This window comes from Microtus pennsylvanicus, chromosome X (genome assembly GCF_037038515.1).
Source record: "Microtus pennsylvanicus isolate mMicPen1 chromosome X, mMicPen1.hap1, whole genome shotgun sequence".
In the NCBI taxonomy this organism is placed as follows: domain Eukaryota; kingdom Metazoa; phylum Chordata; class Mammalia; order Rodentia; family Cricetidae; genus Microtus; species Microtus pennsylvanicus.
Window position 1 is genome coordinate 37324101 of NC_134601.1, and position 70289 is coordinate 37394389.

General features: G+C 48.3%; 4 protein-coding genes and 2 pseudogenes across 4 annotated transcripts; 3 read left to right on the forward strand and 3 right to left on the reverse strand.

Annotated features, from left to right (window-relative positions):
• Positions 1–2004: 2004 nt before the first annotated feature.
• Positions 2005–10041, forward strand: LOC142841332 (X-linked lymphocyte-regulated protein 5C-like). The gene is made up of 8 exons (XM_075958164.1): positions 2005–2102; positions 2617–2686; positions 3567–3601; positions 4712–4829; positions 5579–5678; positions 6982–7080; positions 9500–9604; positions 9698–10041. Exons 1-8 carry the CDS (start codon positions 2012–2014, stop codon positions 9770–9772), a joined length of 693 nt encoding a protein of 230 aa, XP_075814279.1. The 5' UTR covers positions 2005–2011; the 3' UTR covers positions 9773–10041.
• Positions 10042–12044: 2003 nt separating this feature from the next.
• LOC142841875 (small nucleolar RNA SNORA70) lies at positions 12045–12221 on the reverse strand (annotated as a pseudogene).
• A 3926-nt stretch (positions 12222–16147) lies between these two features.
• LOC142841521 (X-linked lymphocyte-regulated protein 3C-like) lies at positions 16148–23812 on the reverse strand. The gene is made up of 8 exons (XM_075958450.1): positions 23722–23812; positions 22480–22549; positions 21881–21915; positions 20288–20405; positions 19157–19256; positions 17687–17785; positions 16294–16389; positions 16148–16204 (listed from the first exon to the last, which is right to left on the reverse strand). The coding sequence occupies exons 1-8, from the start codon at positions 23810–23812 to the stop codon at positions 16148–16150; spliced, it is 666 nt and encodes a 221-aa protein (XP_075814565.1).
• Positions 23813–34216: 10404 nt separating this feature from the next.
• Positions 34217–34393, forward strand: LOC142841873 (small nucleolar RNA SNORA70; annotated as a pseudogene).
• A 2097-nt stretch (positions 34394–36490) lies between these two features.
• Positions 36491–52097, reverse strand: LOC142841314 (X-linked lymphocyte-regulated protein 5C-like). Its single transcript, XM_075958144.1, has 9 exons — positions 51995–52097; positions 51881–51890; positions 51416–51485; positions 50501–50535; positions 49273–49390; positions 40722–40818; positions 39318–39416; positions 36796–36900; positions 36491–36702 (listed from the first exon to the last, which is right to left on the reverse strand). Exons 1-9 carry the CDS (start codon positions 52088–52090, stop codon positions 36628–36630), a joined length of 705 nt encoding a protein of 234 aa, XP_075814259.1. The 5' UTR covers positions 52091–52097; the 3' UTR covers positions 36491–36627.
• An 8340-nt stretch (positions 52098–60437) lies between these two features.
• Positions 60438–62489, forward strand: LOC142841511 (putative PWWP domain-containing DNA repair factor 4). The gene has a single exon (XM_075958435.1). It carries the CDS (start codon positions 60438–60440, stop codon positions 62487–62489), a length of 2052 nt encoding a protein of 683 aa, XP_075814550.1.
• The last annotated feature ends 7800 nt before the right edge of the window (positions 62490–70289 follow it).

The window sequence follows — 70289 nt, forward strand, 5'->3', positions numbered from 1 at the left end:
ACCGCAGGGCCCTGAAGGAGTGGGCAGGACAGCATGTGTTCTGGTGAAGGAAGTCCTGTCCCTTCGAGCCCCCGTTACTGCAGTTCCCGGACCAGCCGTGTGCACCTTCAAGTCCAGGTCAACACACAAGCTTCCTTACTTGCATGGGTCTAGTCCTTTAGCTCCTTGCAGCAGGCTCATCCATGCATGCCTGAATGCTTCTCCACCTGATCACACATCATCCCATTCGGGGATGTGGGGCCCACTCAGGTGGGACAAGCTTCCCAAGGGAAGAGAACTCTCAGGGAAATGTGGCTGAAGTGTGGTCACGTTATCTGGGTTGGTCCCTCTTCTGAAGATCTGGTGGTTCCAAAATCAGAGTCAGCCTGGATCCACAGTACTTGGTGCTGTATCACCTACCACACACGCCAGGCACTACCCCACCCCCACTCTGCCACACACACACACTCACACACACACACACACGCACACACACAGACAAACACACACACTCTCCTCGTGTCTGTGCACCAGCTGGGCCCACATGCGAGGCATTTCTCATGCATAGGAGTTGTTCCAGCCAGTAGGAAAGCATGCTTGTGGAGGCAGGCAATGTCTAGGTGTTACCTTCCTCTAAAGAGAACGAGGTTTCTGAGGGAAAGGTCTTGGAGTAGGCTGCTCTTGTTGGGTGACTGCTTATTCAAAGAGAAACTGTGTCAGAGTGTGTGGAGGTGATCAGGCTTGTGCCTGGAGGATCCAAACTTGGCCTGTGAGGTGACTTGTCGAGGGGCAAATAGAAGGGCCCCCGGGGGCTGCACTTCATCACAGAGGGGTGTGGATCGTCATGGGGCTCCCTACAAATGCCACGGTGAAAAGAGTAACTATCCCCACGAAATCAAAATGAAATCTGTCTGAAAATACCTTAGTTATTTAGCAGATGTTGGTTCAAACTTCTAGAGACTGACCCCAGGCGGGTTGTTTTTGACACGACTAAATAAAGCACAATTTGGGGGAAAAAATTTCTGGTAACGATGATCTCATTAACATGTGCCGGATGAATATGGAGGCCTGACTACATAGAAACTCTCTTGCAACGTACATGTGACCTCTACCACGAAGATGGTTTCTATAGCTTAGGGACCTGGGGTCTGGTGTGGCTCAGTCACGCGGATAGCGTTGAGGTCACCAGGCCATAACGTCCATGGGCCATCTCCCCTAAGGATGGGCTCTGTTGACGGAGAAACCAAACTAAAGGTGAAGGTCTAGGGAGGGAGAGTCAAACATAATAATCTGGGAGATCCGGGTGTGGCCTGGCTCTGCAGGCAGCACAGATCACCAGGCTTTTAACAGCATCCTCTCCAGGTCTTCTGGTTGGAAAACAGACGTAGGCATCCCTTCTGTTGAGGAGACATGCCTGGATGCTTACCGTTCCTAGTTCCCATAGTGGTTGTCTGTGAGTACAGGGGCCTCATGCCCATTTACAGGCTGTGTGTCACTCACTGTGCGTGGGTATATTGGCGAACCTCTGCATTTGCCTCCATTGGGTCCTTCAAGGATGTTGGAGTCCATGTGTTGCTTCTGAGACATGCAGACTCAGAGTGGGTAGGGATTTCAGCTGAGTGTTCAGCAGGACTCAAGCGTGAAGTGCAGGGACTTGGCTCCAGTGACCCCATTGGCCGTCAGTGGGCTGGTGTCTGGGTTAATGGCCACTTGGTTTGGGGGCCAGCCCAAGCAGTCCTATCCTGGGGGCAAGAAGTCAGCAGAAAGGGCCGAGACTGAGGGCTACAGGGCTGTGGAGAGCTCTGCATTCAGACAGAAAATTGGGACAGAATGTGATTGGATGTTGCGGGATATCGGTGTCATCCTCCTACCTCCTCTTGGCTGCAGCACAGAGAGTGCCAGGACTCATGGCCACAGCCTGTGCAGTCCGGGTCCCTGTTTCCATTGCGACCACGACATTCTTCTCGGTGTCTTTACTGTCTGTGTATACCAACATTTCAGGAGTCGTCCCCAGCCCCGCAGAGCCCCAGCCATGTCAAGCAAGGAGCAGAAACATACAGAGAGAAGTGCCAAGCGCCCTAGGGTTGATCAGAATCTCCCACCAGATGACTTGCAGAACCCAGGTCGAGTCACCCCCGGGAACAACTGATATGGGGCATATGGATGGGGGGATCCTAACCGAGGGGGGACATTCTGCTACTCCTTGACGGGTGGAGCACCGGGGTGGCCTAGTACTCACCGGGTCTTTCCACGGAGTTCCAGGTGTGGGTGTGGGGATTCGCATGCTGAGAAGTGATTCTCAAGCACACTCTGGGTTTCTATCCCCAGCCGATGTTCTTCCCCGTGGCTGGGGTGCAAGGAAGTTGGCCTTGGCCAACAGGCCTCTGAAGAACCCGTGGGCCACGGTGGTTTTCCTTGCAAGGCTTGTACAAACACAAGTACCTGCTGTCCCCAGACTCAGGCCTAGTTGAATTTCACCTGGGTGGGACTGGGGTGGGTCATGAGTTTCTGGAAGAGTACTCTAAAACTGCCCTCGGCGATGGACTCTGTGGACCCCAGACTGAAGCTGTTTCCCACGTGGGACTATGAGAACAGCACACTTCATTCACAAAGGTTTTTCCTTTCTTCTCGGTGCAGCAAACAATCCGGAGGCTGATACCAGTGAGATGGGCAGCTGTTCCTCAGGATCAAACGTGCAGGAGGCCAGGTGATGTCTTAAAGCAACTTTGGCCTGACCCAGGAGGTAGTTTCAGTGTGGTTTTGTGCAGAAACTTCTGCCCTTTTCTGGGAGACGGCTACAAACGGAGAGTTTAGTGTTTTGTGAAATAAGCCAGCACCAGAGACAACAGTCAGCTGTTTTCTCTCATTTGAGGATCCCAGATTATAAATAGGTTCATAAAATGATATCACCCGAACTCAGAAGGGAGACTGGGGAGAGGCAGGCAATGGCCAATAGAGGGGAAGGTTTGAGGAGTGGAGGCCAACTCTGGAGGTGGAGTGTGGTCACGTGGCATGAAGGTTGAAGAGACACTGCTGGGTAATAGAGGAAGAATAAGTAGCAGGAGTGGATTGAGGAAGGAGCAGAGTGAATAAGGCTGTAGTTCACGAAAGACGGCTGGGCACACCTTTATGAAACCCGTCAGTGCTGTACAGTGAATGGGCTCCGGTCAACATGTAGTATACAAACCCCTACGCTGTCACAACATAACACAAAGCCGCTGCTTGTGGAGAGGAGACTCTTTGTGGAGCCCAGTGCAGTTGGGCTGGGAAGGCCAGGGATGCAGTTTTCATGAGTCATCCAGCAGCCAGCCTGAGGTTGGTTTCCTGGGGATATGGCTGACTTTGAGTCACACACGCTCCAGTAAGTAACCCTTAACCGTGTGCCCATATGTATCTGCAGTGAGCTCTTTGGTTCACTGTGAAAACCTCAATAAAGGAATAAGACCAATGACCCGGGAGAGGCAAATCCGACTTTGTCTCACATGAGCGCTGGTCTCTCCGAAATCGCGTGCCTCGCCTGCCTTTCCTTCAGAGCGAAGTTAGGATGTTTGTCCTCAGTTAAGGATTCTTGTGTGCATTTTCCACAGGGAGCCTGTTCAGAAGAGGATACGGGATTTCAAAGGTGTGTTTGAGCAGGTCTTGCTAGTCCAGGAGCTTTCATTCCGACCCTACAACTCAAGCATGGTGAGAACGTGGTCGCCTGTCAACAGAACAACAGGACTCTGTTAACAGTTCTGTCGCTCAGGAGATGGATTTTTATCATCATTATTATTAAGTTTTGGAAGAGTAAATTGCCATTGTTGTCTAGGGGCTACCTTTAACTTAACTTTTCACTAGCTGCTCTGAACAGGGGGATGTTGCAGCTGTCACTGAGGCAGGGGAGGGGGGGTCCTGCTTCCTGCATTGCACTGGAGATGATGGGAAAGCAGGTTGTTCTCTGCTTTTCATCTTACTGCACGAACTATATGTGGCATTTCGGCAGCTGTTTTTCACCTTCTGAATTAAGTCACTTTTCTGGCTTTCCAAAGTTGCCCTCCTCCAGGAACCCCTGCCCAAGGAGGGCTTGGAGAGCAGCATTTAGGCCGTACACACCCGTGAGCCTGTCAGGGAATGGTGAAGGCAGCCAGGCCATGGCCCGACAAGAAGAGTGTCATGGCGTGCGAACAAACATCAGCATCACGCATGCCACACTAGCTTGTGGTCTGTCGTCCACGGTAACCAAGTCAGAGTACCACACGCCCCTCAAGCTGAGACAGCTTTTTTTATTACTTGTGTAGGTGACCCTAAAACAGCATTACAAGAGAGACATCGTCAATTCTTTGCCGGTGTATAGAGTCAGCTCATGCATGCAAGGATGTCCGACAGCATTCCTTCTTTGTGGTACAAATGAACTGCTTGGTTTTTGAGGTTTCCAGAAAACGGTTTGTCAGTGGTTGGTCACTCGTCAAAGCACAATGCCCCCATTTCTGTATTGCTAGCACAGAGGAGATAGAGGCGGGAGAATCCAGAACTGGAGGTCGTGCTCGCTTACCTCTCAGGATTGAGACAGGCCTGGGCTACGCAAGAGGCGGTCTAAAATTTAAGAAAAGAAAAATAGAACAAAGAACAAAATGAACACCAGATCTGTGCATACTCCTTCCTGTTACCGTGTAGGTGGTATGTCAGGGATGAAAGAGCGCCTCTTCCTGTGGATATTTGATTTAAAGTGATACCATTTCCTTTTGTCGACTAGGGGACATAACCCGGTCCTTCCTGGCAAAGAGGAAGCAGTTTGAAAAGGATATACATGCCTCTTTCAGAATCCTGAATGCAAACCTCCACAGTATTTTCAAAGCGCAGCAGAAGTCAAGGTAAAGTTGTGACCGACCCTCTGTAAAGGAAACCTGTACAGCTTTCTCTCTTCCTTCCAAAGTCACTCCCGCCTGCCATTGTGACACTGCTGAGTGGAGTCACTAATGGGACCTAGGTAGCACTGCATTTTCTCTGTGAGCTAGTCCTGTCCATAGCTGGAGGACCGCCCCCCTCGTTTATGCCCTCAGGTGTGTTAGCTGCAGCAGGACTGGTAAGAGAACAGTTCCTCACTTCTCAGATGACAATACAGATAATGTCCTGTGAGGAAGGCCAGGCCTCTGTGGTCCTCAAAACTGTACCTTTTAGGATGTGCCATCGGCACTCTCTTTGGTAAATCGTCGTCCCCGCGTGGGGAAATGGTTCTGTGCACTCTTTGTGTATGTGACTTCGAGAAGATGAAGGGTATGTTGCCTTCAGCACACGGAGTTGGGCTTTCAGGATCTCTAGGTTACTCCATAAGGGGAAGGGAAGATGAATCTAATTTTAAGCCGGAAATGCAATCTTGGGAAACGTATGCGTTTCTCGGCGTGCAAGAGGGAAGACGCACAAAGTGATGACACCGGTGGTAGCAAATTAAGACAAGTTCTTCTGGGACGAGAGTGGTATTTCCGCCTCTCAGGAGACAATTTAATTCATGTCCCCTTTCTCTTTTGCGCCTGGCTCTTGTCTCAAAATGTGAAGTGTGTGCGTCCTTGCCGTAGCCTCACACAGCCTGACAGTGCTCATTAATTGTGACTGTGTTTCACAGGCAAGAGCTTCACGCCATGCACTCCCAGATGTTTGAGTCGCTGCATCAGGGGTGGCTGGACGATGTGGAGAGTTCAAGGAAGCAAGAAGATCACCTCGCTGTGAGTGTCGCTCTTAGCTTGGAATAGAGCCACCTTGTCTGTTTCCGAAGTGGCAGGGCTTTGATGCTTCGATGCTGCATATCGCCATGGAAAGGGACCCGACAGGACAGGACGGGACATGAGCATCGGGAGACAGGGAGGGTGGTGCTTGTGCCCCCGAGTGACTGGCCGTCCTCTCCAGCTTGCTTCTCTTTCTGTGGAGGGGTGGTGTGGTCATGGCTTAGGAGCCAGCATAGGAGGGAGGCTGAGTAGGCACTGCTTGGAGAGCACAGGAGAAGGGATGGGCTTGGGTGCTCAGAGGGAAAGCTATACCATCCGTGCAGTGCAGATGCCAAAGGTGCAGGACAGGGTGAGGGTGCGGTCCCAGGTAGACTTCTGACACAGTGACGAGGGAGGCAGAGTGAGAGCAGTCCCTGTGGCTGTGGCAGAGCAGATGGAGGCTTAGCGTTCAGAGGTAGCTAAGTGTTCATGGACACAGAGTAGTGCTGTCTTTGAGGAGTCTTTCATCCTGATGGAGGACAGGCCGGTACTCCCAAAGATGCTGACTTCCAAAAGTAGGGAAGCAGAGCCTGGAATCTGAGGGAGATGGAGACAGATTCCAGTCTGGCGGTGAGGAGCATGTTCTCCGGACCCCACTCATTGCCATGCAGCCATAGTCCTGCTGCTTGCTCCTCATGAAAACTCAGAAAATAAGTCACCTCCCTGCTTCAGTTTCCTAGGAGGGTGAAAGCAGAGCCGTGAAGAATCCCCGTCTTTCTAGACTTTGTGTGTGGAGTGCTTGCAGTTTTTGACATGTTGCTGTGGAATGTTTGACCACAGGAGCTGCAGTATGTTTGCTATTCGTCTTCCCTGCCCTTCTTATTAGGTCGATAATACAGTTGATGGGATGATGTCACACTCCGGGGAATGACTGATTGATGAAGAACTTTTGGGGGGGTGGGAGAAGGGATTCCTTGGAAGCTAGTCCGTGCCCTCGGTGTCTTAAAAATACTTTATGAATAAACAAAGGAACTTTTGTGCTTAATTTTGGCGAGTGAGGTTGGAATCCACAGATGAGGTGGGGCTTATGTTAATTTCAAACTGAATAATGATTTTATAGTATTTTTGCATCAGCTAGATGGACTCTCTCCCTCTGTGACAGGTCAGGTCTTGTTATGTTGCTTTTGGCACTGAAGGGCATGTCTTCAAACGCGTTCTTGAAATGTCAGCACACAAAACATCACGGGAAGCGATTTCTGTGACTGGCAGCAGGGTTGGATGTTCAGTTGTACTGACATTTTGTCATTATTCTCCTACGTTTCAGCTTATAACTTGGAAGCAGATGAAGATTTTACAGAAAGCTATAGGGGATCACGAAACCACGATTGGAAACGCTAAAGATTTACGCGACACATTTTTGAAGGTCTGGTAGATTGCACTTGTCAACAGAACACACCCCTATGCCATGTCACGTGTCTATAAAAGGAGAAGACAGATTGGCCCTTTCTCAGCTTGTGGGAGAAGTAATTAGTTCTGCAGAGCATGATCACACTCTCTTAGGAAATTTTTCCCCACACCTAGGAGCGATGCTAAGGTTTGTTTGACCTGGGAAGCCGATGACAGTGTCGGGGGCAGCTTTCTAGCACAGGAGCTGGTGATGAGAGCTCTGCTTAGAGAGGATCACAGTGCATCGCAGTGATGAGTTATGGACCTCCGGTGACATTGCGATGGAGATTGGCACGTCTGGGGATCCTTCTGGTTTTCTCTGACTGTTTGGATTGGACAGATCAGTGAAATACACAGTGGGAAAGGGTAGCTTTTATTTTCTTTCATACATTTATAGTCTTCCGACATTAGCATTGTTCTCCAGTGTTGGTGGTCATGCGTTTCAGCATCTCCCCAAGAGATGAGGGAAATGAAAAAACTGGTAGAGAGTTAATCCTCTTTGAACGGCGAGCTGGCAGTTCTACCCTTGCTGAAGCTCCAGGTCCTAAGTGACCTCTGTATATCCAGGGATTGAAGCAGCCCTTCAATGGGAATTCTTTTTGATACTCTCATTAAAATGCTCTGTGAAAGATCTCTCCTCAGACCCGACTCAGATGCCCTATCTAAAGTGCTCCATGTGTCATAGTAAATTCGTTTTCAGGATGCTGGTGAGAAGCTAGGTCTGTCTTCGCTGAGCAAGTGTGAGTACCCCTGTTGGTACCCTAGTGAATATTCCTAGCACCCCCTGTACTCCAGGAATGTGCCTATAAGCCCAGATGGTGAGGGTAGAGACAAAAGGATCCCTGGGGCTTGTGGGACCACCAGAACAGTCAAACTGTAAAGCCTCGTGTTTCGTGAGAGACCCTGCCTCAAAACTTTATGTGGTGCGGGATTCTGGAAGGCGAAGCTATTCCCGAGTGCACACGTATGCTTGCAGACATGTACGCGTGAAGGAAATCACTTTGAATTTTTAATGACCTCTGGTCGCCATACTCAAACACACGTGCATGCACACTCTCCTCCACCCCCATGCACACAGAAATATAAGTTAGTATTCAAGACCTTGAGAGCCACCTACATACATCTAGGCCTTTAGGAACAGCTTAAGAAAGGGAACATGCAGCTCTAATGCAGCTGAGTACTGCCTGGGAGCCTGTTGGAAGAGCCACCCAGAAAGGCTCACTTCTAACTGTGGGTGCTCAGTGTGAGCAGCAGCAGTAGCTCAGAGGGAGCCTTGTGACTGGGTTTCTCTGGCTTCCCAGGTGGTCCCTTCTGCCCTGTGCTCTTTCTTCTGCCTCTCTCGCTTTCCCTCTGCTTCTCCACCCAGGCTTCCCTCCTTTCCTAGTCCTCAGTTCTGCCTCTGAGAGACTGTTGTCCTGAAACACGGCCTTTCCCTCTCCCAGATTTCCCGGTGGCCTTCTTGCTTTGTTCTCTCTGTTTCCTGTGTCCTCCGCACAACACCCTCTACCACACACACACACACACACACACACACACACACACACACACACACCACACACACCTTCTTGAAAGCTTCACTTGCTGCTTGCTTCTGTCTCTCCGTCTTCCCTCCCAGAGTACCAGCTTCTCCTGAAGTGACTCCCATTCCATGCCCATGCTTTGCTTCTGTTTTGTGCCCAGAAAGCACCATGTGCACTGTCTTCCCTAATGTTTTTACTGCTTGCAGTCGCCATCTGTGTCCTCTTCAGCCGCCAGCCCAGCAAGCTCCCCTTCCATACCTGTGTTCAGCTAGTGTGCAGGTCATCTGTTCCTAAGCTGCTCTGGACCCTGGGAATAGGGCAGGGACTGGACCAGCATTTTGCCCTTTTCTGGACAGAGGGCGACACACTTCTTTCTCCTCTGTGTCCACCCCTGCAGTGTCCTTTGAGAGAACAGAGGGATTTGAGTCCTGGCTTGAGCTTTCCTTAGACCGAAGGGTCGTGGGATTGCACACTGTGTGTTCTTCGGTGAAAATCACATTCTATTGGCATGGCAAATGGCTCCTTCCTCTGAGCAGCCTTGGGGGTGTCCAGTGTGGGAATCCTTGGGGAGTCTTCAATGTGGGCCCATGCCTGGCCTCCCAGGTCTGCCCCACGTGAGGCCTTTAACATATCTCCACCCATTTTCCAGATAAGTCCCTTTGCTGTTCTTGTCCCACAATGATACCACCTTAAAATGGGGGACTGGAAGGTTTCCTGAAGTGGAGTAACTCTTTAGATGTGCTGAAGTAGCCACTGTTCTTACTCTGAATTCCTAACAAGCATCCTTTGGATATGCAAAGTCGGTTCTTTTAAAATTACATGAGGTGAGGTGTCAAGCCAGACTCGAGTGGAGATTTGTTCGTTTGTTTGTTTCAGAAAGCCAAGGACTTGCATGAACATGGCAAAACTCTCATTGGTGGCGAAGAAAGTGAAGTGAAGAAACAAATCTCCAAGGCGCAGGACAGAGTTATCATGGAAAGTGTAAGTCGTGGGTCTGTAATGCTGTGTGCCTCGGGATGGCTTCCTAAGGGCAGAGATGGAACAATGATCCCCTAACTCTCCGTTTTCCCACAGCAAGAGCAGGATGTGTCGGTAGTTGAGACGTTCCTTCAGTCCCTGGTCCTTGACAGCTGTGAAGAAACCTTCTGAAGCTCACCTGGAGGAGGCACAGGGAGCAATAGCCGTGCCCAGAGGGTCTTAGTAGTAGTCAGTGCAGCTCCTTTCTCTTTACTTTGTCGGTTAGAAATAAGACTGAGACTCTGTTGACCATGAAGTGAACCCCAACAGTTCTGTGAGTAGCAACATTTAAGTGTGGACCCTCCTGACCCTGACATTCTCCCCAGCAGGGCCAGTTACATTCAGGAAGCAAATGTCATTTGATTCTACGACAGGCTGCTTTGGTTCTCTGTCACCTGCCCAAAGTGAATGTTACCTTGCTTATTTCAGGAAGAAATAAATAACGGTGGGATCTGCCTTTCCGGGCTTGCTTTCATTCATTCATGAGGTCACAGAGCCACCTGCATTGCAAATGGGCCTTTACAGGAAAACCAGCCCCCCCCTGCTCACTCAGACGTACAGTAGAGCACAACTCCTAGTTTCGTGCTCAGATGCGCTAGACTGTTAACATGGTTCCCGAGGCAGAGCCAGATCTTCATGTGTTGGCTTAGAGCTTGCAGTGGGGCTCTGGCTTTTCCCAAAGACATCCAGACTCATTTCTGGCATTATTCAACACTGGCTGGAAGATCCCTGCCCTTCCCTTTGGTCAAAAATATTTTATCTGTGAGTGTGTGCATAGGCACTTACAGTTTCAGTATATTAGGTGGGTGTTTCCACGAGCATTTTCTAGTGTTCTCTTTAGAGTTTAATTTTACTCACGTAGTTCTGCGTGTGTGTGCGTGTGTGTTTGTCTGACTCTTGTGTCATTCTTTTACTCTTGTCCTATGCTGTATCTTTTGAAGGAGAATCTGTGTTCAGTACATTTGACATTTATCTTCCTGGGTGTGTCCTTGTTGAGTCTTTGCGAGCATATTCCCAGTGTGTGTCGGTACCAGGAAGGTCAGACTTTAGGCTCAGTTCCCCTAGGGCTTGAGTTACAGGTGGTTGTGAGCTACCCAAAGTCGGCGGTGGTTAGCTGAATCCCAGTCTTCTGGAACCACAGATGGAGCTCTCAACCATGGAGCCATCTCTCCAGCCCTGTTCAGCACACTAGAAATTGCTTGACCTTTTACCCGGAGTTTGTGAGCTAAGCCTATTCTTTGTGTAGATTACAGCAATGAATCTATGATGGAGAACAAAAGCCTTCTGGGAGGGGAGAGAGGAAGGATGATCACATTCTCCTGTCCTTCCCGTCCTGTGGCTCTGCCTACCACTCTTTGTCCCAAATTTTCATGGTGAATTCTTTTCTAGTCTTCCTTTGAAGGCCAACCTGATGGATTTTTTTTTTACAAAAATGTCACGTGTGTGTGTGTCTGTGTGTGCGCATGCGTGCATGCACAGGTACACAGGACAGAGGATAGACCTTGGGAGTGAGTCCTGAAGGTGTCGGACCTGGAGATTGGACCTGGTGGAACATGCCTGTTCAGCCATCTTACTAGCCCATTGACTTTACTACCACATACATTCCTCCCTCCCTCCCTCCCTCCCTCCCTCCCTCCCTCCCTCCCTCCCTCCCTCCCTCCCTCCATCCCTCCTCCCTCCCTCCATCCCTCCTCCCTCCCTACATCCCTCCTCCCTCCATTCCTCCTCCCTCCCTCCATCCCTCTTCCCTCCCTCCATCCTTCTTCCCTCTCTCCATCCCTCCTCTCCCTCCCTAGTATTCCCTTCCTCCTCTTGTGTTTCACGCTCACCCCTGCCATGTATGTGACTGTGTAGGGCAAAGGTTGACACTGCATATCATCTGTAACCCCTCTTTTCCCAGACAGGATGTGATATTTACTACTGAACATGATTCAGTAGGGTAGAGGGTAGCACCACAGTAGAAGCTCCGAGGAGTGCGGGGCCCGCCAATGCCCGTGGGACCAGGATTGGTGATGCAGCTGACCCCTCGGCCATCAGGAACGAGTCACTTCTCAGCGACTGTGTCCTTCAGATCAATCTACATTCAGTTTAGTGAAGCCTCACCTCTTTGAGAGAGACAGACAAAGAAGAACTCAGTGAGGAGGACCAGAGCAAGAAAGTGGGAGGAAGGGGCTTAATAACACCACTTGCCTCTAGCAGCATGGAGAGCTTGAACTTGGCTTTACATAGGGCCTCCATCCGATGTTCCTTATTCTGAGGCATGATTCAGGTGGACGTGATGGCCTGGACAGTGAGACCCCTGGCCGTGGTGACCTGAGGCTTCCTTCCCTAGGGCACAGCGAATACCTGTCTGGGGCCTGGATTGGAGGCGACATTGAGGTCAGAGCTCAAAGAGCCTTCAGAAGATTGTCTCCAAGGTCCCTTCGGGGAGCCCATACAGGCAACAGGGTGAGGTCACTCTGAACGAGTGTGCTGTTGGCAACCATTGCACACCAGGCCCCAGTGAGAAGCTGCTGGCAACCATTGCACAGCGGGCCCCCGCTGAGAAAGTGGACCTCCCGCGCAGATTAGTTGGCTGCAGAATCCTTATCTTTTAAGACACAGTCTCTCAGTGAACATGAAACTCACTGATTTTGTCAGGCGGAGTGGCCAGAGAGCTTTGCGGATGGATCCAGCACTCTGTCCTCCACGCCAGACATGCTGGCTCTAGGGTTTAAGAGTATTGCGGTGCCTGGATTTTCCGTGGGCGCTGGTGATCTGAACTCAGGTTCTCAGGTTTGCATGGGAAAACCTAACCCACTGAGCCATGATCCTTGTCCATCTTTAATTTTATGGTCAGTAACATTAGTGTTAGAAATGAATGACATCTGCGGTGCCATTTCATCCCACGTACACATGTGCATGGATGGTGTGCAGCCTCGCCATACTGCTACCTTCTCCCTGCTCTCAGATGCTACATCTCACAAACCTCTCTCTCTTCTCAAGCGCTGGTATTACAGACCCTCACCGTTAGCCTGAGATGTGGTATGTGTATGTAACTGTGCGAGTGTGTATGTGTCCATGTATGTATGTGCAAATGTGTTCGTTCAGGTTCCCATGGAGTGTGTTTGACCCCCCAGAGGGAGTTTATCAGTCAGTCTTGGGACACCTGACAGGGTTCCTGGGATTTGAATTCGGGTCTTCTGGAAGAGCAACAAGTGCTCTTAAACACCGAGCCATCTCTACAGCACCCTGTGCCTAGGTTTTCAATGGTTCTGGGGATGTTCATGCTAATTCAGCAAGCATTTTACCTGCTGAGCCATCTCCCCAGTTTCATGTACATATTCGTTTCATAGGCTTTGAACTCAGAATTTTTATCCGTTCCTTGTCCACACTGATGATGCATACAGAACACATTCTGTGACAGTTCTCATTATTTCACTGTGTGGCATCTACACTTTGCAAATGTGGGTCTGCCTCCTGGGTCACATCTCAGCTCCAATCACAGTGTCCCAGTCTGTGGGGAGCAGGAAGATCCTTGTGCCCACAGATCTCCTGGGAAACCAGGAACGTTAAGCATGCAGTAATATCTTCTCAACGGAAAAGATGTGAGACCTGTTCTTCCATCCAGAAGGCTGGGGATTGGAGGTGATTAATAGCCTGGTGATCTTCACTATCTGTTGGACCAGGCCATATCAGGCTCCTACAACCAGGACCAGAGATACCAAATAGCCCAGACGAGTTCAGATTTCCAGAACCTTTGAAAACCTCAGCACAAGGTGCTGTAGAGACGGCTCGGTGTTTAAGAGCACTTGTTGCTCTTCCAGAAGACCCGAATTCAAATCCCAGGAACCCTGTCAGGTGACTGATAACTCCCCCTCTGGGGGGTCTGACACCCTCCTTGGGAACCTGAACGAACATATTTGCACATACATACATATACACATACATACACATGCACAGATACATACACATACCACATCTAAGGCCAACGGTGAATGTCTGTAACACCAGCACTGAAGAAGAGAGACAGGGTAGAATCCTGGCACTCAATGGCCTAATGCTCTAGACCAATCAATGAGCCCCACAGTCATAGCATTACCTTGTGTCAAAATAAGTTAGGTGGGTGCCTGGAGTATGTCTGGCTTCTACATGCAAAATCATATCTGCCGGCATATGCACATGCAGTTGTGAACACACGCACGCATGCGTGCACATGCATTCACGCACATGAGTTCTACACACATGTGATGTGGGATTCCCCTCTGTATGCTATGAATAGGTTTTACTACCGTTGGTTAATAAAGAAGCTTCTTTGGTCAATGGCAGGGCAGTACAAAGTTAGGTGGGAAGTTTAAAATGAACGCAGGGAGAAAGACGGCAGAGTCAGGCAGATGCCATGCACCTGCCAAAGGAGACAGACACCGGAAACTTACCGGTAAGCCACAGCCTTGTGGTGATACACAGATGAGTAGAAATGGGTTAATTTAGGATGTAAGACATAGCTAGGAATATGCCTGGGCCATCGGCAAAACTGTGTTGTAATTAATAAAGTTTTTGTTGTGACTATTTGGGTCTGGTTGGCCAGGAAATAAACGTGAAGTCTCCACTTACACATATGATCACATAAACATACGTACCACATACCAAAAGATCTGCACACTCTCTCACACACACATATCCACACATGTGTGCTACACATATGAACACATATATGAACCACATATCAAAATATTTACACTTGCAAACATACACAGAGGTGGACACATGCATTCAAAAACAAGTGTGTCTACACATAGAACACATATATGAAGCACATACCAAATGATTTAAACACATCTGAAAACATGAAGAGATGCACACATTCACTCACACAGATGTGCCACACATATGAACATTTACACATGTACTGCATACCAAAAGATTTATGCATAAACCTGCATACTCCATACACGTGTATTCACACACACATGTGCTACACATAGGAACACATTTACACATGTACCACATACCAAAATATTCTCTCTCTCCCTCTCTCCATCCCTCTCTGTCTCTTTCTGTTTCTCTGTCTCTCTCTTTCTCTCATACACGCAGGAGTACACACTCGAATAATACAAGATTCAGTGATAGGGTAATGTATTTTTCATCTACTACTGATAGAATATCTCAAGTAGGAGATATTCAGTGCTGGAAGCATTACTGAAGGTCCATAAAATCACAGATATTTTGAACAAAGGGGGAAGTTCCCCTAGATGATTCACAGTTTAGGAAGTACCATGATTCTGGCCAGAGGGGAAGTTCTCTCATTGACTGTGGAGAAATGAATTCTGCTTGTAGAAAATGAGAGATGCCGAACGCACACTTGTTTTTAATGCTTCTGCATCACAGGACACAATGAGACAAGTGGTCAGGACGAGGAGAGGCCCCATGCAGAAACATGAGTTAGCATGGGACCATTTTTGTTTAAAAAGGCATGAAACATTGGGAAGGGAATGCAATTACATGACTCATACCAGCAAGTCGGAAACAATTCTATATTTATTAAACCAAATGTTTTCAAGTAATGATTTCCCATGGAATATGTGTGTGTATACATATATATACATATATATATGTACACACACACACACACACACACACACACACACACACACACACACATATATATATATATATATATATATATATATATATATATATATATATATATGAAGGAAACCACAGGATAAGAGTCTTAAGTGTACAGAAGACCTCGTCTATCACTGATGTTCACATACTACGTGCACAATAAATTTGAAACACAAAACATTCTCAGTTACCGCTATCCATACAAAGGAGGAAATACATAAACCACGAGGAAGTGAGCTATAGGCATACTAAGGATCAACTCTTAATGTGACAGGCAGTTGACATCAGGTAGCAGACCACATTGCATTGAAAGATCTTATAAATTTTGTGGGGAAGTGACATTTTCACATACTCGTCACAATACTTACATCTTTTTTTCTTCAGGAGTTTTAATGAATTCTACCAATTTCACTACTTCTGGGGCACAGTCTTTTCAAGTCTACAGGACGCATTCCCTTTGCAGGGTTATCGTCATTCCCATAGGTTCCATGACTGAACAAATGTAACAGCAGTATGCAATGGCAAGAGTGTGCCTCCTTTAACTATTTCTCTGAAGATGACAAGGATGGACCACTCTTGTGCCTTCTAATTTGGTCAAGTGATACTGAGGTACACGACCCCACTGTATCGACACCAATGTACTGCTAACCATTAATTACGATGCTACCAAGAAAAACTTGCCATTACGACCCGTGGGCTGGAGGATGCTATAGACATCTCTGGACTGCCGTCACACAAATCCTTCGGTTTACTTGGGTTTTTAGCAGAAAGGGGTATCTTTAGGAACAGGAGAACACAAGAAGATGTAGTCGCTGAAGCCGCAAACCACAAGCAGCTTCTCCCAGAGAATTTCCATGAGAGAATCGCTTCCCTCGTATCGACTTTCATTTCTTCAGAGTATTATGAGAATAACAGATCCAGGAGAGAGAGTTGACCAGCAGCATTCTCTTGCTGGCGCTGTGAAGCACAAGGACATATTAAACGGACATATTAAAATAAACAGTGCTCGTCAAGTCTCAGTTTGCCCTGAAAGGCTCAGTACTTACATTCAGCATCAGAAGTTTCATTTCCAAGGTGGCTATTAGACGTCTCAGCTCTTCAATGAGGGAATCTCCCTGAGAATCCCTCAGTATTACAAGTTTCTAAAGTGAAAGAGACACGGGCAGAAATCAGCCCTGGTCATTTTGTTTACAAATGCGAACAGCAATATTTAAAAGGGAGTAGATGTGGTAAAAAGACATGGTTTCATCATTCCAAAACAAGCATACAGCATGTGCAACATGGAGATCAATCACCCACCAAAGAGACACATACGTTACCACTCCACAACCCACTGCTGAAAGAATGAAACCCAATGAAAACAGAGAGCATGAGGCATGAGCTCATTGACTGCCACTCATTTCTTTGGGAGCTGGAGTAGCTTGTCGTGTACCACTGAACACCATAAAATTAAAACTCAAGGTTTCCACCCCCACAGTGCCTTCAGTAGTGTGTGACATAGCACATGCCACATTTAAATGCTTGTGTGAAATGCTGTGGGGGAGGGAGCTTATAAAACTTCGCAAGACCTCTTCCCTTGGGCACGCCACCCCTGTGACCTGGTGAACAGCCAGCCCAGCCACAGGGGCAAGCGAGTTGCAGGTTCAGTGAGCCATTCTGTCTCAAAAAGATACGAAGAAGAGTGACTGAAGATACCCACAGCTGGCTTCTGACCTTCACACACACACTCAGAGGAACGTACACGTGTGTGTGCCTCAGTGCACACACACACCCAAGGGAAAATGCACTGTGAGACAAGAACAGATGGTCTGAAAGGCATCAATGCCCTGTACAATACGAACAACTCTGGATGAAATCGCCAAGGCAGCAATTCCTGCTTCAAAGGACTCTACCCACCGTATGTGAACTCTAAAAGTAAAAACTCATTTTGTACTTAGGTTTACATGGAACCATGACACCATGAGGAAAATGCTGGAAGATGCTCTGGTACAATGGTCTTGCACTGTTTCAGTAAAATCCTGACTGGCCAGTAGCCAGGCAGGAAGTAGAGGTGGGGCCAAGAAAACAGGAGAATTCCAGGAAGAGGAAAGGGTCAGTCTTCAGTTGTGACCCAGTCCAAAAGGAAACAAGATGAGAATGCCTCATTGATAAAAGGTCCCAAGCCATGTGGCTAACACAGACAAGAATTGTGGGTTGAGATGTAAGATATGAGAGTTAATGAGAAGACTGAGCCAATAGGCCAACCAGTTTATAAATAAAATGTAGGCCTCTGTGTGCTTCTTTGGGACTGAATGACTGCGGGACCGGGCGGGACAGAAACCTCTGTCGACAGGAAGATGTTTACAGGTAACTTTCTGAAGGAATAAGCCAAAGCATGGAAAGAACGCCAGAGTATTCAATGTCCCTGTGTGTGGGTTGCTTTCAGAATGTACAACAGACCTCCAAGTACTGTTCACACAGATCTTTAAATTCTTCCATTCTCTTCTTCTGAATACCCAGAGACTGATGAATAAATTTTTGCTGCTCCTTGAAGATATTCTGAGACACAGACAGTAAAAGATGTAAGAACAATACAGGGAAACTCAGAAATATTTCAAAAACGTGACTCTGTATCATATTTATGCAAAACATATACAAGGAAATCACTAGCAATTTTTCAAGCACGATGGCCACTTACACAAGTTATCTAATACTAAAAAATTACCATAGTGATGAGAATCTCATTCATTTAATGGAACGTTTTCCTACGTAACAGTATCTAAAACATTGCTGTTAGTTTCTGAAGACTTGAAAAGCCATCCATTAGAGACTGTCATAGCTGGTGAACCCTCTGTGGTTACAGAAATTACCCTGAGATGGCCCCAGTGTCTCTCACTCCCTACATAGGAACCCACTCCCTTTTGTTCTTGCCAGTAAGAGTAGAGTCCACAGCTGGCCTGCTTAACAGGCAAGGATTCTGTAAGACTTACGTCGGATACTATCCTGGACCAATATAAGAATGCACATCTAAGAGTCTTTTGAAACCAATTCCATGAGATGGGGACCTTAAGTATCTCTCCTTTTACACCTAGCAATCTGAGACACAGAGGTAAATTATTTTTCCCAGTGAGAGTGACTAGCAAGGGACTGAACCGTGACTGCGTTCCAACTGGTGGGATTGCAGAATGCAGGGGCCATACTCCTGCCCACTGGACTGGACGGGGGGCGGGGTCGCCTCCATCTCCCTCCACATCCCAGCCTCGGCCTCCCCTTCTTTGGAAGTCAGAATCTCCAGGAGGACAGCTCCATCCTACACCAGGAAGGAAGATTCCCTCAAAGATGGCACTGTCCGGTGTCAGGCATTTATTTGTGCCCCAAAACTCATAAAAACCTCACTCAAATCTCCAGGTTAAAGGAGAGTCAGTCATCCCATAGCTATCACGGATTGAAGCCTTGCCTTCCTTACCTCTGGGAGTGGGCTGGTCTGAACTCCAAGCACTGAACGCTAAGCCTCCACCTGCTCTGCCACAGCCACAGGGACTGATCTCACTCTGCCTGCCTCTTCACTGTGTCAGAAGGCTCTGGTGGGCCTCCTGCTCCTGGTGTCTGCACTTCTTGGGTGGATCAGAAAGGGCTCCCTCTTAAGATACAATCCCATACCTTCTCCTGCACTCTCCAGGCAGTGCCTGCTCACCTGCCCCCCCCCCATGATGGCTGCTAACCATCACTGACCTTGTCATCTCTCTGCGGGAAAAGAAACAAACCAGGGGGAAACGGTCAGTGGCCAGTCTCTTGTCACCACATCCACCACCCTGCTTGCCTCCCTAAGTTCTTGTCTTGTCCCTTCCCTCCAGACTTGCTGCAGGAAGCCCTGCTACTTCTGATGCTGACACAATGGATTCCTTGAAAGCTAAGATGCTTGACACTCACAGCGAGTTTTTTTGCATGTTTCTTGACTTCAGCTGCATCCTCGGATAACTTTCTTTTCAAAGTCTTCATCTGATGAGAATATTCTTGATAAAGTTTCTGCCTGTGAATGATATAGCAAGGAACAGTGCAATACTCCATCCCAATAGGAAGAAAGTACATTCGAAGCACGACTGACTTGCCCTCACTAACGCTATTGGTGGAGGATGGGGAAATGGCCTCTAAACTATGCAGACAGGGAAAAGGAAGCTGATTGGATTATTTCATTTTACACCACAGCATTTGCTCCTTCCTGCTGAGAGAGAAGTACCTTCCCACGCCTTTGTGCCAGAAAGCTCAGGAAGAACTATTGTTTTACTATCATTCCACAAATATTTGTCTGTCTGACAGACACAACTTGTGGTTAGTTCTCTCTTTCTGAAGAACAGGTCCAAGGAGCATGCACATCCGCTCCCATAAGAGAATTCTGCTGCGGCCTACCTGCTTGCTCTTCCTCACGTTGTGCCAGTGTGGATCTCGGTACAGTAACACAGTGAACACTGCTCCTGACAGCTATACGGCTTTGGAGGCATGGGATTTTCATTTCTATGGCACCGAAGAGAGGCTAGACTGACTGTGGGATGAATGCTTTGAGGATTTCAAGCTCCAGGTGCCCAGCACGTTCACGTGATACATACTGTTCCACTGACTCAACAGCAATGTGTCAAAACGGTCATCATAGCCGGGCGGTGGTGGCGCACGCCTTTAATCCCAGCACTTGGGAGGCAGAGGCAGGCTGATCTCTGAGTTCGAGACCAGCCTGGTCTACAAGAGCTAGTTCCAGGACAGGCTCCAAAAAAAAAAAAAAAAAACCCACAGAGAAACCCTGTCTCGAAAAAAACCAAAAAAACAAAAAAACAAAAAAAAAAGGCATCGTAATTCATGGCTAGGAAACGCAGCTGACTTTGGTGATGATGTGAGGCTATAGCATGACTAAAGAAGTCTACCCTATACAGAAATGCCAAGCCGAACACGTTATCCAACTGAGCTTCTGGCCCGTGGGGGTCACGGCTATTCCTCAACCTCTGGTCATCGTGCTTACTAACCAAATGTCAAAGTGTCTGGGATAACAGCACCAAGAAGCAACAACCGTACCTTTGCTCGCCCTGGATTTTTAGAATATCCTTAAATTTCAGCTCCACGTTTTCGAAAGACTCCGTGATGATCGCTGTGAATCTTTCGCTGTTGCCCTGAAGAAAGTTCTTATTGGGCTCTGTATTGAAACACATTCTTGAAACCATTACTGTAAAGTTCCGCCAGCTTTAGTTTTCTACTTAGAAAACCACTTGCTATTAATAGAGGGAAACAATCTGTCAATGGCAAGAATATCTGCCTCCTTTCTTTCCGTCAAGAATTTCAGTGGTTATGACCTTGATGTGAGATTGGAGAGCTGGACTTCAGTGTCTATATATTACAGACAAAACACAGGGAAGGGAACTTAGCAAAACTGGCAAGAAAGGGTTTCAAATCGCTGTGTCATTTCCTCATGGGGCATCATTAAAAGGTAAAATTCAATCAATGTACATATTATGCTCCAGTTCAAGGACACATTCTGAGGGACTGTTGGGCCGCTTTGTGCAAAACACAACAGTAGTCCGTTTACAAAGATCTCCAAAGGCTCAGAGATTATTGCACAGTCAGATGAAAATACTGTAACTATTGTAGCCATTGGAGCTTTTAGGCAAATTTGACAGGGGAGGCACCGTGAATATTCTAACGGGGGAACCACACTGATCGATAAGTCTGTGGTATTGGGGATGGAACCCAGAGCCTTAAGATTAGAAGGCGAGTGCTCTCCCACTCAGCTACCTCCCTATCCTGATTCCTGAAGTTTCCAGAATTGATTCTCTGTCAGAAACCTCTACAGAGCTCCTAGAACATTCTCAGATTGTAATTTTTTTTAACTGTTTGTGTGACTGACTTCTGACAGAGAAATTTAAAGCAGGACTCAGTCTGCGCATACAATGGTCACAGTGCTGACTTCAGCTCCCCACTGCATGTGCTGTTCTTTACACATTAAACAGTGGTCAGGTATTTAGGGGAGGCTGGCCATCACCCCTACTCACACACACGCAACACACACGCACATACGCACAAACACACAGGGAGAGAGAGAGAGAGAGAGAGAAAGAGAGAGAGAGAGGAGACAGAGAGCTGGACTAAAATACAAACAAGTAAAGTAATATGTGGTATTTTGTTTGGATTGTTTTTCAAGACAGGATTTCTCTGTGTAGCTTTGGTGCCTGTCGTGGAACTAGCTCTTGTAGACCAGGCTGGCCTCGAATTCACCGAGATATGCCTCCCTCTGCCTCCCAAGTGCTGGAATTAAAGGCATGTGCCACCACTGGCTGGCTTCAAATGTGATATTAGAAACAGATATATCACTTGTGCAAATTAAAACCTTGAAGACATCTAATTTTCAAAGATCCCACTGTTAGTAAATAACAGCATCCACACCACAGGTGCCATGTTCTCAATATTGGCAATTAGCGTGAAGGAGAGAGTTGGTAATCTAATAAATACTATTTGATGTTTGGGTTTTTTTTTTTTTTGGTTTTTCGAGACTATTTGATGTTTGAGAACAAGGCAGTAAACACACTCTCTTGTCTGCCAAGCGATACCTCCCTCGCCTTGCACTTCTTTGGTTGAAACAATTTTCTCAAATTCCTGATAGCTCCTAGAATGTACCTTCAAATTCTTCAAATAAATTCTGTATTTTCTTCCTGCAAAGAAATCACCTTTTTACTTCGATGTACATAAAAGGCCATTCTTGTAGTGAGTGGAAGAAGTGGGGGGTGCCACACAGCCTACATACAATTCACATTTCAAGAACAGGCCACCTTATTCCTGTCAGACAGGCTCTATGACAGGACCCGTACTTTGTTGGAGGCATGAGATTTTCATTCCTTACCACATTGAACATCTGATCTACTGTAGGATGCTGCTTTGAGATCCTTAAGCTCAATGCACCCAAGTACATCCACGTGGTGCACGCGCCTTAGTTGCTGCATTTACGTACTTACTTACTTACTTACTTACTTATTTAATCTCGGTTTATTCTGTTAGTCTGGCAATCAGCAAGGACCCGCAATTTCCCCCGGGTTCTGCCATGCCTCAGCCCTCACTTCTGGGCTTAAAAGCTGGGCGTGGCCACACATGGCTTTATCTGTGGGTGCTGAGGGCCTGAACTCAGGCTCCTGTGTTTGCACCTTAAGCACTCTTCCACTGAGCCCTCTCTCCAGCCAGACTTTTCTAAATTTATTTCGTGAAAACATGAAACGTATCACTTGGCCTCTTGCCCTTCTGTTCCAGAGGAAGTACCCTCCTCACCACTGACATCAATGACTTCTCTTCCTGGTGTATTAACACGAAAGAGGAAAAATATTTTGAAACAAAGTGTGCTGTTCTCATCATCTCCCATGGAAAGCAGTGTCATTATATTGTTTCTAGATTCCATATCCAGCATCTGTTCCTTACACTTTTTCAATAGCCATCCGTGAAATCATGAACACACACACATACATGTCACATATACATCACACACAGAGACACAGACATACAGACACACACACATACATATCACATATACATGACACACAGAGACACAGACACACACATACATATCACATATACATCACACACAGAGACACAGACATACAGACACACAGACACACACATACATATCACATATACATCACACACAGATACACAGACACACACATACATATCACATATACATCACACACAGAGACACAGACATACAGACACACACACACATACATATCACATATACATCACACACAGAGACACAGACACACAGACACACACACACACACACCACCTTAGGCTTGACTCTCAGACCAGTTGGTCCAGGCACCTGTACAGGCCTTCCAGAGAGTCACTGTGACCCATGTGCTCCTGGAGAGGCATGTTGACTAGGCATGTGGCAGGTTTCCTGTGTGGCAGAAATTTCAGGTGGGGGAACCTAAAGGCCCCAAGAAGCTTGAACAAGAGTTATTAGCATCTGAAACCTCCTGCTATTCCAATAAAAGTTCATGCACATAATCCACTCAGTGCTCCACCCACCAAGAGATTTTAGGATGTCCCCGGGGCAGACACAGCCCTACAGGGCCCTTCTGTTTTTGTTGTTGTTGTTTGATTTTTTTAACCTTGGGTGATGAAATCTGGGGTCTTGGTGACATGCATGAGCCTTGGATGCGTGCCAGCACTGTCAGGAACTTTCCCACCCACCAAGAGATTTTAGGATGTCCCCTGTGGTGGACACAGCCATATGGCAGTCCATCTTGTTTCTTCAAACCTGGAATGATTGAATCGGGGTTCCGGGTGTCATCTGACCTGAGAATCAGACCTGCCTCGGATGCGTTTCAGAACTCTCAGGGGCTTTCCCACCCACCAAAAGACTTTAGGATGTTACCCAGGTGGACAGAGCCCTACAAGGGCCTATCTGGCTTGTTGTTGTTGTTGTTTTTATTGTTTCTGGTTTTGTTTTTTACCTGGGGTGACTGCATCTGGGTTCTTGGTGTCATCCCATGTGGGATTCGGATCCAGCCTCTGACGCGCGCCAGCACTCTCATGGGCTTTCTTCTCCCCGCTTGACATGGCTAGAATCTTCTTGGGCTAGACAGGACTCCGGTCACTACAGATACCAGGAGGAATTACAGGATGGCAATGGGAACAGGGACTTGGACTCCACAGGATGTGGGCAGATGACCTGGCACTTGTACTGCAGCAAGGAGAGGGCAAGAGGATGTCACCACAGTTCAGTTCTGCACCATATCTCTATCTGAACGTGGAGCTCTCAGACCCACTACCTCTCAAGATTGCTCCTCTGCTGCGTTCCCGACCCTTGGGTAGAAAAATCCTGGGCACTGCCGGTGTAGGAGGGTCATCTGTCTATGTGTTACTTTCATTGGTTAATAAAGAAACTGCCTTGGCCTTTTGATAGGCCAGCCCTTAGGTGGGTGGAGTAGACAGAACAGAATGCTGGGAGAAAGAAAGCAGAGTCAGCCAGATGCCATGAAGCTCCGGCCCGAGATGGACGTAGGTTAGAATCTTCCCGGTAAGCCACCACCTCGTGGTGCTACAAAGATTATTAGAAATGGGTTAATCAAGAAGTGAGAATTAGCCAATAAGAGGCTGGAACTAATGGGACAGGCCGTGTTTAAATGAATATGATTTGTATGTTGTTATTTCGGGTGTAAAGCTAGCCGTGCGGGAGCCGGGCGGGATGAAAAGCAGGCCAGCTTGCCTCATCACTACACACTGCCTCCTGCCTGTAAAACAAGGCACCAAATGCTCGTGTCTGGTTGGGAACGCCAATGCATTGAGGGCCTACTCAGTCACCTGGGCCACGTCTCCCAGCTCATAAGCTGTCCCACTCAGCCTGCCCAATCCCTGTAGCCCTCTTGACTCCTCCCCAACCTTGCACTCTGGGGCCTTGCTCAGTCCCATTTAGAAGCAAAGCTCCTGAGATCACCCCACAGGTTTCCCTCGGTCCTGCCTCTTTGAGATCCCACTGTCCTGGTGCATGAGCTAAGTAAGGTTCCTCTCGGATCCCTATCACAACTGGGGAGACTCATAACAGAGTTACTCAATGGCAAATCATCCATGCAGGTATTCTCCCACCCTGGGAGCCTCCTTCTCCTCAGCGAGTGGTCGTGCCTATCTAGGCCCCACCTCCCAATGCACATCTCTCTGACGGGCTGCAAAGGCATACACGCCCAGGATTAAGTGGCCTGAAGTGGCACTTGTGAGATCTGGATGCAGAAGTTACCCAGACGTCGGATGCAGAAGGGGCCCAGTCCTGCCCCACCCCCTGCAGACAGGCATTTCTGTCGAGGCAAGGCCCTTGGGTGCATGTCAGTGGGCCCCAGATGTCCCTTGAGGACTCCAGCTGGACACAAGGAGGAAAACATGGACAGTCACTACTTCCCCTTCTGTACCTCACTGCCACACCCAGCTCTCTTCAAACCTGCCACCCTCAGAACCCCTTCCTCTACTGCCTTCAGCGTCCTATTTCACTACCAGGCAAAAGTGGGTCTTTCAAACTTCACCTCACAGATAAAACCTTGGCCCTTCCTCCTTAAGATCCCGCTCTCCTCCCCCAAAGGGCTGTGCATCCCTGCTGACCTGGGCTCGCGATCGAGTCTGCTATTTACCCTGTCCACTCACCTCGGTGACCACACTTGAGAATGCCCCTCTGAGAGGCTCCTTTCCCGCCCCCGTCAGACAGAGGCCCCACCTCTGGCACTCCTGAGGCTGCCTGCAGGCCCTCGCACAGGTGTGACACTGTCCATCAGTCTCCCATTCCCGACTCGGGCCCTACAGTTGCCTATGTGCTTGATTAAAGTGCCCAGAGTTCCCTTTCAGACCCGTGAGCCTGTCGAACTCTTGCCAGTGGAAGCATCGCAGGAGGACCCAGTTGTCCTGCCAGGACCCACAGACCCCAGGAAGGAAAGGAACACAAAACGGCAGACGTGGACAGTCCCTACCGCCTCTCTCAGGCCCCTGACTCTGCCCCACCCAGTGCTCTAGGGCTCAGCTGCCTTCATCACCTCTTTTCATTCTTGCCTCTGGCGCCTCTTGCCGCCTGAAGTGGAAGTGAGGCTCCCAAAGTCACCTCACAGGCCACCCTGACCCCTCTCGCTCTGTGGTCCCTCTGTCCTGTGTCAAGAGCTTTCGTCTTCCTGATCCCTCTAAACCACCCCAGGAGCACTGGCACGGTACCCCAAAACCCCCAAAACAAAGAAACAAAAAACCCCGCCACTCACCTACGAGCCTCGGCTCCGCTAGACAGCCTCCCTCCACTCAGAGGTTGGCGACGTTTAGTTTGGCCCCACCTCCCAATATAACACTCTCTGATTGGCTGGCCTGATACCCCTTGGCGCATGCGCAGGGGTGGGCCAACATGATGCGCATGCGCCAAGGGGTTCAGCACACCTAGCTCGACCAGTCACGCCCTCCCCTTGAGGCATGGCCCACGGCCTCATTTCATTGGGCCCTGGTCACACAGTTAAGCCCATCTTCCTGTGTATATGTCTGTCTCTGATTGGATGCCACCGGAAGGGGCGTATATGTGCCATGGGGGCCAGTGGGTCCGATGGGCTGCTCTCGGGACATGAAACATAAGCACTTACACGGAGAGGTCAGGCGAGACTCCAGGGCTGGGCTGACCTATCAGTCAGAGCCAGGCGTTTACCCTGGGGCACAGCAGTTGAGCAACCTGAGAGGTCCACTGTGCTTTTCTCTCCAAATGGCGCTCTGGTTGCTGATGGCCCGTGGCTGTTTCTCAGAGGTCTCAGGTGTTCATCCTGTCCCCGAATAGTACACAGGGGCCAGCTGTTGGATACCGCACGTCCCTCCTCTAACACCCTGTCCGGCTAAGACCTCCCAGGCCCTCTATTTCTCGAACCTCTCCTCTGACGCTCCAGAGGTGTCTAGTCCAGTTCAAGGCTAAGGCCAGACTCAGGCACATCACATCACAGGCCCTCTTGAGCAAGCCTCCCTGGGATCCCCACCATCCAACCCCAGGGGCTGCGGTTCAAGCATTACTTGCCTAAAACCTCACCAGAAGATGCCCTTTCACCCAGTTATTCACTAGGTGATCCTAACCCAACCACACCTTCGAGAGCTTCCTTCCCTTCAGAAACCAGCCACAGATAGTTAGTCCCAGCCTTTCCGATGGACATGCACCCCTTTTTGGCTGGAAGGGCGTGCTCACACGCAAGGCAGGTACAGCATGGTCTGATAAGTACGGTAGCCTATCCAGGCTTGCATGCATGCCTGACGGATGGCCATCAGGCACGTCTCACGATGCACACTCTGCTCCCCAAGGGCTGTAGAGGAAGGTAGTCTCTGATTGCCATGGCTGGAGCCTCACCGTGGAGTCCCTTAATGGTCAGTCACCTTCACCACCCTGAACCAACAGAGTAATCTCAGATACTTATTTCTATTTTTATAGACATAAGGGTCTCATGCAGATAAAGGCTACCTTCCAGAGGATGCAGTTAGGTTTGCTGACATAGCACCCATGCGTGGGACCGAACCTTTGTAGTAGGAAGGGAGCTGCTAGTTCTTCCCGCCTGCCCGGCAGGCTTAGACCCAAAACAATCACACAGAAACTGTATTAATTAAATCACTGCTTGGCCCATTAGCTCTAGCTTCTTATTGGCTGACGCTTACATCTCAATTTAACCCATTTGTATTAATCTGTGTATTACCACGTGGCTGTGGTTTACCGGGTAAAGTTCCCAGCTTCTGTCTCTGGTGGTGGCTCCATGGCATCTTTTTGACTCCACCCTTCTTTCTCCTAGCATTCAGTTCAGTTTTCCCCACCTAGCTAAGTTCTGCCCTGCCATAGGTCCAAAGCAGTTTCTTTATTCATTAATGGTAATCACAGCACACAGAGGGGACTCCCACACCAGCCCTTCAGGTCCTCTATCAGGCTGTCTTAGTTAGGGCTTCTATTGCTGTGATACAATCCATAACCAAGGCAACAACATAGAGGAAAGAGTTTATTAGGGGCTTATGCTTCCAGAGTGGTAGGATCCATAATGGCAGGGAATGCAGGTGGCACACAGGGCACCTCCCGCTGGAAGCTGGAGCTGAGGGCTCCCATCTCAAACTGCAACCCAGGAAGTCAAGTGAAAAAGGAGGCTTTTGAAACCTGAAGGCCACCCCCACACACACACCCCAGCGACATACTTCCTTCCCTCAGCAAGGCCTCATCTCCTAGGCCTCTCCAAACAGCCACCAGCCACCATTGGATTTCAGAGAGGAAGGAAACTAAAGGCAGGAAGGAGACCACAGTCTGGCATCAACAGGTAAGCCTGACTCTGTTTAACCCAAGGACAGGGACTCTCCACCGGATCTATCAATCCCTGCTAAGTCACAATGTAAAGAACCTGGTCTGGGTGACCAGTTTGGGGACGACAATCTATTTCCTCTACCCCTCTGCCGGCCAGACAACAATGAAAGTAGGCCATTCAACAGAGCAAAATGTTACCCACTTACGCTACTTCACAGTCATGCTAGCTATTGTTGTTCGCGGTGTCCTGCACGTCCTGTCAGTGTGCAAGGGTTAAATCCAAAGGAGCAGAGCAATCTGTTCCCATGTTGTTGGTTATGTTAGTCCCAGGTCTGGGAAGATAGGGAAATATCCCACAAAGGAAGCGAATGAGAATAATCACAAGACAAATTAAGACGACCAGACTCTCAAGGCTTCCTGGAATTCCAGGGGAAGACTATCCTTCCTCCAAGGTGGGAGATGCCCAAAGACACTCCAAGTCAAAGGTATAAATTCCACAGGTGGCTCCCTATCCTCTCCCTCCCCAATTCCATCCAGAAGCTTCTGAAAGCGAACAGTCAGACCTCAGGTAGAATCTCTCAGGGGTCCCTCCTGGATCCCTAACCCAGTCTAAGGATCGAGACAAAAGGGTGCTATATTCAATAAGCGTATTATTACACAAATGAAGTATGGACATACGTATGTCCTCGGTTGGCCGGTTCCTATCTGTTCTTGGGGTATGTAGATGAAGCATACTTTGGACATATTTTTAATTGGCCAGTTCTAGGCTATCCTTGAGGCAATGCTCTCCAATATGCTACTGTCTCCTACTAGATGGCCCTTGTCACATATGAAATGTTTTAGCCTAGCCTAAACAGAGTGGTGGAAAGCAATTAGATCAGTCTGACCTGTTTTTCATTTCTCTCATTACCCGCAAAACCTCAGCACAGCATCCCCCAATATCTGATCACCCACCTAGCCATTATCACCCCAGTGCCTTTCTCCTCAGAAAGAGGACATATGGAACCAGTCCCTCTCCTCCCCAAGATTGCATCTCTATGATTGGCTGGGAGAGGGTGTTTCAGCAGGTGGGGCCTAGCACATGCCCACGTGAGTGGCGTGATGTGGGAGTGATTTCTTATTAATAAAGAAACTGCCTAGACCCATTTGATAGGCCAACCCTTAGGTAGGCGGAGTAAACAGAATGGAATGCTGGGAGAAAGAAGCTGAGTCAAGGAGTCGCCATGGTTCTCCCACTCCAGACAGACGCAGGTTAAGATCATTCCTGGTAAGCCAGCTCGTGGGCTACACAGATTAATAGAAATGGGTTAGATCAATATGTAAAAGCTAGCCAATAAGAAACTGAAACTAATGGGTCAGGCAGTGTTGAAAAGAATACAGTTTCCGTGTAATTATTTCTGGTAAAGCTAGCCGTTCAGGCGGCTGGGTGCGGGGACTCAGCCCGCCTCTCCTACTACTACAGAGTGGCACCCAACGTGCTAATGAACTCCACGTAAAACCTGAGAGGGCTTAAAAAGAGAGAGAGAGAGAGAGAGAGAGAGAGAGAGAGAGAGAGAGAGAGAGAGAGAGAATTTAAGACAGCTTTTTGCTGTTTGTGGGTTGCGCGCCACAAAGAAATTGTCCTGACTCAGCAGCAGGAAAAAACTGGCTGTTTTAAAATGCCGGCTTTCTGGGCTGTGCCGCCATTGCGATCTCTGTCTGGCCCCTGTGGGAGACAGAGCTTTTGAATGGAGCATTTGAAGTAAAGCTCTACGGCTTGGTTGATGGCAATGTGGACTGCTGTGTGCCTGGAACTGTGTGTGGCTCAGGGGCACCAAATGGCTCTGAGGCAGGAGCTGCTCAGCTCCGCCATACTGAACTGTGCTGGTCTCAGGTAGGAACTACCGTAATTACCATAAAAACAGCGCAGTTAAGGTTTAGACTGGGCAGGAAACAGGCTGTACCTTGTTACCGTATTACCTGTACATGGTGCAACTTAAGTTTTTAAGAACTGCTTAACATTTTAAGAAATGCTCCTGGATAGTAAAAAAATGTTACAGATTCACAATAAAACAGATTCAGACATAAAAGACCATACTGTTGGATGAATGTACGTAGGCTTGAGAGAGAGAAGAAAAAGAATATAGACAATAAAGTTAATGGTTTAAAAAAAAAGGTAAAGTCTTTAAAGAGACAGAGTACAGATAGTTAAGAGATTAAAAGAAATAAAGAAAAATAATCCACGTAAAAATGGAAAATTCACAGAGAGTCTGGATTATGTACATTGTGCTTTCTTTAAAATTTTTGACTCTAAAGGAGCTAAGTACAGAGAGACATTTCATTACATGGGCTGCCAAGCTAAACCAGAATGGATATAAGGGTATTACGATTTCAAAATTTGGGTCTAAGAATATGATGCTTTGGAGAGGGTCTTCTTTTGTTTTCACAGAGGACCAGACCCTGTGGATTTCTTCTATTACAATTTGGTATGATAGACCACGCCCTCCTGAAAGGTTGTTGTGAACATCTTCAAAAAATTGCTTCGCTCAACTGCCAACTGTATAGCACACAGGTTATACCATGAAAGACCTAATTAACGACGCCCCCATTCAGCAGGAAGCAGTTTGGAGAGAAAAAACTGCGCCCATATTCCCAAAAATTGTTTATAAATGTTCTTTTACATTTAAAAGGGGGTATGATATAGGTATGAATAATTTGCTTTGGTATGGATTTTAAGGTCAATTTTGTTATATGTAAATGTATTTTTGATCTTGAATAAGGTGTGATTGTGTAGTTCATTTTTAAAATGTAATGTATAATTAGGAAATATAGGTTGTTGATGGATAATCATAAATAATAGTCAAGTTTGTAGTCATGTTACTTAGATTTTCTAGATATATAGAGATATATTTCAGATAGGCATTCTTCATATCTCTCAAAGGCTACAGAATATGGCATTTAAAATATTTTAATAACTTAGGACTTTTCATGACAATGAGACATGTCTGCTCCTGGCGGCACCAATCTACTTTGAGAGGAAGATGGGCATCGAAGAGGATCCTTATGGAGTTTGATAGCCATTTGGGCAAGAAACTGCTCTTGCCTGGACTGTTGCATAAAATGGACACAGAGAACCCGCAGAGAGAGGACTGCTGAACTTGCCTAAAGGTGAGACGGTCTTTTGGGGTTCATGACTCATGAAAGAGTCTGCGAGACATTCTGCAGGACACAGCAGATAGTGACTGAACTGTCTTTGAAATTGCCTGCTTCATGGAAATGTCTGCTGGATACTATGGGCCTGAAGGCTGAAGATGGATGCCCCAATGGTACAGAGGAACTTTGGGTGACTGTACAGGCAGCGAGATGTCTCTGTCATTTTCTTGTTTACTTAGGTAATATTATATCCTTCTGGAGTCTTTGATGGAGTTGAAGAATGGATAGGTAGTTATAGTTTTCCATTGTTATGATAAAAGATAAAATAGATATAAATATTGTAACTGTGATTCTTGCTTAATAACTGTTTTGCTATATGTAATTTTATTATGTTAAAGTTAAAGCCTTTCTTTTTTGTTTAAACAGAAAAAGGGGAAATGATGTGGGAGTGATTTCTTATTAATAAAGAAACTGCCTAGACCCATTTGATAGGCCAACCCTTAGGTAGGCGGAGTAAACAGAATGGAATGCTGGGAGAAAGAAGCTGAGTCAAGGAGTCGCCATGGTTCTCCCACTCCAGACAGACGCAGGTTAAGATCATTCCTGGTAAGCCAGCTCGTGGGCTACACAGATTAATAGAAATGGGTTAGATCAATATGTAAAAGCTAGCCAATAAGAAACTGAAACTAATGGGTCAGGCAGTGTTGAAAAGAATACAGTTTCCGTGTAATTATTTCTGGTAAAGCTAGCCGTTCAGGCGGCTGGGTGCGGGGACTCAGCCCACCTCTCCTACTACTACAGTGGCGGGCTTAGCAGGCATAAAGGTGAGCACAGCAGGCTCATGCGTGAGCCATGCCCGAGAGATGCCTCAGAGGCATGCCTGCATGAGGCAGACCAGGAGAATGTGTGCTCACAAGGGAGGCTGTCCAGCACATAGACGCATGCATGAAGCAGGGACCAACAGGGCCCATGTATTAGATTCGAGGAGGCTTTCCAGGGCGTGTCCCCCGATAAGGGCCCTTATCGTGAGGCTGATTCATGGCTGCAATGCCTTCAGCCGCATTAGGGCTATGGTAGTCAGAAGGGGATGCACCTCCATAGTCTCAGATATTTCAATTCTTGTTCCCGAGTTGGTGTTGCTTTTGGGGAGGCTCAGGAAAGGTGGCCTTGTGGGCAGAGGTGTGTCACTGGAGGTGGGCTTTGAGAATGTAAAGCAGTGGTTTTCAACCTTCCTAATGCTGCAACCCTTTAATACAGTCCCTAGTGTTGTGGTGACCCCAACCAAAACGTCGTTTTCATTGCTACTGCATAACTCTAATTTTGCTACTGTTATGAACAGAAATGGAAATATCTGCATTTTCCGATGGCCTCGGGCGACCCCTGTGAGAGGATCATTTGACACCCCACTCCAGAGGGTCTGCAGCCCTCAGGTTGCAATCCACGGGTTTAAGGACTCTCAAAAGGTGCCATGTCGAGTTTGCTCTCTCTAGTCCTGGCACCAGCGTGAATGGCTGAAGGGACTCTGGCTAGCTTGAAATTGGTGTGCATGGCTCTGGCAGGCTTTGCCCTTCTCTCCCATTCCCTCTGCCTTGCTGAAGACTGTTAGATGACATTCCTAAAGCTAGCCACCAAGGTCCATTCACTCACGTGGTCACTTCCTCTTCCTGAGGTTGACTACCAAAGTCCAGCAATCAGAAGCCCCCTTTGCTTCACCTAATGAACATGGCCAATTAAACTTAAACCCCTCATCCTAACACACACATAAGAGAGAATCCAGTATAAGTCAGGGTTGTCTAGGTGAATAGAACCAATAGAGAAATGTACACACACACAGACACACACACACATTCACGGGGTGGCTGGAATTCTTTGAATGCCTTACCCAATTGGGTGCCGGATTGTCCACAAATGGCTTTCTGCATGCCAGACAGTGGGATAATTCAGTATCAGCTAAACTGACAAGCTGGAAGCCTCGGCTCAAGGAGAACAAATGATGTAGCTGCAATCCAGGCCTGGAAGCTCCCTGGACTGTAGCTGCTGTGCATCTCCATTAGATGGCTGGAGGCTCTGGAGTCTTGTGGCCATGAGTGATGGTGACGGTACTACATGCTCTAGCTCAGGAAGGATGGAGCTAGGCTGCCCTGACAGGCTTTCTCTTCTTTAATTCTGCCTGGGCTCCCAGACTACTGCATGGAAAATCCACACCCAGGGAGAGACCTTCCTGTTACTCTCCTGGAAATCCGTCCTCTCTGACAATGGTTCTAGAACAGACACACCAGAAGTGAGCTTCCCTAATCTTACCCTAGGCGTCTGTCAGTCCAGCCACGCTGACATCATAGACCAACAAAGACACGCTGCCTTATAGTTAGAGGAGACATTGATAAGCTCAAGGAAGTATCCTGGGTGGCCATCAACACAATACGGCATGAAGAAAATGCTGTGTCACATACAGCATACAGTATTTAACACATACATGACATGGCACATTCGCATGACCGACAAGCAAAGGAAAGCCTGTTATCCACAGGCAAATGGATGCAACTGGACATCACATAACAGCAAGAGAGCCACGCCAAGTGTCACATGTTCCTTTTTATCTCATAATGAAACCAACCAAACAAACAAACAAAATGAAACCCAGGGAGCAAAAAGTAGGATAGGCCAGGCTGTGAAGAGGTTTGTGAGATGTAGCATCTGAGAGCAGGGAGAAGGTAGCAGTATGGCGAGGCTGCACACCATCCATGCACATGTGTACGTGGGACGAAATGGCACCGCAGATGTCATTCCTTTCTAACACTAATGTTACTGACCATAAAATTAAAGATGGACAAGGATCATGGCTCAGTGGGTTAGGTTTTCCCATGCAAACCTGAGAACCTGAGTTCAGATCACCAGCACCCATGGAAAATCCAGGCACCGCAATACTCTTAAACCCTAGAGCCAGCATGTCTGGCGTGGAGGACAGAGTGCTGGATCCATCCGCAAAGCTCTCTGGCCACTCCGCCTGACAAAATCAGTGAGTTTCATGTTCACTGAGAGACTGTGTCTTAAAAGATAAGGTAAATCTGCAGACAACTAAGCTGCACGGGAGGTCCACTTTCTCAGCGGGGGCCCGCTGTGCAATGGTTGCCAGCAGCTTCTCACTGGGGCCTGGTGTGCAATGGTTGCCAACAGCACACTCGTTCAGAGTGACCTCACCCTGTTGCCTGTATGGGCTCCCCGAAGGGACCTTGGAGACAATCTTCTGAAGGCTCTTCGAGCTCTGACCTCAATGTCACCTCCAATCTAGACCCCAGACAGTTATTCGCTGTGCCCTAGGGAAGGAAGCCTCAGGTCACCACGGCCAGGGGTCTCACTGTCCAGGCCATCACGTCCACCTGAATCATGCCTCAGAATAAGGAACATCGGATGGAGGCCCTACGTAAAGCCAAGTTCAAGCTCTCCATGCTGCCAGAGGCAAGTGGTGTTATTAAGCCCCTTCCTCCCACTTTCTTGCCCTGGTCCTCCTCACTGAGTTCTTCTTTGTCTGTCTCTCTCAAAGAGGTGAGGCTTCACTAAACTGAATGTAGATTGATCTGAAGGACACAGTCGCTGAGAAGTGACTCGTTCCTGATGGCCGAGGGGTCAGCTGCATCACCAATCCTGGTCCCAGGGGCATTGGCGGGCCCCGCACTCCTCGGAGCTTCTGCTGTGGTGCTACCTTCTACCCTACTAAATCATGTTCAGTAATAAATATCACATCCTGTCTGGGAAAAGAGGGGTTACAGATGATACGCAGTGTCAACCTTTGCCCTACACAGTCACATACATGGCAGGGGTGAGGGTGAAACACAAGAGGAGGAAGGGAATACTAGGGAGGGAGAGGAGGGATGGAGGGAGGGAAGAGGGATGAAGGGAGGGAAGAGGGATGTAGGGAGGGAAGAGGGATGGAGGGAGGAGGGATGTAGGGAGGGAGGAGGGATGGAGGGAGGGAGGGAGGGAGGGAGGGAGGGAGGAGGGAGGGAGGAATGTATGTGGTAGTAAAGTCAATGGGCTAGTAAGATGGCTGAACAGGCACGTTCCACCAGGTCCAATCTCCAGGTCCGACACCTTCAGGACTAACTCCCAAGGTCTATCCTCTGTCCTGTGTACCTGTGCATGCACGCATGCGCACACACAGACACACACACACGTGACATTTTTGTAAAAAAAAATCCATCAGGTTGGCCTTCAAAGGAAGACTAGAAAAGAATTCACCATGAAAATTTGGGACAAAGAGTGGTAGGCAGAGCCACAGGACGGGAAGGACAGGAGAATGTGATCATCCTTCCTCTCTCCCCTCCCAGAAGGCTTTTGTTCTCCATTATAGATTCATTGCTGTAATCTACACAAAGAATAGGCTTAGCTCACAAACTCCGGGTAAAAGGTCAAGCAATTTCTAGTGTGCTGAACAGGGCTTGAGAGATGGCTCCATGGTTGAGAGCTCCATCTGTGGTTCCAGAAGACTGGGATTCAGCTAACCACCGCTGACTTTGGGTAGCTCACAACCCCCTGTAACTCAAGCCCTAGGGGAACTGAGCCTAAAGTCTGACCTTCCTGGTACCGACACACACTGGGAATATGCTCGCAAAGACTCAACAAGGACACACCCAGGAAGATAAATGTCAAATGTACTGAACACAGATTCTCCTTCAAAAGATACAGCATAGGACAAGAGTAAAAGAATGACACAAGAGTCAGACAAACACACACGCACGCACACGCAGAACTACGTGAGTAAAATTAAACTCTAAAGAGAACACTAGAAAATGCTCATGGAAACACCCACCTAAAATACTGAAACTGTAAGTGCCTATGCACACACTCACAGATAAAATATTTTTGACCAAAGGGAAGGGCAGGGATCTTCCAGCCAGTGTTGAATAATGCCAGAAATGAGTCTGGATTTCTTTGGGAAAAGCCAGAGCCCCAGTGCAAGCTCTAAGCCAACACATGAAGATCTGGCTCTGCCTCGGGAACCGTGTTAACAGTCTAGCGCATCTGAGCACGAAACTAGGAGTTGTGCTCTACTGTACGTCTGAGTGAGCAGGGGGGGCTGGTTTTCCTGTAAAGGCCCATTTGCAATGCAGTTGGCTCTGTGACCTCATGAATGAATGAAAGCAAGCCCGGAAAGGCAGATCCCACCGTTATTTATTTCTTCCTGAAATAAGCAAGGTAACATTCACTTTGGGCAGGTGACAGAGAACCAAAGCAGCCTGTCGTAGAATCAAATGACATTTGCTTCCTGAATGTAACTGGCCCTGCTGGGGAGAATGTCAGGGTCAGGAGGGTCCACACTTAAATGTTGCTACTCACAGAACTGTCGGGGTTCACTTCATGGTCAACAGAGTCTCAGTCTTATTTCTAACCGACAAAGTAAAGAGAAAGGAGCTGCACTGACTACTACTAACACCCTCTGGGCACGGCTATTGCTCCCTGTACCTCCTCCAGGTGAGCTTCAGAAGGTTTCTTCACAGCTGTCAAGGACCAGGGACTGAAGGTACGTTTCAACTACCGACACATCCTGCTCTTGCTGTGGGAAAACGGAGAGTTAGGGGATCATTGTTCCATCTCTGCCCTTAGGAAGCCATCCCGAGGCACACAGCATTACAGACCCACGACTTACTCTTTCCATGATAACTCTGTCCTGCGCCTTGGAGATTTGTTTCTTCACTTCACTTTCTTCGCCACCAATGAGAGTTTTGCCATGTTCATGCAAGTCCTTGGCTTTCTGAAACAAACAAACGAACAAATCTCCACTCCAGTCTGGCTTGACACCTCACCTCATGTAATTTTAAAAGAACCGACTTTGCATATCCAAAGGATGCTTGTTAGGAATTCAGAGTAAGAACAGTGGCTACTTCAGCACATCTAAAGAGTTACTCCACTTCAGGAAACCTTCCTGTCCCCCATTTTAAGGTGGTATCATTGTGGGACAAGAACAGCAAAGGGACTTATCTGGAAAATGGGTGGAGATATGTTAAAGGCCTCACGTGGGGCAGACCTGGGAGGCCAGGCATGGGCCCACATTGAAGACTCCCCAAGGATTCCCACACTGGACACCCCCAAGGCTGCCCAGAGGAAGGAGCCATTTGCCATGCCCATAGAATGTGATTTTCACCGAAGAACACACAGTGTGCAATCCCACGACCCTTCGGTCTAAGGAAAGCTCAAGCGAGGACTCAAATCCCTCTGTTCTCTCAAAGGACACTGCAGGGGTGGACACAGAGGAGAAAGAAGTGTGTCGCCCTCTGTCCAGAAAAGGGCAAAATGCTGGTCCAGTCCCTGCCCTATTCCCAGGGTCCAGAGCAGCTTAGGAACAGATGACCTGCACACTAGCTGAACACAGGTATGGAAGGGGAGCTTGCTGGGCTGGCGGCTGAAGAGGACACAGATGGTGACTGCAAGCAGTAGAAACATTAGGGAAGACAGTGCACATGGTGCTTTCTGGGCACAAAACAGAAGCAAAGCATGGGCATGGAATGGGAGTCACTTCAGGAGAAGCTGGTACTCTGGGAGGGAAGACGGAGAGACAGAAGCAAGCAGCCAGTGAAGCTTTCAAGAAGGTGTGTGTGGTGTGTGTGTGTGTGTGTGTGTGTGTGTGTGTGTGTGTGGTAGAGGGTGTTGTGCGGAGGACACAGGAAACAGAGAGAACAAAGCAAGAAGGCCACCGGGAAATCTGGGAGAGGGAAAGGCCGTGTTTCAGGACAACAGTCTCTCAGAGGCAGAACTGAGGACTAGGAAAGGAGGGAAGCCTGGGTGGAGAAGCAGAGGGAGAGCGAGAGAGGCAGAAGAAAGAGCACAGGGCAGAAGGGACCACCTGGGAAGCCAGAGAAACCCAGTCACAAGGCTCCCTCTGAGCTACTGCTGCTGCTCACACTGAGCACCCACAGTTAGAAGTGAGCCTTTCTGGGTGGCTCTTCCAACAGGCTCCCAGGCAGTACTCAGCTGCATTAGAGCTGCATGTTCCCTTTCTTAAGCTGTTCCTAAAGGCCTAGATGTATGTAGGTGGCTCTCAAGGTCTTGAATACTAACTTATATTTCTGCGTGCATGGGGGTGCAGGAGAGTGTGCATGCACGTGTGTTTGAGTATGGCGACCAGAGGTCATTAAAAATTCAAAGTGATTTCCTTCACGTGTACATGTCTGCAAGCATACGTGTGCACTCAGAAATACCTGCGCCTTCCAGAACCCCTCACCACATCAAGTTTTGAGGCAAGGTCTCTCAGGAAACACGAGGCTTTACAGTTTGACTGTTCTGGTGGTCCCACAAGCCCCGGGGATCCTTTTGTCTCTACCCTCACCATCTGGGCTTATAAGCACATTCCTGGAGTACACGGGGGTGCTAGGAATATTCACTAGGGTACCAACAGGGGTACTCACACTTGCTCAGAGAAGACAGACCTAGCTTCTCACCAGCATCCTGAAAACATTCAATTTACTATGACACATGGAGCACTTTAGATAGGGCATCTGAGTCGGGTCTGAGGAGAGATCTTTCACAGAGCATTTTAATGAGAGTATCAAAAAGAATTCCCATTGAAGGGCTGCTTCAATCCCTGGATATACAGAGGTCACTTAGGACCTGGAGCTTCAGCAAGGGTAGAACTGCCAGCTCGCCGTTCAAAGAGGATTAACTCTCTACCAGTTTTTTCATTTCCCTCATCTCTTGGGGAGATGCTGAAACGCATGACCACCAACACTGGAGAACAATGCTAATGTCGGAAGACTATAAATGTATGAAAGAAAATAAAAGCTACCCTTTCCCACTGTGTATTTCACTGATCTGTCCAATCCAAACAGTCAGAGAAAACCAGAAGGATCCCCAGACGTGCCAATCTCCATCGCAATGTCACCGGAGGTCCATAACTCATCACTGCGATGCACTGTGATCCTCTCTAAGCAGAGCTCTCATCACCAGCTGCTGTGCTAGAAAGCTGCCCCCGACACTGTCATCGGCTTTCCAGGTCAAACAAACCTTAGCATCGCTCCTAGGTGTGGGGAAAAATTTCCCAAGAGAGTGTGATCATGCTCTGCAAAACTAATTACTTCTCCCACAAGCTGAAAAAGGGCCAATCTGTCTTCTCCTTTTATAGACACGTGACATGGCATAGGGGTGTGTTCTGTTGACAAGTGCAATCTACCAGACCTTCAAAAATGTGTCGCGTAAATCTTTAGCGTTTCCAATCGTGGTTTCGTGATCCCCTATAGCTTTCTGTAAAATCTTCATCTGCTTCCAAGTTATAAGCTGAAACGTAGGAGAATAATGACAAAATGTCAGTACAACTGAACATCCAACCCTGCTGCCAGTCACAGAAATCGCTTCCCGTGATGTTTTGTGTGCTGACATTTCAAGAACGCGTTTGAAGACATGCCCTTCAGTGCCAAAAGCAACATAACAAGACCTGACCTGTCACAGAGGGAGATAGTCCGTCTAGCTGATGCAAAAATACTATAAAATCATTATTCAGTTTGAAATTAACATAAGCCCCACCTCATCTGTGGATTCCCACCTCACTCGCCAAAATTAAGCACAAAAGTTCCTTTGTTTATTCATAAAGTATTTTTAAGACACCGAGGGCACGGACTAGCTTCCAAGGAATCCCTTCTCCCACCCCCCCCCAAAAGTTCTTCATCAATCAGTCATTCCCCGGAGTGTGACATCATCCCATCAACTGTATTATCGACCTAATAAGAAGGGCAGGGAAGACGAATAGCAAACATACTGCAGCTCCTGTGGTCAAACATTCCACAGCAACATGTCAAAAACTGCAAGCACTCCACACACAAAGTCTAGAAAGACGGGGATTCTTCACGGCTCTGCTTTCACCCTCCTAGGAAACTGAAGCAGGGAGGTGACTTATTTTCTGAGTTTTCATGAGGAGCAAGCAGCAGGACTATGGCTGCATGGCAATGAGTGGGGTCCGGAGAACATGCTCCTCACCGCCAGACTGGAATCTGTCTCCATCTCCCTCAGATTCCAGGCTCTGCTTCCCTACTTTTGGAAGTCAGCATCTTTGGGAGTACCGGCCTGTCCTCCATCAGGATGAAAGACTCCTCAAAGACAGCACTACTCTGTGTCCATGAACACTTAGCTACCTCTGAACGCTAAGCCTCCATCTGCTCTGCCACAGCCACAGGGACTGCTCTCACTCTGCCTCCCTCGTCACTGTGTCAGAAGTCTACCTGGGACCGCACCCTCACCCTGTCCTGCACCTTTGGCATCTGCACTGCACGGATGGTATAGCTTTCCCTCTGAGCACCCAAGCCCATCCCTTCTCCTGTGCTCTCCAAGCAGTGCCTACTCAGCCTCCCTCCTATGCTGGCTCCTAAGCCATGACCACACCACCCCTCCACAGAAAGAGAAGCAAGCTGGAGAGGACGGCCAGTCACTCGGGGGCACAAGCACCACCCTCCCTGTCTCCCGATGCTCATGTCCCGTCCTGTCCTGTCGGGTCCCTTTCCATGGCGATATGCAGCATCGAAGCATCAAAGCCCTGCCACTTCGGAAACAGACAAGGTGGCTCTATTCCAAGCTAAGAGCGACACTCACAGCGAGGTGATCTTGTTTCCTTGAACTCTCCACATCGTCCAGCCACCCCTGATGCAGCGACTCAAACATCTGGGAGTGCATGGCGTGAAGCTCTTGCCTGTGAAACACAGTCACAATTACTGAGCACTGTCAGGCTGTGTGAGGCTACGGCAAGGACGCACACACTTCACATTTTGAGACAAGAGCCAGGCGCAAAAGAGAAAGGGGACATGAATTAAATTGTCTCCTGAGAGGCGGAAATACCACTCTCGTCCCAGAAGAACTTGTCTTAATTTGCTACCACCGGTGTCATCACTTTGTGCGTCTTCCCTCTCGCACGCCGATTAACGCATACGTTTCCCAAGATTGCATTTCCGGCTTAAAATTAGATTCATCTTCCCTTCCCCTTATGGAGTAACCTAGAGATCCTGAGAGCCCAATTCCGTGTACTGAAGGCAACATACCCTTCATCTTCTCGAAGTCACATACACAAAGAGTGCACAGAACCATTTCCCCACGCGGGGACGACGATTTACCAAAGAGAGTGCCGATGGCACATCCTAAAAGGTACAGTTTTGAGGACCACAGAGGCCTGGCCTTCCTCACAGGACATTATCTGTATTGTCATCTGATAAAGGGGTTAAATCAGCTCCCTTTAGAGGGCGGGGTTTGCCTCAGGCGAATCCATGCCAATAAAAGGTGCGCGGAGAGGCGGCTCGTCCCTTTTGTTCCTTGCTACCTGTGCTACGCTGGAACTTTGGTTCAGTAAGTTTAACAATAAACTGGTAAATATTCTTTGATATCTGCATTGCCTTTATTTTGTGCCGGTACATCTGGCGCCTCCCCCGTGGGGCTTTGCCGAGAACCGGCCCCGAATTGGAGTCTCTTGCACCCCAAGCCGCTGCAGCGGTCTCTCTGGGCGCACGCTGAAACGGCTGAGATTCTGAGCGGCTCGACTTTCCCTGCTGCTTGTTAGAGTATCAAGCAGTTAGTTTGATTCGACAGAGCCTTTTTAACAGCGCCTAAGACTCTGTTCCGAGCCGCCCCGGCCAGATTTCCCGTGCGCAACCGCCCGCCGGCGCGCGCGCTGCCTGTGTCTGCTCCCCCTCCCACCCCCACCGCCGCCAGCGCTCAGGTCACGTGACAGCGGCCTGAGAGCCCCGGCAAAAAATACTTATCAGCTTGGTGTCTGTTTCAATTTTGTTTTTGAGTCCTTTTATTTCAGATTTAGGACACGTGGATTCAACTGGGCTCTTTCGCCACCACTGGCAGGAACCAGTTATTACAGGTAAGAGAACTTTTTCTTTTCTAAATAATGTCTGACAACGTGACCTCAGCCTATTTCAATAGTTCTTTTGAATGCACCATTTGGGAGATCTTACAAGAGGTGTCTACCACACCACATATATGGATATTCCTGGGATTCTTAATTTTCCTTAGCACTATTTGGTTTGATAATAGGAAAATGATCAAATCTCTTAAGGCAGAGGTTGAACGTTTAAAAACTATTGAGAATGACAACAATCTTCTCAAGAATCAGTTTGAAGTTCTCCAGGAAGAAAACAAATCTTTGTTTAACATGACTCGGTTAACTGAGCAAAATCTAAAAAAAGTACAGGTTGATGTTAAGGAGAAATTCATTACTATGGAAGAAGGAACAGCTGAATTGGATCGTAAGTTTCAGCAGTCCCTTTCTGATGTTAAGGAGAAATTCATTACTATGGAAGAAGGAACAGCTGAATTAGATCGTAAGTTTCAGCAGTCCCTTTCTGTAGGAACTGAAACGTTAACTGAGAAAATCAAAACTGCTGAATGTGACAATCGAATTTTGTCTAAAGCGTATGACAGATTGGCGGAAAGATTGTCAATACAAGAAGGCACGGTTTATGCCATAAAAATTATGTCCAAAGATGACAAGTTATCTCTACTGGACAAATTTCATACTCTAGAATCCTCAATGAAGGCTTTAGAACATAATTCTGGGCAGGAGATTCAGACATTACAAAAAGCAATGGTGAATAGAATTGAAAAGATTGAGGAATTTCTAAATTCTGAAGAAGAAGAGCAAAGGGTAGAAAGGCAAATTTTAACTACATCTGTGGATAAATCCCTCCGGGACAATTTTCACAAAGCTCTACCTACAGCTCTACATGCCTTTCCTGTAATAACAACAGAAAAGGTGGTTGGTTCCAGAAACCCTAGGGTCATCAAGGAAGATACATGGGAGCCTGTCCGTATGAATGATCTCAAAGAAATTAAACAGGCCATCATGTCTTTTGGGATGCACTCCCCTTTTGTTAAAGAGATGCTAAAATCTTGGGCCACAACAAGCAAAGCAACCCCCTTGGACTGGCTCCAGCTGAGCTCCGCGGTCCTTGAGAGTGGACCGCACTTAAAATGGAAATGCTTATTCAGGCAAGAGGCTAGACTTTTAGAACAGCAGGAAAAGGCGAAGGGAATTGACGTTTCCCTAGATAAAATTCTAGGTGAAGGGCTCTTTTCAGACCCTCAGGAACAAGCTAATTTGGATGAAAACATACTTTCTATGTGTACTACAGCAGCCTTAAGGGCTTGGGACAGAGTACAAGACCCAGGACAGAGAATGGAATCATTTGTCACAGTTAAACAGGGTCAGAGAGAACCCTTCAGTGACTTTTTACAAAGATTAACAAAGGCTGTACAAATGGGGATACCTGACCCAGAAGCAAGACGTATAATAATTGAGTCTTTGGCTTACGAAAATGCTAATGTGGAATGCAAAAGGATCTTGAGGCCTTTAATGTTCAGATCAGCGTCCTTGGAAGAATGGGTCTTGCATACACTAGATGTTGACACATTTGACTATGGCACTGAAGCATGGGTAGAAGAAGCAATTTCCAATGGTAAAAGGAGACACCAGAATACCAAATGTTTTAATTGTGGCAAAATGGGTCATATGAAAAGGAATTGTAAACAACGGGTTTTCAGAAATAATAATAATGCGTCTTCTAGAAATAACAGGAATAGAAGGAATCAGCCTTCAGGTTTATGTAGAAGATGTGGGAAGGGCAGACATTGGACGAATGAATGCAGGTCTACAAGAGATAGACAAGGCAACCTGATACAGACGGGAAACGTGAGAGGGGGGGCCTCTCAGGCCCCCATGGCAAACATGGTTCAGACATTCCCAGTTTCTGCAGAGAACATGCCTCGTCAGGACAATTAGAAAGCCACATGCCTACTGTTACAAGCAATAGTAATCAGAAAGATGAGTTACGTGTGTTTTGGCAAACTTCTATAAATGATCAAAGACCTAAGCTGAGAGTGTGTGTAAATGGCATTTTTATTACTGGCCTACTGGACACAGGTGCTGATGTAAGTATCATTACCCCAGAATCTTGGCATCCATATTGGCCTCTTCAGAATGTAAATGTTCAGCTCCTGGGAATTGGAACCCTATCTCGAGTAAGGCAGAGCACGAGATGGGTTGAATGTATAGGGCCTGAGGGACAAATAGGAAAATTAAGGCCTTATGTAGCCAATATTGCAATGAATTTATGGGGTCGTGACCTATTACAACAATGGAATACTCAAATTAACATTCCTGCTACTTCTAGAGCCCATATTTCTGAAAGGAATATTAAAAGTTATTACAAAAGGACAAAACCGGCCATTAGGGCTGTGCAGGAACAAGCAATTGATGTCCCTTCAGAAATACCAACAGCCTTGCCTCTAAAATGGTTGACTGAGAAACCAATATGGACAAAGCAATGGCCTTTAGCTGAGGAAAAGCTACAGGCTTTAGAACAGCTGGTACAAGAGCAACTAGATGCTGGACATATAGAAGAATCTACCAGCCCTTGGAATTCTCCTGTATTTGTGGTTAAGAAAAAATCAGGTAAATGGAGAATGGTGACAGATCTCAGGGCCATCAACAAGGTTATTCAACCTATGGGCCCTCTGCAATCTGGAATTCCGTTGCCCTCTTTATTACCAAAAGGATGGCCTCTCATAGTTATTGATTTGAAGGATTGTTTTTTCACTATACCTTTGCAAAAAGAAGATAGAGAAAAATTTGCCTTCACAGTGCCTACTTATAACAATTCTCAACCTTCGAGGAGGTACCACTGGACCGTCCTCCCCCAGTGTATGTTAAATAGCCCCTCCCTGTGCCAATATTTTGTGAACCAACCATTGCAAATAATACACAAGAAATTTCCCAAATCTATTGTATACCATTACATGGACGACATATTGTTATCTGATTCAAACATAGATACCTTGAACAGGCTGTTTGAAGAAATACAGATACTGTTACCTAAATGGGGATTGCAAATTGCTCCTGAAAAGATTCAGAAGGGAGATTCTGTTAATTATTTAGGTTATAGAATAGGTTTGCAAAAAATTAAGACACAGAAGGCACAAATTCGGAGAGATCGCTTACGGACTCTTAATGACTTTCAAAGACTGTTAGGAGACATTTCCAGTTTACGACCAACTATTGGGATAACACCTGATCTAATTATTCATTTGAACAAGACCTTGGATGGTGATAAAGATTTAAACAGTCCCAGAGAATTAACAGCTGAAGCAGAAAAGGAACTGACAATGATTGAGGAGAAATTACAACAGGCACATGTGGACAGAGTGAATCCAGAGCTCGATTGTATTCTCGTCATATTACCATCGAAAATTTCTCCTACAGGAATTTTAATGCAGAGAGATGATATTATCTTGGAATGGATCTTTTTACCACATAAACCAAGTAAGAAACTGAAAACTTATGTGGAAAAGGTCTCTGAGTTAATTATAAAAGGCAAGCTGAGACTTCGTCAACTAGCAGGCATAGACCCAGCAGAAATTATAGTGCCTTTCACTGCTGATGAACTAAAGAAATTATGGGAAGATAATGAACCATGGCAAAGAGCTTGTGCTAATTTTTTGGGAGACATTAATAACAACTATCCAAAAAGCAAGCAGCTCAACTTCATAAAGAGAACTTCTTGGATCCTTCCTCGAATAGTCCGTGATGCTCCAATAACTGGAGCCCGTACATTCTATACTGATGCCAATAAATCAGGGAAGGCAGGTTACAAATCAGAAGACTTGGGTAAGGTGGAACAAAGTCCTTATGATTCTGTCCAGAAGGCAGAATTATATGCCATTCTTATGGTACTAAGAGATTTTAAAGAACCTATTAATATAGTTACTGATTCACAATACGCAGAAAGAGTTATTTTACATATTGAAACTGCTGAATTTATACCTGATGATACAGAACTAACCTCATTGTTTATCCAGGTTCAAGATTTGATCAGGAACAGGCTTTGCCCTATGTACATAACACACATCCGATCCCATACGGGTCTGCCAGGTCCTCTAGCACAAGGTAATGCAGAAATTGATCAATTATTGATTGGTAGTGTGCTTCAAGCCTCTGAATTTCATAAAAAACATCATGTTAATAGCAAAGGTTTGAAGAAAGAGTTTTCTATTACATGGCAACAAGCTAAGGAGATTGTGAAGAAATGCCCTACCTGCTCTTTCTATAACCAAACGCCACTGCCAGCAGGAGTTAATCCAAAGGGCACTCATAGAAATGAAATCTGGCAGATGGATGTGTTCCACTTTGCAGAATTTGGCAAATTGAAATATGTTCATCACACCATCGACACTTATTCAGGCTTTCAGTGGGCAACTGCTTTAAGTTCAGAAAAAGCTGATTCAGTAATCACTCATTTATTAGAAGTCATAGCTATCATGGGTATACCTACACAAATAAAGACAGATAATGGTCCTGCTTATGTCTCTAGGAAGATGAAACGGTTTTTTGATCATTACAATATCAAGCATGTTACAGGTATACCATACAATCCTACAGGTCAAGCAGTCATAGAAAGATCAAATCGAACTATAAAGGATATGTTGAACAAACAGAAAGGGGTGGAAAACACCCCTAGAAATAGGTTACATAATGCTTTGTTAACCTTGAATTTTCTCAACGCTAACGAGAAGGGAACGACGGCTGCAGAAAGACATTGGATAATGGAAAAGTCTGCTGAACTAAATCAACCAGTTTATTTCAAGGATGTACTGACCTCACAATGGAAGCCAGGAGATGTGCTGCGTTGGGGAAGGGGTTTTGCTCTTATCTCCACAGGTGAGGAAAAATTATGGATACCGTCAAAATTAATAAAGGTTCGGTTTGAGGAAGAGAAGTCACTTGGAAAAGATAAATAACAATTCATTCACAAGGATGACCGACATACAGATGGTAAGGATTACTAATAGGATGGGGGCAGGGTTCTTTTCTTATCTCCACAGGAAAATATTCATCTCCAAAGAATTTGAGGGACCCTGAATATTTAATTACTGATGGATGGAAAATAGATACGACCCATTAAACATCAACAATAAAATTCTATACGTATCGTAAGTATTGGTTTTATATATATTTATTTATATTTATATGTTTTATTGAACACTTCTTTATAAATGTGTAGAGCTGGTTTTGGAGTTGGACTATGGCTCAGTCCTTCTTCAATTCCAAGCCTGTTGATAAGAGATATTTCAAAGTTTCTGTCTCAGGTCAGGAGCCATGAAATGGGACAGAATAAGAATAATTTTATACTTGATAAACTTTCTTTGCCTTCCCTCACATCTGTGTCTTTCTTTATATGTCAGTATAAGTCCTTGTTGTTAATGTTTAAATTTCCCATAACAAGCAACATATTTTCCTACAGTAATTTTTGAAGTTTCCAGGATGAAGATGGGGCCCCACAACATCAACTCAATCTGGTTTTTATGACGTCATGAATTTTTTTTTTAAGCACTAATTTTGGATCTGTTTTTTGGTACCAATTGCAAGAGACAATTTCATATGATGCACATTTTTGACGATGCTCTGGCCGGACCTTCTCGAAACACACAGAGACTAGTTATAGTCTTCTTAAGTCAAAGGTTAATTTGGGAATTTTACCATCGTTTGCTTTCACAGGGGCCCCTAAGAAGAACGTCGCCCCCATGTCAGCTAGAAGCAATCTAAGAGGACGACGTCCCCTCTCCCAACAGAGTTTGCCCACAGGGTTAGGGACATCTTTTAGTGGTTGGTTTAGGGGTGAGGGGACGGGGAGATATTGTATGGAATTAGGGATATATATAAAAAAAAAAAGAGGGGGATTAACTGGGTTGATGGGATGATTGGTATTTGTGACTTACTGTTTTTAGAAAATTATGTTGGTACTGTTTTTTGTATATTGATATATTGAATATTGAATGTGAGTGTTCCTACCTCTATTTTGGTATAAGAGTATGCTTATATTGTATGGATACATCTATCATATCACAATGTACATTTCTACCTCTGGTACTATTTATGTAATAACATTGTTTACATTTGATAAGTAATGACATTGTTTACAAGTGAAGATCATTGTCTTCATACATTGCACAATTGTTTATTCCCTTAGTTTTCAAATTAGATAGGTATTGAGAATTACATGTTTGTCATATTATTTTTAGGTTAATCAGGTTTTTTAGATACATAGAGATTATTTTCAGTATAGATAGTATAATCTTCAGCTTCTTTGAAGAGCTGTAGAAAATGGCCTTTAATCTAACCTAGAATTCTGTGCCATCGAGACACAATTTACTCCTGGCAACACCACTCTACTCCCGAGAGAACGTTGAGCACCAAAGACACTCCACTGGGAGCTTGTCTTCCTGGCAGAACTGGCCTTTGGGTTAAGAAAAACCCATACCTCAACTACTGACTAAGATATAAACAGGATTGTCTTATCTTGCCAAGACAGGGTAGGATAATCCTAAGAAAGTTCCTTGCATTTGAGAATGGTATGTCAGTTATGTTAGGCCTTAGCCAAAGTTGGTTGACTCAACATTGCAAACGAGATTTTGGGTGATTGCCCAGGCAGTCAGTTGTCTCTGTCATTTGTTGCACATTTTGGATATCTCTTTTTTGTTAAGTAATATTTACTCCCTTCTCAGATCTTTGATGGAGTTGAAGATTATTTAATTGTAGTTACTCTTTAGCAAAACTTTTGCTCTCAATATTGTTTGTTATATTTATCATTTGTTATTATTGTTATAGTTATATTTGGTTTAGTTGTGTCTTATTTAGACAAAAGGGGGAGATAAAGGGGTTAAATCAGCTCCCTTTAGAGGGCGGGGTTTGCCTCAGGCGAATCCATGCCAATAAAAGGTGCACGGAGAGGCGGCTCGTCCCTTTTGTTCCTCGCTACCTGTGCTACGCTGGAACTTTGGTTCAGTAAGTTTAACAATAAACTGGTAAATATTCTTTGATATCTGCATTGCCTTTATTTTGTGCCGGTACAATCTGAGAAGTGAGGAACTGTTCTCTTACCAGTCCTGCTGCAGCTAACACACCTGAGCGGCATAAACGAGGGGGGCGGTCCTCCAGCTATGGACAGGACTAGCTCACAGAGAAAATGCAGTGCTACCTAGGTCCCATTAGTGACTCCACTCAGCAGTGTCACAATGGCAGGCGGGAGTGACTTTGGAAGGAAGAGAGAAAGCTGTACAGGTTTCCTTTACAGAGGGTCGGTCACAACTTTACCTTGACTTCTGCTGCGCTTTGAAAATACTGTGGAGGTTTGCATTCAGGATTCTGAAAGAGGCATGTATATCCTTTTCAAACTGCTTCCTCTTTGCCAGGAAGGACCGGGTTATGTCCCCTAGTCGACAAAAGGAAATGGTATCACTTTAAATCAAATATCCACAGGAAGAGGCGCTCTTTCATCCCTGACATACCACCTACACGGTAACAGGAAGGAGTATGCACAGATCTGGTGTTCATTTTGTTCTTTGTTCTATTTTTCTTTTCTTAAATTTTAGACTGCCTCTTGCGTAGCCCAGGCCTGTCTCAATCCTGAGAGGTAAGCGAGCACGACCTCCAGTTCTGGATTCTCCCGCCTCTATCTCCTCTGTGCTAGCAATACAGAAATGGGGGCATTGTGCTTTGACGAGTGACCAACCACTGACAAACCGTTTTCTGGAAACCTCAAAAACCAAGCAGTTCATTTGTACCACAAAGAAGGAATGCTGTCGGACATCCTTGCATGCATGAGCTGACTCTATACACCGGCAAAGAATTGACGATGTCTCTCTTGTAATGCTGTTTTAGGGTCACCTACACAAGTAATAAAAAAAGCTGTCTCAGCTTGAGGGGCGTGTGGTACTCTGACTTGGTTACCGTGGACGACAGACCACAAGCTAGTGTGGCATGCGTGATGCTGATGTTTGTTCGCACGCCATGACACTCTTCTTGTCGGGCCATGGCCTGGCTGCCTTCACCATTCCCTGACAGGCTCACGGGTGTGTACGGCCTAAATGCTGCTCTCCAAGCCCTCCTTGGGCAGGGGTTCCTGGAGGAGGGCAACTTTGGAAAGCCAGAAAAGTGACTTAATTCAGAAGGTGAAAAACAGCTGCCGAAATGCCACATACAGTTCGTGCAGTAAGATGAAAAGCAGAGAACAACCTGCTTTCCCATCATCTCCAGTGCAATGCAGGAAGCAGGACCCCCCCTCCCCTGCCTCAGTGACAGCTGCAACATCCCCCTGTTCAGAGCAGCTAGTGAAAAGTTAAGTTAAAGGTAGCCCCTAGACAACAATGGCAATTTACTCTTCCAAAACTTAATAATAATGATGATAAAAATCCATCTCCTGAGCGACAGAACTGTTAACAGAGTCCTGTTGTTCTGTTGACAGGCGACCACGTTCTCACCATGCTTGAGTTGTAGGGTCGGAATGAAAGCTCCTGGACTAGCAAGACCTGCTCAAACACACCTTTGAAATCCCGTATCCTCTTCTGAACAGGCTCCCTGTGGAAAATGCACACAAGAATCCTTAACTGAGGACAAACATCCTAACTTCGCTCTGAAGGAAAGGCAGGCGAGGCACGCGATTTCGGAGAGACCAGCGCTCATGTGAGACAAAGTCGGATTTGCCTCTCCCGGGTCATTGGTCTTATTCCTTTATTGAGGTTTTCACAGTGAACCAAAGAGCTCACTGCAGATACATATGGGCACACGGTTAAGGGTTACTTACTGGAGCGTGTGTGACTCAAAGTCAGCCATATCCCCAGGAAACCAACCTCAGGCTGGCTGCTGGATGACTCATGAAAACTGCATCCCTGGCCTTCCCAGCCCAACTGCACTGGGCTCCACAAAGAGTCTCCTCTCCACAAGCAGCAGCTTTGTGTTATGTTGTGACAGCGTAGGGGTTTGTATACTACATGTTGACCGGAGCCCATTCACTGTACAGCACTGACGGGTTTCATAAAGGTGTGCCCAGCCGTCTTTCGTGAACTACAGCCTTATTCACTCTGCTCCTTCCTCAATCCACTCCTGCTACTTATTCTTCCTCTATTACCCAGCAGTGTCTCTTCAACCTTCATGCCACGTGACCACACTCCACCTCCAGAGTTGGCCTCCACTCCTCAAACCTTCCCCTCTATTGGCCATTGCCTGCCTCTCCCCAGTCTCCCTTCTGAGTTCGGGTGATATCATTTTATGAACCTATTTATAATCTGGGATCCTCAAATGAGAGAAAACAGCTGACTGTTGTCTCTGGTGCTGGCTTATTTCACAAAACACTAAACTCTCCGTTTGTAGCCGTCTCCCAGAAAAGGGCAGAAGTTTCTGCACAAAACCACACTGAAACTACCTCCTGGGTCAGGCCAAAGTTGCTTTAAGACATCACCTGGCCTCCTGCACGTTTGATCCTGAGGAACAGCTGCCCATCTCACTGGTATCAGCCTCCGGATTGTTTGCTGCACCGAGAAGAAAGGAAAAACCTTTGTGAATGAAGTGTGCTGTTCTCATAGTCCCACGTGGGAAACAGCTTCAGTCTGGGGTCCACAGAGTCCATCGCCGAGGGCAGTTTTAGAGTACTCTTCCAGAAACTCATGACCCACCCCAGTCCCACCCAGGTGAAATTCAACTAGGCCTGAGTCTGGGGACAGCAGGTACTTGTGTTTGTACAAGCCTTGCAAGGAAAACCACCGTGGCCCACGGGTTCTTCAGAGGCCTGTTGGCCAAGGCCAACTTCCTTGCACCCCAGCCACGGGGAAGAACATCGGCTGGGGATAGAAACCCAGAGTGTGCTTGAGAATCACTTCTCAGCATGCGAATCCCCACACCCACACCTGGAACTCCGTGGAAAGACCCGGTGAGTACTAGGCCACCCCGGTGCTCCACCCGTCAAGGAGTAGCAGAATGTCCCCCCTCGGTTAGGATCCCCCCATCCATATGCCCCATATCAGTTGTTCCCGGGGGTGACTCGACCTGGGTTCTGCAAGTCATCTGGTGGGAGATTCTGATCAACCCTAGGGCGCTTGGCACTTCTCTCTGTATGTTTCTGCTCCTTGCTTGACATGGCTGGGGCTCTGCGGGGCTGGGGACGACTCCTGAAATGTTGGTATACACAGACAGTAAAGACACCGAGAAGAATGTCGTGGTCGCAATGGAAACAGGGACCCGGACTGCACAGGCTGTGGCCATGAGTCCTGGCACTCTCTGTGCTGCAGCCAAGAGGAGGTAGGAGGATGACACCGATATCCCGCAACATCCAATCACATTCTGTCCCAATTTTCTGTCTGAATGCAGAGCTCTCCACAGCCCTGTAGCCCTCAGTCTCGGCCCTTTCTGCTGACTTCTTGCCCCCAGGATAGGACTGCTTGGGCTGGCCCCCAAACCAAGTGGCCATTAACCCAGACACCAGCCCACTGACGGCCAATGGGGTCACTGGAGCCAAGTCCCTGCACTTCACGCTTGAGTCCTGCTGAACACTCAGCTGAAATCCCTACCCACTCTGAGTCTGCATGTCTCAGAAGCAACACATGGACTCCAACATCCTTGAAGGACCCAATGGAGGCAAATGCAGAGGTTCGCCAATATACCCACGCACAGTGAGTGACACACAGCCTGTAAATGGGCATGAGGCCCCTGTACTCACAGACAACCACTATGGGAACTAGGAACGGTAAGCATCCAGGCATGTCTCCTCAACAGAAGGGATGCCTACGTCTGTTTTCCAACCAGAAGACCTGGAGAGGATGCTGTTAAAAGCCTGGTGATCTGTGCTGCCTGCAGAGCCAGGCCACACCCGGATCTCCCAGATTATTATGTTTGACTCTCCCTCCCTAGACCTTCACCTTTAGTTTGGTTTCTCCGTCAACAGAGCCCATCCTTAGGGGAGATGGCCCATGGACGTTATGGCCTGGTGACCTCAACGCTATCCGCGTGACTGAGCCACACCAGACCCCAGGTCCCTAAGCTATAGAAACCATCTTCGTGGTAGAGGTCACATGTACGTTGCAAGAGAGTTTCTATGTAGTCAGGCCTCCATATTCATCCGGCACATGTTAATGAGATCATCGTTACCAGAAATTTTTTCCCCCAAATTGTGCTTTATTTAGTCGTGTCAAAAACAACCCGCCTGGGGTCAGTCTCTAGAAGTTTGAACCAACATCTGCTAAATAACTAAGGTATTTTCAGACAGATTTCATTTTGATTTCGTGGGGATAGTTACTCTTTTCACCGTGGCATTTGTAGGGAGCCCCATGACGATCCACACCCCTCTGTGATGAAGTGCAGCCCCCGGGGGCCCTTCTATTTGCCCCTCGACAAGTCACCTCACAGGCCAAGTTTGGATCCTCCAGGCACAAGCCTGATCACCTCCACACACTCTGACACAGTTTCTCTTTGAATAAGCAGTCACCCAACAAGAGCAGCCTACTCCAAGACCTTTCCCTCAGAAACCTCGTTCTCTTTAGAGGAAGGTAACACCTAGACATTGCCTGCCTCCACAAGCATGCTTTCCTACTGGCTGGAACAACTCCTATGCATGAGAAATGCCTCGCATGTGGGCCCAGCTGGTGCACAGACACGAGGAGAGTGTGTGTGTTTGTCTGTGTGTGTGCGTGTGTGTGTGTGTGTGAGTGTGTGTGTGTGGCAGAGTGGGGGTGGGGTAGTGCCTGGCGTGTGTGGTAGGTGATACAGCACCAAGTACTGTGGATCCAGGCTGACTCTGATTTTGGAACCACCAGATCTTCAGAAGAGGGACCAACCCAGATAACGTGACCACACTTCAGCCACATTTCCCTGAGAGTTCTCTTCCCTTGGGAAGCTTGTCCCACCTGAGTGGGCCCCACATCCCCGAATGGGATGATGTGTGATCAGGTGGAGAAGCATTCAGGCATGCATGGATGAGCCTGCTGCAAGGAGCTAAAGGACTAGACCCATGCAAGTAAGGAAGCTTGTGTGTTGACCTGGACTTGAAGGTGCACACGGCTGGTCCGGGAACTGCAGTAACGGGGGCTCGAAGGGACAGGACTTCCTTCACCAGAACACATGCTGTCCTGCCCACTCCTTCAGGGCCCTGCGGTCCTGACAGAGCTTTCTCAGATCTCCCCTCTGTCCTTGATTGCAGTCTGATGCAGAAGGGAGGCTCCAGACATCACCTCAAGGGCCACCATGGCGGGCCCTAGTGACCAGTCACTCGCCAAGGTGGACCTGCTTCACCACCATTCTCTGAGACTGTCCTTCCACTGGAGGGGGAATCACACCTAGTTCGTCCTCACTTCCTGAACCTAAGAATCCCTGATTCTGGAAGAGCAGAAAGGAGGGTAGGCAAGGGTCTAACCAAGGCTCTTCCACTTCCATGGTAAGGTTCACCTATAGAAATCATGTCTAGGGACTCTGGGCTTGCAGTCACACGTGGCTGAAACGGGACCCCACTATCGAGGGTGGGAAAGGCCCAGAGCACCTCCTCTTCTCAGAGTGCCCGCCCCTCTAGCTCTCTGCCTGGACCAATCTGGAAAATGCCCAAGAGGTACAAAAGGTGCCTCCTGGAAGGTCCCTAGTCCCTCCAGCAGCAGGCAAAACTGCCCTGCCCAGTGCCCTCAGGCCGTGGGGCCCCAGCACAGCTTTCTCAGACTGCTCAATCTGGCCTCCTCCAGTCACATTCAGAAGCCAGGCTCTGGACATCACGGGCTCTTCCGGGGCCCCATAAATTGTCACAAACCTAGGAGGACAGGATTCACGTTGATCCCCACAGACCCTCCTTACCCACTAAGGCGCGTCACACCTAGCTAGGTCCACGGGGCAATGACACATACATGACTTGAGTGTTGGGGTGGCACGCGCGTGTCCCGGAATAGAGCAGATTAAGGCTTGCGCGGACCTGAACACCCACCGCCCCTTTCACCTAGGTCCGCCCTCTATGGATGTCCCAGAGGACATCGGAAGTGCCCAGAGACCTCGGAACGGGCCATGGGGAGGTCCCTAAGTCTTTCCCCAAGCACGCGTGTTTCTGGTCCGCTCTTCTCAGTCCTGCGTCCCTCACAAAACATTCCTAGACTTTCCTCCGGGAACCTGGGCCATGAGGAGCGGAGATGTGGTGTGGAATTCAGGAGCCAGGCATCAACCACCTCAGGGAAGATCCTGGGTCCTAACACCTGGTCACTCACCTAGAGGAATGGCCTCGGGAGGGCGACCCGAAACCCCGCTTCCCCTCCGCAGCGGTCCCAGCCAGTTAGTTCTCACTTCCAGTAAATCGTCCGCCTCTGTGGAAAAGCGTGGGGGCGTGAGCATGCGTGCTCCTGTCCAATGTCTTTAGGCCCGCCCACAACCACGCACAAGCACGTATGCACGCAGGCATGCACGCACGTATGCACGCGTGGAGGGGAAATTTCCCTTTAAGGCTCGGGAGGACCTTAAACAGCCACACTCGTGTTTTGACTCAGCACAACTGTGGACCTGTGGACCCGGATGAATGTCTCACTGACCCAGACATCAGAAAGGGCCATGTGGCAGGTCCCTGCTCCTTTGTGAGCACACATATCGTCCCGCCCACTCTTCTCAGTCCCTGCTTCCTATCAGAGCTTTCCACACAGCCCTTCCAGGCCTCCTCCACTCCACTGGGGAATTTGGGCTCAGGACGTCATCTCAGAGACTAACCTGGGTTTCAGTAACTACTCACTCACCCAGAGGGACGCAGCTCTCCACAATCCTCAGACTCCCTTAGCTCTGTGTCCTCCGGGTGGGCGAGGGAGGGGGCGGCATCCCAGGTCGGCCTCACTATGGGTCAGTGTTCTACCTCTATAGAAAACCATGTCAGCTTATGTGAGCCAGGCTGGCGCTGGTCCGTCTTGAGACCGACCCAGCAATGAAGCATACTTGACTTGGAGCTTTCGGTTGTGCATGCACAAACTGGAAACTCACCTAGGAAGGGCTGAAAGTGCCCGGAACACCTCTGCTCCCTGTTTGCAACGCTCCCACCTGTGGAAGTAAGGACCTGTGCGGAATGGCGGGAATGCTCAAAGGGTACTGAACGAGCCATGTGGAAGGCCCCGAGTCTCTGCAGGGGCATACAAAGCATGGCTTTGAGGTTTCCAAAGCTTCCTGCCATTTGAAGTGGGTTCTCTCTCCTTTCTGCTTGAGATTCACCATGTAATTTTTTTGGGGGGGACAGGGGTGGGGGGAATGATGCTGCTACCTGATATCCTGGAGGTTCAAGGTCCTCCATATTTGTTGCAAAGTGACCTAGAACACTTATTTCCAGCTGGAGAGACAAAGTGCCTGCCTTCCAAATTCTGTCAGGTGAAAAGGTGTCCTTCTCAGACCTGGCCCCTGCCTGATCTTATTATAGTAGAAGGTAGAACGGAGCCTGTCAGCTCTTGTCTTGCCTTGTCCCGGCCCCTTGTCAAAGCCCAGCACCAAGGCCCCTGCACCCTGGAATGGCAGGCAGCATGGTCTTCTGTCGTTGTGTGCATGCTTACTCTGTTTCATGCGTGCAGCTGCAGGGGATGGTGGGGGAACTAGGTGACAGAGATGTAAGTGAACAGTCAGGCAGCCTCCTTCCTGATTTCTACAGAGAACTGGCCTCTTACTAGGGGAGAACGTTTTTCCTGTGACACTGTGGTTGCCATGACAATGGGGACAAGCCATTCTTTCCTGGTTACAGATACATTAGCCAAAGATACTCACAGAGTGGAGACGTGGGATCACTAGACAGACACGCGAGGCACACAGGTAGGTGCCTGCAGCCATCCTGAGTGAATGTGAGCTGGGCCCGTGAGTGTGCCGTGGGTACGTGCTGGCTCTTTCGTGGGACAGGAAAGGTTCTGGCTATTACTGTTTGACGTGAAGCCCCAACGACTGGTGCTCAGCCAGCCCTGTCTCTTTGTCCTCGGGTAACACCTCACCGCGTTGGTGCCAGCTTTATCCTTTCAGGCCCTGAAAGGATAGCTCGGCAACCTACGTAAATGGCTGCCTCGTCGCTGTTTGGCAATGATTGTCACATGTGCTCTTGACAGAATGGCCGTTTTGGTGCGATGGCACCTTACCCGAGAGAGTTGTAGCTTGTGTTGTGTGAGAGAGAGAAGGTGGAAGGCATTTAAGGAGGAGGTCAACGTGGATGAGGACTGGCAGTTCCCTTGTAGGATAGAAGCCGAGGTCTCCAGATCTCTTGGCCTGGAGACCTGACACAAGAAGGGAAGAAATGCCTCCAAAAGACAGCCGCCTCTAAAGTGGCCACTAATCGAAGCTAGGCAGACTGAGGGAAAAAAAAGTCAGTGCGGTATGAGAGCACCTGAAGAAGGGGCAGCATCTGATCCCTCGACGGGTGTTAGTTTGTGCCCGGGTCAGAGTCTTTGCTCTGCTCACAGATGGGTTAAGCATCAGCTGGGCTGTGTTACAGGGTGTGCAGCTGGGGTTTCCCTCTGACCCAGCAGCCCATCATCGGCATCTCTCCCTGTATCTCGGCCCCTGCGTGTGAATAATACACTCTGTGCCCTTTTCGCACCCTCTCGTCAGACTGGGCCCTGTCTGTTTGTCTCACCACAGGGAGGGGAGCCATCTGGAAGTTCCCATCTGGACAAAACGTGAATGGACGTTGCACACGGAGACCGTGTGCGAGTTCTTGACAGAAGGCCTCGGGCACGGGGCCAAAGCATGTGTTGAGACAGGGATTTCAGGATTCCATCTTGCACCCTTCTCCGTGCACCTCTGGGGAAGACTTTGCTGCTTTCATCGGAAAGGTAACTGTTGAAGGTAGTGCACTAGAGGTGATGCCTGAATCGATGGAGCCGGATGGCAAAACTGACAATATTTAAGCAGGTGTAGAAGACGGAGGGCTTTTCTAAGGCACGGCGCAGTAGGCCTGCACAGATGGAATACACACGCCGGGGAGAGCGTGGCCTGATATGGGTGCAGATGTTTTTCTCTGTGACTGAGTTACAGATGCTGCCTGGATGTCCTGGCATGTGGGCTTGAACACAAACTTGATATTCCCGGGTATGTTTTCTAACTCAGGAAGTGTGTGAGGCTGAGAACATCACGCCTGAGGGAAGCAGAAGCTCCTGCAGGCACCCCTGCCTGGGGTGGAAAGCTTGCATTCTATAACTATAACGCGGGCCTCCATGATTGCTAAGGGCACCGAGTGAGCGGTGGGCTCTCTCGTGCTCGAGGTGTGGTACCCGCATATGGATGGGGGCATGGTTGCTTGGGCTAGATGGTGTTCAGTCAGCCTTGCTGGTGAGCATGTGCTCGGAAGGTCCAGCAGAGGGCAGCCGGAAGTAACTGAGGTGCCTATGTTTTCCTCTGTGTCCTCAGCAGATAGATACCTGTGGCCGAGGACTCCACGGAAGCTGGATCAGAGCAGGCCAACCCTGTGAGATCACACAGATTTCTCGGAGGAAGAACCACTGCGGGTGATCCCTAAATTGGACCCCAGATTGCACAGACCACATTTACTATTGCATCACCCAGCAGGTGTGGCCTGGGCCAGACCTAGACTCCTGCATGTTGAGAGCCACTTTATGCACTGTGAGATCAGATTGGAAATCGGTAAGACTTGAACGGGAATACGGCAGAGGGGACACTGTACATCTGAGCAGTGAATAGGGATCTGGTGCTAGAATTACCGATGGGTGTTTATGGATACAGAGGGTGGGAAGGGGAGGGCTGAGGGACTGAAGCGAATATCATTTGCCACCCATATTTCTGTCCGGTCGGGAATTCCCATGGCTAAGGCAAGGCCTGGAGTCCCTAAGGGAGAGGTCGGGGTGCCCGCACTCACCGAAGGGGTCGTGGGCTAACAGGAGTCCCCAAAATGACCAGGCTCCTCAGGGAACTGCGTCAGGAGCCCCGGGTCCACAGTGCTCTGTGGCGCTGTGCCTGGTGCTGGCCCGGTAATGACAGAAGCCGCCTGCGTCTTGGCAGGAACAGTGAGCGACTGTGGCTTGTGAGCCCTCCGTGGTTCTTCCATGTGTGGTCATCGGCACCCTCAGTGGGCCTCTCCTGAGGATCAGACAGATGTGGGCTTTGTTTCCAGAGTGCATGTACGACACGCACGGCATGCTCACGGCTGATAGGAAAACACGGGCCCAAGGCAAGAGCAGTCAGGAAAGGAGTAGACCCCTGACACACACCCACTCACTGTGAGCAGAAAGGGACGAGACTCCACTGAGAAGCACGGGGGAGGCCCTGTGTGGAGAGGCAGAGAATGGAGGGACATGGACGGGAGAGCTACCCTACAGATGAGATTGGACAACACTTAAGATTCAAAGCATGCATTCTGGACTTAGGGATGGGCAAGTGACCATCCAGGGCATCAAACAGCCGCTTTGATTTCCTGTCTGTATAAGACGACCCTGTGGATTAACATTATGGCACAGAGGTTGTGGGCAGGAGAGTTCTGTGGCCTGGAATCTGATGGTAGAACAGTGCCCATCACCAGCAGATATGGGTGTGCAGGGCCCATGGACTTGAGGCAGCAGCAGGAGAGTGGGCAATACCAATGGCGACACTTACCCTGTTGCTCTCATCTGACACTACTGAGTCTGCCAATTAGAAAGCATTTCTCTATGGTGAAGTGCTTTCCTGGGGGGGGGCTCTCCTTTGTGCCACGTGTGCACTTGATCCCATAGCGAGGTCCAGCAGGGAGTTGGGAGCAAGAGGTCAGAACCAAACTATGAGGGGGCGGGGGAAAGGAAGGGAGGCCAGAAGCTATGACAGTCTCAGCAACCATCCTTACCTGCCATGTTATGCAAATCACCATGAAGATTTCCACACACACACACACACACACACACACACACACACACACACACACACACCGTTCCTCAACCTGGTATCATACTGGTGCAGAAGGCAAGGTGCACTAGGTGTGCACAGGCTTCCTGAGGTGGGGTACAGGGCGGGGGTAGCTCCCTAGGAAAGAAAGCAATGAGGCTCCCCCCACCCGGAAGGAATCCCAGGGAGCCCCCAAGGCATTGGATGGGCAGGAAAATACACAAGCCAAGTAAAGACACTCACCTCTCTGGGAGGAAGTTCACCACCCTAGCCTCAGGGTGGGCGACCATGTGTCACACATCTGCTCTGGATCCTTCCACATCTTCTCAGGCACACACCCTCATCCCTGCGGAACGACAGACTTTGGGCACCCCCTTGCTTTCTCTCTCCTCGCCTCACTGAGCTGTTGCTTCAGTATCCACTAAAGGCTAATTCCGTCCTAATGCAGCTCTGCTTCCCTCTCCCACACTTACAGGGCAGGCCCACATCACCCTGAGAGAGGCCCTCAGGTTGAGTTTGTCTACCAGATTCTGGAGGGAGGACAGCACCCCAGGCAGGGGAGCCAGGCCAGACAGAGACTACCAGCAGGGAGCAGTGCCCACCACAACGCAGGGGGTCACCCTGCCCTGATCAGAACAGCCCCAGCCATGGACTCTGCAGAGTATGTGCTCTGTGGCTGGAAGGGCCAGCTGTGGCCTGCAAGGGTGTTGACCAGACCCAGGATCTCAGCCCATAGTAAGAGGAGAGGGGCCTCTTTCCTGGAGGTCCAAATTCTCTCTGTTGGTGAGAAGACCAGAGTGAGGAGCACAGAGGCGAGGCCCCTAACCAAGTCTGAAATCGTAACCATCGCCTCCTTGGCCAGAAAGGAGTCACAGGGCAATGGCCCGCCAGGGCAGACCAGGACATACAGAAGAGCCCTCAAGGTGGCCCTGGATGTTCTGGGCGAGGGAACCCGCTTATATCAAGGAGAAAGGGCAGGTGGCCGAAGAACCAGCACAGCGGCTCCCAAGGTTCCGAAAGAGGAGACCAGCTCCAGCCCACGCCAGTGCCCGCACCCCCAAGGACGCAACCAGAAAGGCCAAGGGCTCTCCCACAGGAGTCCTGGGAAGCGAGGCCGCCCAGGACCTGTGTTGATGGGCTCAGGGAATGAGCCTGCAGTGCAAGGGGGGGAAGCCCAGGCCCAAGCCACTGTAGAGTCCCCTTACTCTGAAATGCAAGGGAACAGGGTAAGGGGCACCAGAGCGCGGCCAATTTCCTGCAAGTCGCCAATAGGAAATGCTGGTGATAATCCTGGCAAGAGAAAGTTGAGCACCCGGGCCTCTAGGGAGGGTGCCCGTGCTAACAATGAGCATAGACCTGCCTCTGGGCCACCGAGGAGGCACGCCTCTACCTCGCCCAAAGCTCTCAAGCAGCAAGTACGGTGTGGCGGCCTAGAGATCCGGGCCATTGGAGCCCAAAGGAAGACCACCCTCCCAGAGAACAAGGAGGATCCCGGCCCGCTGACCCCGGGGCCAGACTCAGAGGGGGCATCGGCAGCCTGCGCGCCTCCAGTCCCGAGTCTGCGAAGATCAGTCCGCATTGCTGGCAGGAAAAGGAAGATCCATGTGCTGTGTGCACATTGCGGGCTCTCGGGACTGGAAACTCGAGTGCACTCGAAGGTGACTAAGGCCAGGGTCAAGAGGAGAGCCCCTGGAGTTCAGGAAGACTGCCAAGCCACCAGTGTGGCTTCTGCCCAGGAGACGAATACCATCGAACGAGGGATGCTGGTCTGGTTCAAATTCCAGGACCTTCCTTTCTGGCCAGCGGTGGTCAAGAGTGTCAGCAAGAACGACAAGACGGCCAGGGTGCTGCTGATCGAGGGCAACATGCAGTTTGAGCGCAGGGGTGTTCGCGTCCCTCTCCGCAAGCTGAAGCTCCTGGACTGTGGGGAGAGATTCTCCCTCCTGCGGAGAGCCAGCAAAGTGTATGGCCAGGGCATCAGCTGGTGCCTCTCGGTGATCGACCGCTACAGAGAAGACCTCGCCTGTGGCTCCTTCCGGGGCTCCTTTCTGGACTACTACACCGCCCGAGCCAGTTACCCGCTGAGGAGAGCCATTCAAGAGGGCGACCTGTGCATTGATTTCCCCAAGGTGAGCTATGCCGACTTGGAAGACTGGGAGGAGGAGACCGCCCCCGGTGGGAAGAGGCCCCGCAAGAAACTCCTGCCTGACCGCATGAGAGCCGCTTGGGACAGAGCCAACCAGAAGCTCGTAGACTTCATCGTAAAGAGAAAGGGGGCCGACCAGCACCTGCTGGACATCGTGAAGGGCAGGAAACCGTCCTGGTGGCTGGACGACCTCTGGAAGTCAAAGAGGGAAGTCTTCTGCATTGAGACCTATCTGGAGGATGAGGACCAGTTGTATTTCGTGGCCAGACATTTGCAAGAAATATCCAAGGAAGCAGACCAGGCCCTGCTCTCGCTGGCAAGAGGAGACCAAGTCCGGCTCACCATGGAGGTTCTTCTTCCAGAGGCAATCATCTGTTCCATCGCTGCCCTGGATGAGCTCAGCTACAAGGAGGCAGAAGAGAAGTACCTGCGTGGCCCACCTGTGCACTATCGTGAAAAAGAGCTTTTTGAGAAGACCATCCTAAAGGCGGCCCGGAAGAGGTCAGCAGCCAGGATTGGGGCTGGCAGGGACCCTCCTGCACCCACTCCTTAGAAGGGAGCCTCCTCCTTTCTGCCATCCTCCCCTGCAGCTCCACCTCCAAAAGAGAACCATCTGGGAGACTGTGGGGCTTGCTATGACCGCTCCTCACCGCGTACCTGTTTCTCCACACACAGACCCCACCCCTACTCCCCCCCCCCAAATAAACGTTCACAAATGTGCTTGATGTTGCAGATTGTCTACATGGATTCGGCAATTCCTGTTAGCTTCAGGCCGGGCCTAGCCCTCTGTGGCCTGTGCCCAAGCGTGGAGAAGTCCCATGGGGTCTCCTCTCTGGACCGTCACCAGCTATGGGTGGAGTATTAGCTAGCTATGTGCAGACTTGCCCTCTCTGCATGGACCCGACGCACCCAGACAGCACACCAGGTTCCTGATGACACTGTGTCTCTCTGTGTGTCTCTGACTCTTCCCCATACTCCCTGTCCTCTCTAGGGTGCCTTGGATGGGGCAGGTCCCATTGCTTTCTCCATTACCTCCCTCTTTGCTCACTCACGTTGAAGGAGAGGAACACATGTGTGCTTTGAGGCTGTGCTTTGAAGCCAAAGAAGGGGTTGGAAATGTTGTGACCCTAGGGATAGCCTGATTTCAAAGGACTCCCCCCCCTCTCTTTGTGTGTGTGTGTCTCTCTGCGTGTGTCTCTCTCTGCCTCTCTATTTATCTCTCTGTGTGTGAGCACGCTAGTACGCGTGCATGTTTGTGAGTGTGTGTGTGTGTGTGTGCTCCTTTTGATCCTCCTCTCTCTGTCTCCCTGGTGCTGAGATTAAACATACCTGTCCACACACCTTTTTTTCAAATGAGTACTGGATGATGAAGGCAGATTTTACATTATTAATTTCTTTCTGTTATTTGAATATAGTTTTTAATTCTTTGCCTATAAGTTCTTGCAAATTGTTCTTAATGAGAAACTTTACTCAGCGATCAGCAATTTTTGGAGAAAGTATATTATTTTTGTTGTTGTTATTTATTTGGTTTTGTGCTGGACTTGTACATCTAGATTTGGTTTGTTTCCTGAGTTTCTCTTTTTTCTTTTTTAAATTCTCATTTCCTTTCTTCTTTCACTGGGAATAATTACAATGTTTAGAAGAGGACTAAAGTCATAATAACTTTGAAGTGTTGTTTTCCTCTATGACACTGGGATTTAGACCAGAGGCTCTATGTCTAGCCTTTCTCTGAACACTCCCGTAGGTTTTAGAATCTATGTTCCTTTGGGTCTTGCCCTGTGTCAAATCTGTGGGTCCGCAGCTTCCTTTGAAGCAGCAACAAGATGTGCATTCCCCTCACATAGGGTCTTCCCGTCCTTATTCTGGGTCAACAGCTGCCTCTGCTGCTGTGAGGTGTCAAGACCAAAATTCCTATCTGCCCTGGTACCCAACTTCTTCCAGTAGGACGGCATCTAAACTATCTAAACTAAATTAAGTGCCCAGCAACCCTCTCCCAATAAGGTTACATCCTGAGGTAACAAGAGCCAGAGCCTTCCTCTTATGAGTGTGGATTTGTGGAAAATTGAATCCACATCACCCAGGAATCCAGGTCCCTGGAGTCTCCATGAGGTGACAAGCACAGAAGTGCATTTGAATAAAGACCTCTTTCTTGCAAGATGTTGACTTGTTCATGAATGTTGGTTGACTCCTAAAGTAGCTATCACCGAACCCCACAAGACCAAAGGGCAAGCCAGGCAGACCATGTAGGCTGGTAATTTGAGCTAGAAAGAACAAGTGCCCTTGGTGTTACATATTCACAACTCCAGGCTGGACAATCAGGCTGCTGTGTCCATCTGTGCTGCTGTAACAAAATACCTAAGGCAGATCTAACTTACATGAAAACTGTAAATTTACCTCTCACATCACTGGGTGTTGGGTCACTCACCCCTGTTTAGGCTGAGAAACTAGCCAGATGGTCTTCAAGGCAAGATCAATCCACCACTGATTTCCAGTGAGCTTGAAGCTAGCTAAATTGTATCATCATTTTATCTCTCTCATGTCTTCATTTCCCACTGTTCCCACACACACACCAAAGCGCCTGCACTTAGAACTGCAGTGGGGCAAGTGTCTGGGGAGTAAAGAACACATGGAGATGTAGGTCACTCTTGAAATAAGAATGCTAATTTATTATGTTCCAAGGCAGCTTATATAGTGCTCTCCTTGATTAGTGATTATGTCCTAGCTCTCAGGATTTTCTACTGCAAGCCCACCAGAAACCACTTCCTTGTTCTTAGGAACTCATGAGGGTCCCATGCTCAGAGCAACTCTCTCTCTCTCTCTCTCTCTCTCTCTCTCTCTCTCTCTCTCTCTCTCTCTGTGTGTGTGTGTGTGTGTGTGTCTGTGTGTGTGTGTCTGTGTTTTTGTTTGTTTGTTTGCCACTGGCTCTTACAACCCAGAAGACAGACTCACTTGCCATCCAAGGCATTGTGATCCTGAAAATGTCAGGGCACACATAGATGTCATCCCATTCCACTTTATTTGAAGGCCAGAGATTGAGCTTATTTTTGCTATCTCAAAGTTGTTGACAGCAGGTGTGTCCACAAAGGAGACATGCTGACCTATGGTATGGTTAATTAGTATTTTGAGTGTTGAAGTAGATACCTCTACCAAAGTCAGAAAATTCAAGTCTATTCCTTGTGTCATGCTAATATAGTCTGTTATCTCCCCTTTCCACCTTTGGACTAAATTATAAGCCTGTGGAAAATAAGTGAGGTGGATTCAGTATTCCCTGACTGTCCCTCCCGATGCTGTTCTGTTTCTGTCTCTTATTTCTCCTATATCTCTGTTCCTTTTGCCTAATAATTTTAATCCTCATGCTCCTACCCTGGAATGTACAAGTTTTCTTGAAGCTGATTTTTGACAGGAAAGGCTCCTTTTAGTAAGGGCACCTGCTTGCTTTCTAGGAGGGAGTTCTCAATACTCAAAAGCAGAGAGCTCTCCATAATTTATCTGGTGACGACATGGAAATAAGTGCTACTAAGAAGGATGGGCAGGTAGAGGGGTCAGAGTACAGGCATGAAGAGTAGGACACCAGGCTAGGAACTATGGAAAAGAAGGGCTGTCCTTGTTCGTAAAATTGATAACCTTTGGTAGTGAGTGAAATAGTATTTGGAGGGGAACAACAAAGGAGAGGAGAGGAGTGGAGAGGAGAGGAGAGGAGAGGAGAGGAGAGGAGAGGAGAGGAGAGGAGAGGAGAGGAGCGGAGAGGAAAGGAAAGGAAAGGAATATGTTCGCCACCTTTGTTGAAGTAACCTGATAGACGGCATCTGTATAGGTGGGTGAAGCACAGGGAAAGAACAGGTATGCAAAGGTGCTTGAAGCACCCTAGTTGAAACATCTCAATTGTTAAATGCCTGAGGGGCATCCAAATGGACATTCTTATTCACATGGGCAGATATGGAGGAGGGATCACTACCAGCATAGAACATCTCTGAACTACCCACACTATACTGAGCTCCAACAAAGGAACAGGAAGAGAAAAAAAAGAGGTGGAGAGGTTGAAGAATAACTTCAGCTGAGAAGCAGGAAAAGAGGCAGAAGGTCAGTTCAAAGGCAGGAAGGGGTGTCCCAGAAACCAAGAAAGGAAAGATTAGAGAAGGAAAAGCTACTAACTGCTGAAACATAGAGACATTGTGTACAAAGAAGAAACAAAGGAAGACAACTGAGGTGTCACTACCAATGTCCTAGAGCAGAGGGAGAAAAATGACTCTATAAAGAAGCAAAGTCCTCTCTCAGAGAGAAGGAAAGAGGGAAAGGAGTGACCAACCTAAAAACTGGAAAATGTGTTGATTATCTGTTTGTAAGCCCACTGGGCCAGCTGGTAACACTAGACCATCCTGCATATTTATGTTCCCAAGGGAGAGCCTTCTCTGAGGAAAGACCCCAGGAAAATTACCTCCAACCACGAAAGAAGACAAGGTATTCATTGTATGATCAATGACAGGTCAAACAGGGAATTTAATTAGACAGAAATTCTCATATCAGACATTAACAGCAGTAACTGGCCTGTGTGAGAACAGACAGTGCGGGCTCTGGAGGCTGAGTAAGGGAGTGATTAGGTACTTTAGGCCAATTGACAAAGTTGGGTTGTAACAGAAAACTTAAAATTTTTTCTTGTTCCCAAAGCACTAGACTTCAGGCTGTATATAATCATAGAAGAGATTCCAGGGGCAAGAAAGAGAACCACACATGACAAACTGAAGTCCAAGTGTGAGATCAAGTAACCTGTTTGGGCATTGGTTGCATGTACACAATGAGAGTACCGTCAGGTTTGACACTAGAAACTTTCTCCTGAAAACAGGCCAAGACCCGTCTGTAGGACAGAGCTGGGCATGAGGAAGGGGCAAAGGAGATTCACAGAAGCTGAACCAGGAGTGGAAGATGAAATTGTAAGAGGATGCACAATATCATAACCTATTAAGGAAATACCAAACACTTGTCAATGCATGAGATAGTAATTCTCCCCTTGGGGTGTTCAATGGTCAAGGCTGAAAGGCTGCTTGGGATGTAGGATACAGATGAACACTCCCACACTGCTAATGGGAGAGGACATGGGTTGCCCCCTCACGGCAGTAGTAGATTAATGGATGTCTACTTGGATACAGCTCAAGTTTCAGCAACGTCATGTTTGGTCAAATGCCCCAAAGCCTTCCTCCATGCCAGAGGCTCAGGAAGGCAGGTAGAATGCTGGTGGCAGACCTGAGGGGCATCCAAATGGGCACTCTGATGCATACAGATATGTCCAACATGACAAAAGCCTAAATAGAGTCCCCGATAATAAGCCAAGTCAGTGTGAGTGAGGTGGACACCATTGGGGAAACCTTTACAGTAGTGAAAGTCAAGTGGCCGGAGTCTGACGCCCAAAGAAAGAAAAAGGGGCCAAGAAAGAATACACAGAGGCATAATAACTTTCTGTGTACCTGCTTGCCCTCTCTCTCACTGGTAGAAATGTTGTGCATGTGGCTCTGGACTCTTGGTGACTGCAGAGAGTCAGAGTGGTGAGACTGGCAGGGTCTGAAACTGTTTTGAGCCAGGATAGCACAGCTCTGAGTGGATGTCTAGCCCAGGCAGCAGAAGATATGGAGGGTGGGGGTGGGGATGTTAAAACCATAGGGAGGTTTCTGGGATCTCAGCCACCCATGCCACCCTCACACTGAAAGAGTCATGCCCCAGAGCCCGGAAGTCTATCAACACAGGAAGCAGGGAAAAGTTGAACACCTCACCACCATCACAGTGCTTCCTATATGAATTTAGGCAGAATTCCCAGAAACCCTAAACTTTTCTGCCACAAGAAGCAGTAGGGACTGGCCCAAAGACAGCCAGTAAGATACAAGTCTAAGGGTTTGGGCTTCAAATCTCAAAAGCAGCATTTCAAGAAGCTGGATGTACAGCATGCAGAGCAGGAAAGGCCTGCCAGTGCTGGACCCTCCTATGAGCTGGCCACTGGCACCCAGGGCAGGAAGGCATGCAGGCCCCACAGTGGTGAAAGTGCCTGCAGCCCCTTCCACTGGGATGGGCATCACCCAGATGGTGCACGCTCCATGGGGAGTGGCGGGATGGGGTGTGTGGGCTTATGTGCTATCTATCTATTCCAGGGACTCTACCTAGAATAGGTGTTGCTTGCCCAGCTCTGTCACTAGACTAGGTCCAGATAGGGACTCACCAGGGCAAAAACCCTCAGAGTCCCTGCTCCCTGGCCTTGATCAGGAAACAGAGCTGGAGGGGGCAACACAGATTTTTGGTGCCCTTCTGTGGAGACCCCTGAGCACTCTGTCCCCTGTGCCAGGGGCACAGGTGTGTGGTGGTGGTGGTGGGGGGAGGTCAGCAGCCGATGACGTCACCAGTGACCAGACTGGTAATGTCACCTGAGGTCCCAGGCTGAGACAGCCTTGTCACGTGACCCTCCTGCACCAATGGCCTGGCTAGTCCACTTCTGGAGGACTAGGAGGTAGAGGATCCACACTCCAGAGTCACCACACCCCCGCGCTAAATCTGCACTGCAGAGAGCAGCATTAAGCTTGCATCTGTACACTGGTCTGCATGAGTGTGCAACTATAAGGCTAGAGAGAGCAAGGGAGCTGGCTGGCGGGAGAACCTGGAGAACAGCCCGGGGAATCCTGGCTGTGCGATTGAAGGGGAAAGGATTCTGCTCCTAGAAGGTACCAAATTCTGGGAGGGTTTTACTGGCCCTGACAAACCCCCTCTCTGTTGTATTTGGAGCGGCGGGCTGTGTCCCCAGCATCCGGCTGCCCGCACGGCTAGCTTTACCTGAAATAATTACATACACGGAAACTGTATTCTTTTAAACACTGCTTGGCCCATTATATCTAGCCTTTTCTCAGCTAACTCTCGCACCTGGACTAGCCCATTTCTTATAATCTGTGTAGCCCACGAGCTTGCTTACCAGGAATGATCTTAACCTGCGTCTGCCTGGAGTGGGAGAATCATGGTGACTCCTTGACTCAGCTTCTTTCTCTCAGCACAGATGGGCAGTAATCTTAGGGAGTGTCCAGGACGGCCCGGCTGGGTGCTGGGCAGCCTTGCCTAGGTAGGAGAACATAAGGCAGAGGACCCCATCTTGTACCAGCCTAGAAGTATTGCTGAAGGGTCAGCCCCAAAGTAAAGGAGCGGGCATGCAGATATCTGCTATACCCCCTGGCCTGGGAGAGATTAGGAAGAAATAGTCTCTCATAAGGGTCTTGACTGCCTGGCTCTTCTACCCAGTTAGCATCTCCAGGCAGGTTTATGACACTGTCTTGGGAATCTCATGCTTCCCTGGGTCTACTCACAGTGACCCAGGTATTCAGTGAATACACACGTTAATACTAGCTCTCCCATCCATCACACCCTAGGCAAAGTATATCAGTCCCTGACTTACCCGGCTAGCCACTACCGTAGCCCAGCTTGTGTTGTGAACTTCCATGCTAGCCAAGGCCCTATTTGCTCTGCTCCTATCTCGTGTTGTGTATTCCTGGACAGCTTTCTTGATATACTAACAGGCCAGCAACTTGCTGCTTGTTCCCTGCAGATGTGTGTGTTCTTACCTGAGAAGGTGCTCTACAGAGATCCCAAGACAAGCCCTTGGAACCAGCAAAAAAGTATGGGTGATGGCAATCAGCGACTGCCTGATGCTCGTCTTGTGACTGATTACAATCTGGGGAGGGCACGAAGACCTGGACTAAGGTTGGATGGGCTCAGAGAACCAAGATTCAATGTTCCACTCTTGTTACTTTTGTTATTACTTGTGACAACAGTTCTTCAGTTTGGCAAGATGTTCCTTTCAGTGCTTTCCAGTGTCCAGAATAATTCAGGATCACCCTACAGTGGGTGATTCTTCTAGAGAGTTCCCCCAAAAGAAAGAACACTTCCAGATGCCATCATTCTGTAAAGAGGTGTATCAGGGGTCCCTGGGAAGGAAGAAGCTGAGGCAAGTAGGCCTCAGTGTGGCCAGTAGATGAGATCCTTTCTAATGAATCACAGAGTAGGAAAAGGTGGGGCCTGTGGCCTCTAACAGCTGGGGGAAGTTCTGTGCTGTCATCCCCCCGCCTTCAATGACTCCAGTAAATGTATCTGTTCAATTAATTTTGTGGATGTTACAATTGCATCCTGCTTTTTCTTGGCTTGGACTGGACTGGAGCAAGATTGATTTATGTACAAGGCAAGAACATGAAGGGCTGTGGGGGTGGCAGGGGGGCTTGAATTGGTAAAAGCAGGCTGACCATGTGTATGGTGGCAGTGGCTATCTGGTTTCAGTGGGGAGGCACTTCACCATAACAAGAGTTAGGGATAAGTCAGTTATGTGCTCAAGTGAAGC

What these genes read in the sequence shown, in the direction of transcription:
- LOC142841314 (XM_075958144.1), bottom strand. Translation starts at nt 52,090, where the DNA reads ATGTCAAGCAAGGAGCAGAAACATACAGAGAGAAGTGCCAAGCGCCCT. An exon ending in GGAAACAAGATCACCTCGCT is followed by an intron (nt 39,417 to 40,721) that starts GTGAGTGTCGCT and finishes CCTACGTTTCAG; the next exon opens with CTTATAACTTGGAAGCAGAT. An exon ending in ACAGAGTTATCATGGAAAGA is followed by an intron (nt 36,703 to 36,795) that starts GTAAGTCGTGGG and finishes GTTTTCCCACAG; the next exon opens with CAAGAGCAGGATGTGTCGGT.
- LOC142841521 (XM_075958450.1), bottom strand. Translation starts at nt 23,812, where the DNA reads ATGTCAAGCGGGGAGAAGAAAGCCCATGAGAGTGCTGGCGCGCGTCAG. An exon ending in TTTATTTGAAGAATTTGAAG is followed by an intron (nt 20,406 to 21,880) that starts GTACATTCTAGG and finishes GTTTCAATACAG; the next exon opens with AGCCCAATAAGAACTTTCTT. An exon ending in AACATGCAAAAAAACTCGCT is followed by an intron (nt 17,786 to 19,156) that starts GTGAGTGTCAAG and finishes TCTGTGTCTCAG; the next exon opens with AATATCTTCAAGGAGCAGCA.
- LOC142841332 (XM_075958164.1), top strand. Translation starts at nt 2,012, where the DNA reads ATGTCAAGCAAGGAGCAGAAACATACAGAGAGAAGTGCCAAGCGCCCT. An exon ending in AGATGACTTGCAGAACCCAG is followed by an intron (nt 2,103 to 2,616) that starts GTCGAGTCACCC and finishes TTCTCGGTGCAG; the next exon opens with CAAACAATCCGGAGGCTGAT. An exon ending in AAAGCGCAGCAGAAGTCAAG is followed by an intron (nt 4,830 to 5,578) that starts GTAAAGTTGTGA and finishes TGTGTTTCACAG; the next exon opens with GCAAGAGCTTCACGCCATGC.
- LOC142841511 (XM_075958435.1), top strand. Translation starts at nt 60,438, where the DNA reads ATGGACTCTGCAGAGTATGTGCTCTGTGGCTGGAAGGGCCAGCTGTGG.